The sequence below is a fragment of the Vipera berus genome (assembly GCF_964194415.1).
Source record: "Vipera berus genome assembly, chromosome: Z".
NCBI classification, from domain to species: domain Eukaryota; kingdom Metazoa; phylum Chordata; class Lepidosauria; order Squamata; family Viperidae; genus Vipera; species Vipera berus.
The window spans coordinates 6,621,479-6,693,567 of NC_138205.1; the positions used below are offsets into that span (position 1 = coordinate 6,621,479).

The following is a 72,089-nucleotide window of genomic DNA, read 5'->3' on the forward strand; positions in this document are numbered from 1 at the left end:
AGTATAGGGTCTCCTGCTTGAGCAGGGGTTGGACTAGAAGACCTCCAAGGTCCCTTCTAGCTCTATTCTGAATTGGATGCAGACGTAGCCATAATGGATGACTTGCAAAGCACAGAATTTGAGTCCCCACATAATACCAAAGTCAGAATATGTGACATCATGTCATGGCCAACACACTGTTAGTGAGCTGAGAAAGTTGAATATATCACTTTGCATTGTCAAAACTGTTCACATCACTGTACATTTTAATTTTTATTTTTTTTTAAAAAAAGCTTTGAATGATTTTAGAATTTACTTTATGGAGAGAATCGCCAGTTGTATTCTCTAGGACTGTTTTCTATGAGTTTTCAAAGGAACAACTGAGGGGATGATCACTCCATTTGAACATCTAGAACATGGGTCTTCAAACTCGGCCCTTTTATGACTCATGGACTTCAACTCCCAAAATTCCTCAGTCAGGCACACTGGCTGAGGAATTCTGGGAGTTGAAGTCCATGAGTCATAAAAGGGCCGAGTTTGAAGACCCTTGATCTAGAAAGTACTAATCTCAAAGCTGTGGGCAATTTGTTGTTTGTTCTGAAATGTTTGTGTGTGTGAGAGAGAGAAACCAGGATAGTCAAGTTAAGCATTTTCCAAATTTTGACAAGCTTGGCCCAAAAGGTCTATCATCTCTGTTGTGTTGAAGGTGAAGCTAGATGCTCAGCAGGAGATATGGAGGGCCTCACCAGGACTTCTCACACCCCTTTCAGACTCCACCACCTGAGCCATCAATTTGATAACTTCAAATGAGAGAAGAAAAAGTTCAAATAAAGGAACCATTAACGGTTGAATATTAGTAGCTTTTCCAGTTCACCAGTAGATAAAATGAAAGGGGATTGGATCTATTCATCTACATGGAGAACTAACAACCTTTGTTTTTAATTAAGTGCCTGGAAGCTGACTCAACTTGGACAGCAGCCATAAAGAATGAGGGATTTTGTCAGGCTTCACCATAGCTTCCTCTCACTGTGCATCTCTAGCACAGTAGTACACAGCCGTGTCCTCTGGTTTCAAGCTGTTCATTTGGAGATAAAGCATGCTGGAGGCATCGTGCCGGGAAATGGTGAAACGGCCTTTAACTGAATTGGCATAGTATTGGGTGTTCCCATCTCCAGGGTTATCTATCAATGCAACCCACTCCAGTCCTTTCCCTGGAGCCTGTCTCACCCAGTTCATCTCATAGCTGCTGAAGGTGAAGCCTGAAGCTTGGCAGGAGAGACGGAGGGACTCTCCAGGTCTTCTCACATCCCCTCCAGATTCCACCAGCTGAACCTCCATTTGGACATCTGGAAACAAAATGTTGATATGTACACTTTAATGTTAGTCTGCTGCAGTCCCTTAACCCCAAGCTTATTAGAGTCTTCTAGCTTTCATTTCTGTATGGAAGAATGATTACCTTTGAAGACTGTGAAAATGGAAATAAGTTGGAGAAAAAATATCATTTTTCTGTGTGGAGAAGTTCAAGGCACACTGACTTTTGCTCACCAGCCAAGGGTTGAGGTTCATGGGACATGATGTCATATAAAGAGGAAGGTTAGGCCTGTATTTACATAAACTTCAGGATAAAAGAGAACCACATTTGACTGATAATACCACCAAGAGTTTTTGAAATACCTGAAAGGCTGTATTAAGGTTAAGTTCACAAGATTAAAAATCCCTAATAATTAATTAAAATAAACACACATACATGTACCTAACATGTTATAGTTGTCTTTTTATAAGAGATAGTTTAAAAAAACAAAACAAAACACAGAACTAATTGGATGAAGGTGTAGCCATAATGGATGACTTGTAAAATACAGAAATTTGTTAAATTATACTGTATATGGTTATATTTTTTTACAGTGATTTGAACATTTTTGACAATTCAAAGTGATATATTCATCGTTCTTAATCATTAAGAGTGTGTTGGCCAATGACATGATCTCACAGATTCTGACTTTTGTCAATCAGGGACCAAATGATTAATTGCCACTTAATCAAGTGCCAAAGATCTTTTAAAAATATCTTTGAATGAGTTTAGAATTTGTTTTACAGAGACAACTGTCCAACTTTTCAAAGACTAGTTTGTCCCACTTCTGCCTACAGTTCCATGGCCTTTTCAAAGGAATTTTCCATTTAATGTCCTTTGGACACATCTGTCTGTAGAAAAATCTTTTGTTTATTGCTGCAACCTAATATAGCTTTTTACTCATTTTAATCCTTATAAATGATAATATATTTCATAGACTATCATAAATACATGCATATTTCTGTATAAATTTCCTTTACTAACTTTTGCTGAAGCATTAAAACACTAGCAATTTAGAAGAAGAACTGCTTCTATAGGAAATGACATTCCCCATGGTCAATGTAGAATCATTCAAGTCAGCAAAATATATCTCAGAATCAGTGTGATAACATTGTGGGCAACCACACTCTTAATGAGCTGAGAAAATAAATATATAGGATGCTGTGTGAAAGTTGAGGATATACTAATCAAATGGTTACATTATCCTAGGGAAACTGAACCTGGAAAGAAATAGCAGATCTTCAGGAGTTGTGGGAGATGTCTCTTATTGTTTATCCTAAATCGGGAGAAACGTTGTCTATGTGGTCACTAACGGGTAATACCAAACTAGGTGGCACTTAATCATTTGGCCAATTCAAGATTGTATGTTTCTTAATTTTGGTCTTCCAATTCAACATCATTTTAATGAATTATCTTGGAGAACTGCTCAGGGGAAGAGAAGATTCTTTCTTGGTTTCAGAATAACAGAACATTAGAGTTGGAAGGGACCTTGGAGATCTTCTAGCCCACCTCCTGCTCAAGCAGGAAAACCAATACCATTTCAGACAAATGGTTGTCCAATCTCTTCTTAAAAACCTGCACCTATAACTTCTGGAGGCACTGATTAATTGTTCTCATTGTCAGAAAATTTCTCCTTAGTTCTAGGTTGCTTCTCTCCTTGATTAGTTTCCACCTATTGCTTCTTGCCCTGCCTTCAGGGGCTTTGGAGAATAGGTTGATCCCCTCTTCTTTGTGGCAGCTCCTCAGATATTGGAACACTGCTATCATGTCTCCCATATCCTATCCTTCCGGTGGCTCAGTGGGTTAGGACGCTGAGCTAGTCGATCAGAAGGTCGGCAGTTTGGCGGGTCGAATCCTGAGTGCCGCGTAACAGAGGGAGCGCCTGTTACTCATCCCAGCTTCTGCTAACCTAGCAGTTCAAAAGCACGTAAAAATGCAAGTAGAAAAATAGGGACCACTCCGGTGGGAAGGTAACAGCGTTCCGTGTGCCTTTGGTGTCTAGTCATGCCGGCCACATGACCACAGAGACGTCCTTGGACAAGCGCTGGCTCTTTGGCTTTGAAATGGAGATGAGCACCGGCCCCTAGAGTCGGAAACGACTAGCACGCATGTGCGGGGGAACCTTTACCTTTACCTTTTTATCCTTCTTTTCATTGCACTAGCCACAACCCATTTCATATGTTTTAGCCTCCAGTTCCTTAAGAAGCACTTTTAGACGCATTCCCTCTCACTGTGCCTCTTGCACAGTAATAGACAGCTGTGTCTTCAGGCTTCAGGCTGTTCATTTGCAGATGCAGCTGCTCTTTGGCATTGTCCTTGGATATGGTGAAGCGACCCTTGACTTCATCAGAATAGTGAAAAGATGTAGAATCATAGCGTATATGTGCCACCCATACTGGCCCTTTCCCATGAACCTGTCTCAGCCAATGCATGCTGTAATCACTGAAGGTGAACCCAGAGGCTTGGCAGATAAGATGAAGGGACTCCCCAGGTCTTCTCACATCCCCACCAGACTCAATCAAGTGAACTTCAGATTGGGCACCTGGAAAGGAAAATACTTCAGTGAGCCCTGTTGAGTATTACTAGAAAAAATAAGAATGTTGAAAAGAATGCTATAGTTGATATATTACCTGTAAGAACACTGACTAAAATCAAGGATGTTGGCCAAAATAACATTTTTGCTGTCCAAAAAGATAAGATGGAAAAGCGTGGGAGGCATCCACCAGTTTACGTTGATGGGTTCTGCCTGAGAAAAGTTACGTGGCTCATTTAAAGAGGAGACTGCCCACAGATTTACATATCCCTCCAGATAAAGGAGCTATATGTTTAATAATCTGGGGGGGTCATCAGATTCTCATTTTTTTATCCCATTTATATCCCACCCTTCTCCGAAGACTCAGGGCGGCTTACAATCAAAGAAGCACAAATCAATGTGCTTAGCAATAGCCTTCATTCTATGTACTGTATATGCCTGCTTATTAGGGCTTTGCCTAATTACAAAGTCAGCTTATTGCCCCCAACAATCTGGGTCCTCATTTTACCTACCTCGGAAGGATGGAAGGCTGAGTCAACCTTGAGCCTGGTGGGACGCGAACCTGCACTAATTGCAGGCAGCTGGTGTTACTTAAGGAGGCGTTAGCCCACTGCTCCACCTAGGCTCTTAAATCTCATAACATCATGCAATGAATTAGCCAACTTGTAGGTCATTTACTACAAAACATCCCCAATAGATGATATCCCAGGTCTTCTCTGCACAATTCCAAACAAGTGATTCTTCTAGTCAGATACAGACAGGGCTTTCCTGTCCTTCTCTCTTTCCAGGTTTATTCTACACAGTGAGGGTTTCATGGGTATTTCATTTTTTTTTTTTTGCTATACATGCTGAAGTTTGATATTAAAGAGGTTTTGAGAAACATTGGGGAATTAAATTCCCAAAGGACCTCTATGTTTTTCCTTCAACAATCTCTTTTAGTTCTCCAGTAAGCAGCTGGAGAAGCAGTCAAGTTCACAGCTGAAACCACGATTTTATTTCAGTCATTGTCAAAAATATTACGTGTTTTCTGCCTCCTTCTGGGTTGGATATGTCTCTGGAGGTGGCAATGCACCCCTTCATGGATTCTGCATAATTTGTTTATGGGAATCATACAATTCATTCTCTTCCATTCCCTGGAGGTTGTCACACCCAACTCACAACTCTTTATAGTGAGCTCTATGAACTCTTACTGATTCCTTGTAACTGTAAATGCAGAGGTCACTCTGTTATGCGGCACTCGGGATTCAACCCACTAAACTGCCGACCTTCTGATCGACAAGCTCAGCATCCTAACCCACTGAGCCACCACATCCTTAAGTATGTAGGGTTATGGATCTATACATATGTGCATATAGTATGGTTAGGTTTGTGTCATGTACAGTATGTGTTCTGCCTTGACAGCGGGAAACTAAATTTCATTTTTACTGTTGTGCTCACACTAACAAAATGACAATAAAGGTTATCTTATCATATCGTATCTTATCTTAGTAAGGACACTGCTATAAAGTAGATTGATCACCTACTCTTATTCAACTTTCTGTCACTGAATCCAGTTGGAGATCTGCTCTGAGGGATGTGAAAGTTCCTGTCTGGTTTCAGATTCTCACACAGTAATAGACTGCCTTGTCTTCAGCTTTAAGGCTATTCATTTGCAGATACAGCTGGCTTTTGGCATTGTCCCTGGAGATGGTGAAGCGGCCCTTCACTTTGTCTATGTAGTGAACACTGCTTGAAGCGGAGTTTATGTATGCCACCCATTCCAGTCCTTTTCCAGGAGCCTGTCTCACCCAGTGCATGCTGTAGCCACCAAAGTTGTAGCCAGAGGCTTGGCAGGAGATACGAAGGGACTGCCCAGGTCTTCTCACGTCCCCTCCAGACTCCACCAACTGAACCTCAGATTGGACATCTGAAATGAAAGTTTTTTCACTGAACTTTGCAGTGTACAATAATTAAAATGGGGGGGGGGAACTGAATAGAGAGGATAGAATTACCTCTGAGGATTGCTAGTAAGGACACCAAGTTTAGCCACAGGATCATTTTTGCTTCCTCTAATGAATGGAGGGGAGCAGATGGTAGAAGATTTGGGAAAGTGCACAGATTTGCCTTGGTGGGTGTAACCTGAAAAAAGAGAGACATGCAGCTCCTTTAAAGGGGAAATTGTGCCCTGATTTACATATTGCTTGGGATAAAAGAGCACCTCAGTGCATTCAATTAGAAATCTTTTTTGGACAGACCTTATAGGTGTAGTTTTCAAATAATGTTCTAGTTCTAGGAAAAGTGATGCCACGTATGATTTCTTCTGGTTTTTCTGTGAATAATAGGAGAAAGGGCAGATTTATGTTAGAGTAAGTAAAAGGAAGACTTGACCCATTCCACCATGTCTCAAAAATGAGTTAATGTAGAATTTAATCTCATAACTACATTGGCATTCCAAGATTTCTTTCCTTCCTTCCTTCCTTCCTTCCTTCCTTCCTTCCTTCCTTCCTTCCTTCCTTCCTTCCTTCCTTCCTTCCTTTGTTTCATTAAATAGTGACTAATTTGTAGTGAACAATTTGTAACCCACAGTTGTAAGATCCACCTAACTCAAAAAGAAAAAAAAATATCAAATGTTATGTCCCAAATGTTCTTCTCTTTGTTGAATGAGAAGTTTCCAAATAACCTTTTTGAAATTCTCCAATAAATCCAATTTGTTATACATCTAAGCAATCTATTTGTTGAAATTTCAGACCACAGCTTCACAATATTTTTACATAACCATGATTTGCTTTATTTATTAAGTTAGTTTTTTTTTTCTTTTAATTCAAATAATTAGATTTCAAAGAAAGAGAAAAACCATGACTTGCAATCCATGATAGATGCAAAGATGCTGAATGTAGCTCCTTGCCAAGCTGGGGAGTATCTCTTTTAATTAAAGGCTGCTGGCTACACCCTGATTTAAGGGGCATCCCTGATCCAAATTTCTTCATTGGAAACAACCATTTGATTTCCAATTCTGGCCTGTCATTACTATGAATCTTGTCTGTAGAATTTTGAGATTGAATTTGAAACTCTCTCTCTCTCTCTCTCTCTCTGTCTCTCTCTCTCTCTCTGTGTGTGTGTGTGTGTGTGTGTGTGTATGTGTGTGTGTGTGTGTGTGTGTGTGTGAGAGAGAGAGAGAGAGAGAGAGAGAGAGAGAGAGAGAGAGAGAGAGAGAGAGAGAGAGAGAGAGAGAGAGAGAATAATAAAGATAATAAAGGCCCAGTCTAGCACAATACCAACAAAGAAGAAAAATAACAGCTTTCAAAGGAAACCAGCATGGCTGCATAAAGAACTCTCTGACAAACTGAAAGATAAAAGGGACAAGTATAGGAAGTGGAAAGAGGGGCACATAACTAAGGCAGAATATTAGCCCGTGCCTGCAAAGATGAAGTGAGGGAAGCTAAGGCTCAAAATGAACTAAGGCTTGTGACCAAAGTCAAAAATAACAAAAAAAAGCTTCTTTCAACATATAAGAAACAAGAAAAAGGTTAAGGAAATGATTGGTCCATTAGTGGGGGAAAGTGGCAAGAAGGTGACAAGCAACAGGGAGAAAGCAGAACTATTTAACTCGTTTTTTGCATCTGTCTTTACACAAAGGGAAAAAAACAGTCCAACCTACCAAAACCAGTGCCATAAAAAACAGAATAGAAACGCAAGTTAAGATAGGCAAGAAAATGGTAAGTGAGCACCTGTCCAGCCTAGATGAGTTCAAATCACCAGGACCAGATGGATTACACCCCAAGGTTCTCAAGGAACTGGCAGACGTGATCTCAGAACCCCTGAACTATATTTTTCAAAGATCCTGGAGCACTGGGGAACTACCAGAGGACTGGAAGAGAGCTGATGTAGTTCCCATCTTCAAAAAAGGGAAAAAAAACAGATCCAGGAAACTACAGACCTATCAGCCTGACCTCAATACCTGGGAAGATTCTGGAAAAGATAATCAAACAACAAATCAGTGAACACCTTGATGTGAACAAAGTTATCACTAAAAGCCAACATGGGTTTGTCAAAAACAGATTGTGCCAGACAAACCTTATTGCATTCTTTGACCAAGTGACAAAACTAGTGGACCAGAGGAATGCTGTAAATTTAATTTACTTGGATTTCAGTAAGGCATTTGATAAAGTAGATCACAACCTGCTACTTGATAAGATAGAAAAATGTGGGTTAGATAGCATCACCACCAGATGGATTCATAGCTGGCTGACAGGCCGTACTCAGCGTGTGGTCCTCAATGGAACTGCATCTACATGGAAGAAAGTGTGTAGTGGGGTGCCCCAGGGCTCTGTTCTGGGCCCAGTGCTCTTCAACATCTTCATCAACGATTTGGATGAGGGGATAGATGGGGAACTCATCAAATTTGCAGATGACACCAAGCTGGCAGGAATAGCCAATACGCCAGAAGATAGGCTTAAGATACAGGAGGATCTGGACAGACTCGAACACTGGGCACTATCTAACAAAATGAAATTCAATTGTGAAAAAAGTAAGGTTCTGCATTTAGGCAGGAAAAATCAAATGCACAGGTATAGTATAGGTGGTACCTTGCTTGATAGTAGTAACTGTGAGAGGGATCTCAGAATCCTAGTGGACAATCACTTAAATATGAGCCAGCAGTGTGCTGCAGCTGCCAAAAAAGCCAACACGGTGTTAGGCTGCATTAACAGAGGAATAGAATCAAGATCACGTGAAGTACTAATACCACTTTACAATGCCTTGGTAAGGCCACACGTGGAATACTGCATCCAGTTTTGGTCACCACGATGTAAAAAAGATGTCGAGACTCTAGAAAGATTACAGAGAAGAGCAACAAAGATGATTGGGGGACTGGAGGCTAAAACATATAGGGAACGGTTTCTGGAATTGGGTATGTGTAGTTTAATGAAGAGAAGGGTGAGGGGTGACATGATAGCAGTGTTCCAATATCTCAGGGGCCGCCACAAAGAAGAGGGAGCCAAGCTATTCTCCAAAGCACCTGAAAGCAGGACAAGAAGAAATGGATGGAAACTAGTCAAGGAGAGAAGCAACCTAGAACTAAGGAGAAACTTCCTGACAGTTAGAACAACTAACTAGTGGAACAACCTGCCTCCAGAAGTGGTGAATGCTCCAACACTGGAAGTTTTAAAGAAGAGACTGGACAGCCATTTTTCTGAAATGGTATAGGGTTTTCTGCCTTAGCAGGGGGTTGGACTAGATGACCTCCAAGGTCCCTTCCAACTTCTTCTTCTTCTTCTTCTTCTTCTTCTTCTTCTTCTTCTTCTTCTTCTTCTTCTTCTTCTTCTTCTTCTTCTTCTTCTTCTTCTTCTTCTTCTTCTTCTTCTTCTTCTTCTTCTTCTTCTTCTTATTATTATTATTATTATTATTATTATTATTATTATTATTATTATTATTATTATTACTGTTACTATTATTACTATTATTACTATTATTATAAACTGACAGAGATATTGAATATTGTATGTTTAGATATTCTAGCATCATGAAGAGACTAGGTGAAAATCTATGCTCAATTGGGATTACTGTGGTGTCCCCATCTTTAAGGCTTTTCACTTACAGAAGTTGGTATCATTTCTACAGATGCTGAAATGTCCTTCCATTTTATCCAAGGTTCATAGTCTAGATTGCCTGAATTCATGTATATTAGTTCTGCACAAAGAGCTAACTTCCTTTCCTTTTGATTCAGAGCATGGAAACAGATTCAACTTGGACCGCAGCCATGAAAAATGAGGGATTTTGTCAGGCTTCACCGTAGCTTCCTCTCACTGTGATTGTCTAGCACAGTAGTACACAGCCGTGTCCTCTGGTTTCAAGCTGTTCATTTGGAGATAAAGCATGCTGGAGGCATCGTGCCGGGAAATGGTGAAACGGCCTCTCACAGAATTGGCATAGTATTGGGTGTTCCCATCTCCAGGGTTATCTATCCATGCAACCCACTCCAGTCCTTTCCCTGGAGCCTGTCTCACCCAGTTCATCTCATAGCTGCTGAAGGTGAAGCCTGAAGCTTGGCAGGAGAGACGGAGGGACTCTCCAGGTCTTCTCACTCCCCCTCCAGATTCCACCAGCTGGACCTCCGTTTGAACATCTGGAAAAGAAATATTGATATGTACATTTTTAACTATCCAGCATGCTGCAGTCCATGAACCTCAACCATATTGCACCCTCTTAGATTCCATCTCTGTGTGGAAGAACCGTTACCTTTGATGATTGCTAAAATGGAGACTAGCTGGAGCAAAAATATCATTTTTCTTTCTCAGTGGAGAAGTTCCAGGCAGACTAGCTTTTGCTGTTCAGGTTGAGGAGGGTGGGAGATGATGTCATATAAAGAGGAAGGTTAGGCCTGTATTTACATACACTTCAGGATAAAAAGGAACCAGCATTGTCTTTTAATATCTCCAAGAGTTTTTGAAAAACCCGAAAGGGTGTATAAAGATATTGTTCACCATACTATATGAATTAGCTTAATTTTAGGACAGATTTCCTCCCCTTTTTAAAGACCAGTTTGTCCCATTTCTGTATATGTTTTAATGGACTTTTGAAAGGATTTTTCCATTGAATGTAATTTAAGGTCCATTGCTATAGCAGAACACTCTTTTTATTCATATTATTAATCCTCATATATTAGAATGTATTTCAAATACAATCATTAATACTTGTCTTTTTGTATCAATTTCCTTTATTGACTTTTATTGAAGCATTATAAAAATGCTTCAATAAAACAAAACAGGCATTGTTAAGAGTACCTGTCTTTACTGCTTATGTTATGCCCGATGATCAGTATGGAATCATTAACCATATAAAAACTGATTAAGAAATTTAACAACTTCTAAAAGTGGAGTAAGGTAAGAATGCAATAAAATATTGAATAAAAAATGATAATGTGAAATACCACCTCCACATCTTATTTATTTCTATAGGTTTTTTCTGATGTTTCAAACTGAATTGAGAAATCAATGCAAAAAACTATTACATTGAAAATAGTTTTTCTCTTCCAACTTAAGGCTCAAATTACCAAGGGACATTAAAAGGGGGGGATGAGGGGAAAATTGTTTAAAGAAACGAGATGCAAAATTTGGATGCAAAATATTAATCAGTCTCAAAAAGCACCTGAAGGCAGAACAAGAAGCAATGAGTGGAAACCAATCAAGGGGAGAACAACCTGGAACCAAGGAGGAATTTCCTGACAGTTAGAACAATTAACCAGTGGAACAACCTGCCTCCAGATGTTGTGGGTGCTCCGACACAGGAAGTTTTTATGAACCATTTGTCTGAAATGTTATAGGGTTTATTCCCTGAACAGGGGGTTAGATGAGAAGACCTACAAATTCCCTTCTAACTCTGTTATTCTCTTAACAGAAATACCAATGTATACCACACATTTTGAAGGCCCAAGATCAAACTGATTGATTGATTGATTGATTGATTGATTGATTGATAAAATGTATTGACTGGATGATTTTCTCTTCCTATGATGCCTTAGAAGGTATAATCTTTCAGACAGACAATTGGTTACATGGATATATTACCGATCCATCATTCTTTTGTTCATCTCAGTATCTTAGAAGACACAAGTCAAAAATCATGTTTTATCAAGTGGAGTCCTGGCAAAATGACTGCATCCTATTCAGTTTGGACTACATTTAAGAAAGGAAGATTATAGGGAACTGTTCTTTGGTTTGAAGTTTTCAAGAAAAACTGTGGAGAATAATATTCAGTAGGATTTTACAGAGTAGGTTGCCCTCTTGTGATATAAAGATGAAGTACAGATAACAGGTTTAATTTCCTGTTCTAAACGGAATAGTGATTGAATTCCAGGAGATCTACAGAGGTCTCTTAAGAAAAGTGACAGTACAGCTAAAGCTGATTTTGAACTCGCCCACAGGAAATCACATTGATTAATAACTCTAGTACATTTTTTTAGGGGAAGGAAAAGGAGGAAAATGTTATATCTCCTAAATTTCATAAAAGTATGGAGTGCATGGCTCGGAAATAATAATAATAAACCTTGATTGTCAAAGTACAACATGTGTACATTGAGATTAGCTGAGCCTCCCCCTGTGCTCCCTCCCCCCAACACACAGTGACAACAAACCCTCCATCCCACCACACTATGTTAACCAACTACACCACACACCGGCCTCCCAAGTCAATTCTGCATAAGTTCACAGAGATTATATCCCATTTAAAAGCCTAACAGCCCACAGATAAAAGCTATTTTTCAGCCTGTTGGTACGGCTGGCTATACTCCTATATCTCCTACCGGATTGTAGGAGAGTAAAGAGATACCATCCAGGGTGTGAGTCCTCCCTGAGAATCTTCCTCACTCTTCCAAGGCAACGAGCCTGGCGATGTCATCCAGTGGTGTCAGGGGACAGCCCACCATGTCTTGTGCTGTGCTCACTACCCTCTGTAAGAATGTTTTGAATCATTCAAACAAACTTCCATCAGTTCAAGGAGTGTGGAATCCACCTTGACACATGTTCCTCCACAACCTTTCAAATCCTGCAATGAAAGGTATGTGGAAGAGTTCATTGCGCCTCCCAGAAGTTATATAAATGTAACTAACATATAACGTGTAAATAACAAGAAAAAAACCTCAAGGAAACAGTCAGTCCACTAAAGAGAGAAGATGACAAGGACATAACAGGCCGTAGAGAAAAAGTGGAATAGTTGCTGAAGGCAAATCCAGAGGCTTGACAGGAGAGACTGAGGGACTCTCCAGATCTTCTCACATCCCCTCCAGACTCCACCAACTGGACCTCATATTGGATACTTAAAATAAAAGAGGTTTTGTTTTTTTTTACTGATGAATGGAGGGGGACTGATAGTAGAGAATTTGGGAAACCATGCATTTCCTTTAAAGGGGAAATCGTGTCTGGATTTGCATATTGCTTGGGATAAAAGAGGCCCTCAGTGCATTCACATAGAGGTTTTTTGGAGAGACCTACTATACGTGTCTTTCAAATAATGCTCAATTCCTAAGAAAAGTGATGCCCGATATACTTTGCCCCCAGTGGCTTAGTGGGTTAGGATGCTGAGCTTGTCGATCAGAAGGTCGGCAGTTTGGCGGGTCGAATCCCGAGTGCCACGTAGCAGAGTGAACGCCTGTTACTCGTCCCAGCTTCTGCCAACCTAGCAGTTCGAAAGCACGTAAAAATGCAAGTAGAAAAATAGGGACCACTACGGTGGGAAGGTAACAGCGTTCTGTGCGCCTTTGGCGTCCAGTCATGCCGGCCACATGACCACGGAGACGTCCTCGGACAAGCGCTGGCTCTTCGGCTTTGAAACGGAGATGAGCACCGGCCCCTAGAGTCGGAAACGACTAGCACGCATGTGCGGGGGAACCTTTACTAAACAGTGAGGAGTTCTTCATGTGTTTTAGCAAACTGAAAGTTGGTCAGAACTAATCAGTTTGACTCACCTACTTTAATATTAGAGCTTTTCCAGATCACCAGTAGAGAAAATGAAAGGGGTTCTTCTCTTCTTTCCTGCTGGGAGATATAACTTCCCCTGTTTAATTGCGGCCACGAAAGCTGACTCAGCTTGCACAGCAGCCACGACCAATAAGGGATTTTGACAGGCTTCACTGTAGCTTCCTCTCACTGTGATTCTCTAGCACAGTAGTACACAGCCGTGTCCTCTGGTTTCAAGCTGTTCATTTGGAGATAAAGCATGCTGGAGGCATCTCGCCGGGAAATGGTGAAACGGCCTTTCACAGAATTGGCATAAGAGTGGCTGCTCCTATCTCCGTTATTGTCTATCCATGCAACCCACTCGAGTCCTTTCCCTGGAGCCTGTCTAACCCAGTCCATCTCATAGCTGCTGAAGGTGAAGCCTGAAGCTTGGCAGGAAAGTCGGAGGGACTCTCCAGGTCTTCTCACACCCCCTCCAGATTCCACCAGCTGGACCTCCATTTGAACATCTGGAAAAGAAATATTGATATGTACATTTTTAACTATCCATCATGTTGCAGTCCTTGAACCTCAACCATATTGCAGCCTCTTAGATTCCATCTCTGTGTGGAAGAACTGTTACCTTTGATGATTGCTAAAATGGAGACTAGTTGAAGCAAAAATATCATTTTTCTTTCTCAGTGGAGAAGTTCCAGGCAGACTAGCTTTTTCTCTTCAGGTTGAGAAGGGTGGGAGATGATGTCATATAAAGAGGAAGGTTAGGCCTGTATTTACATACACTTCAGGATAAAAAGGAACCAGCGTTGTCTTTTAATATCTCCAAGAGTTTTTGAGAAACCTGAAAGGATGTATAAAGATATTGTTCACCATACTATATGATTAGCTTAATTTTATGATACATTCCCCCCTTTTTTAAAGACCAGTTTGTCCCATTTTTGTATATGTTTTAATGGAGTGTATATGTTTTGTATATGTTTTAAAGGAGTGTTGAAACCACCTTGACACATGTTCCTCCACAACCTTTCAAATCCTGCAATGAAAGGTATGTAGAAGAGTTCATTGCGCCTCCCAGAAGTTATATAAATATAACTAACATATAACGTGTAAATAACAAGAAAAAAAGTCAAGGAAACAGTCAGTCCACTAAAGAGAGAAGATTTTATTTATTTATTTATTTATTTATTTATTTATTTATTTATTTATTTATTTATTTATTTATTTTAATTCCATTTATATCCCGCCCTTCTCCAAAGACTCAGGGCGGCTTACAAGCTTAGCAGTAGCCTTCATTCTATGTATATGCCTGCTTATTAGGGCTTTCACACACACACACCCAAGCGGCATTATTACAAAGTCAGCTTAATTGCCCCCAACAATCTGGGTCCTCATTTTACCTACCTCGGAAGGATGGAAGGCTGAGTCAACCTTGAGCCTGGTGGGATGCGAACCTGCACTAATTTATTTATTTATTTGGATTTATATACCGCCCCTCTCCGAAAGGACCCGGGGCGGTGTACAGGGCAATTAAAACACTATAAACAACACATAATGTATAACAATTAAAATGAGATTAAATCAAATAACCCTAAACAATAAACACATCCTAAAATTTAAAGTTTTTAAAATTTTAAATCTAAAATCCCAATCCGTCGGTCCAGGCCGGCAAGTTCAAATAGCCAAGTCTTCAGGTCGCGGCGAAACGAGCGAAGGTCGGGAGCCATCTGAAGCTCAACCGGAAGCTGATTCCAGAGGGCAGGCGTGCCCACAGAGAATGCTCTCCCCCTGGGGGCCGCCAGTTGACATTCCCTGACCGACGGCACCCTGAGGAGGCCCTCTCTGTGGGAGCGCACAGGGTGATGGGAAGTTAACGCTGGCAAAAGGTGCTCCCGTAAATAACCCGGACCCATGCCATTCATTCTCAGATCTTCTCACATCCCCTCCAGACTCCACCAACTGAACTGTTCAACCCAGGCAACAACAGGCACAGGGAGCTCACAATGAGCTGGGTACAAAATCGGGAACTGGGGGTGGTACACTGGGTGAGGACAGAGCAGAGGCACCCACTGACTCATCGGTTCAGGACAGGGGCGAGCCTCTGAGAAGATCTGCTAGGAATCACAGGCCACCGGCTTACCTCAAAGACTATGTGCAACCATAAGAACCAACATATTGTCTGGAAAAATGTATTATAGTTGTATTATATTGTTGTATTGTTCATTCTTAAGAGGGAAGGGTTACTGTGTATTGGAGTGTGTATTGTATTAAGCAATAGCTTAACAGATGACAGCTAGTAGGAGCTGTACATAACTGCCACAAGGCGTGGCTCAGCTTTCGGCGGGAAAGCCTGGTTAAATTGATTGGCTGTCAGCTCAGCAGCCAGAGCATACAAAGGGCACAGGCAGCCCATTCTGTTGCTGGTTCTTCTCTACAAATAAAGAGCTGAATTCACTGCCTGGCGTCGTCTTGTTGGTGTTAACCCACTACACTTCACCTACTTCAATGTAAGAGCTTTTCCAGATCACCAGTAGAGAAAATGAAAGGGGTTCTGCTCTTCTTTCCTGATGGGAGATATAACTTCCCCTGTTTAATTGAGGCCACAAAAGCTGACTCAGCTTGCACTGCAGCCACGACCAATATGGGATTTTGACAGGCTTCACCGTAGCTTCCTCTCAATGTGGCTCTCCAGCACAATAATACACAGCCGTGTCCTCTGGTTTCAAGCTGTTCATTTGGAGATAAAGCATGCTGGAGGCATCTCGCCGGGAAATGGTGAAACGGCCTTTCACAGAATTGGCATAAGAGTGGCTGCTCCCATCTCCGTTATTGTCTATCCATGCAACCCACTCCAGTCCTTTCCCTGGAGCCTGTCTCACCCAGTCCATCTCATAGCTGCTGAAGGTGAAGCCTGAAGCTTGGCAGGAGAGTCGGAGGGACTCTCCAGGTCTTCTCACACCCCCTCCAGATTCCACCAGCTGGACCTCCATTTGAACATCTGGAAAAGAAATATTGATATGTACATTTTTAACTATCCAGCATGCTGCAGTCCTTGAACCTCAACCATATTGCAGCCTCTTAGATTCCATCTCTGTATGCAAGAACCGTTACCTTTGATGATTGCTAAAATGGAGACTAGTTGAAGCAAAAATATCATTTTTCTTTCTCAGTGGAGAAGTTCCAGGCAGACTAGCTTTTTCTCTTCAGGTTGAGGAGGGTGGGAGATGATGTCATATAAAGAGGGAAGGTTAGGCCTGTATTTACATACACCTCAGGATAAAAAGGAACCAGATTTGGCTGATAATAGCACCAAGAGTTTTTGAAAAACCTGAAAGGGTTTTATAAAGGTTATGTTCATCCTATACTGTACATCAATTTAATTTTATGACAGGTACCCTCCCCCTCATTTCCTTTTTAAAGAGCGTTTTCCGTAAATGGTTCAGAGGAGTTCTGAAAGGAATTTTCCATTTAATGTAATTTAAGGTTTATTGCTGCAGGGAAACACTTTTTACTCAAAGTAATCAGACAATCATAACAGAACTGGAAGGGACATTTGGTGATTCCCCCTGCTCAGGCAGATGATCCTACACCAGGGGTCAGCAACCTGAAACAGTGAAAGAGCCACTTGGAACTGGTTCCCTCAAAAAAGGAAAAACTGGGAGCCGCAAAAAAATGTGTGCGCATGCGCGTACATGCGCAGAACAGGGTTTGAAGAGTGGAGCCAAGGCGAGATATGCACCTACCCTGCATATTTGAATTGATTGGTTGAACTTTTTTAGTCCCACTTTTTTGGGGGGGGGACTACACATAGCAGAGGACTGGGAGCCGCAGACCTGTGTCCTACACCATTTCACATAGGTGACTGTCCAGTCTTTTCTTAAAAACCTCCAGTGAGCAAGATCTACAACTTCTGAAGGCAAACTGTTTTTAATCTTCAGATATTACAATGCATTTCACACACTATCATGAATGCATGTTTTTATATATATATTAATCATGACTTATATTGATGCATTATAAGAGTTGGGCATTGATAAGGAGCCCCTGGTATTACAGGTTATGTTATGCCCCGTGATCAGCATGGCATAATATAAAAAAATGGTAAAGAGAGGAATTCAACAATTTCCATAAATGGAATAAGCTAAAAAATACTACAAATATTATTTTTTTTTAAAAAAAAATAACACTGTAAAATACCGTCTTCATTTCCCATTTATATCTATAGGTTTGTTCGGATGTTTCAGACTGAATAGGAAATTAACGCAAATAACTGTATAAGTTTGAAAATTGTTTTCTGTTCCAGATTTAAAGACATTTAAAAGGGGGAGGAGGGGAAAGTCCTCTAAACAAATGAGGGATATCTACTGGGGATGCAAAATATTAATCAATCTCAATAAAAGAGATCGAAGGTAGAACAAGAAGCTACAGATAGAAACTAATCAAAGAAAGGACCAACCTAGAACTAAGGAGGAATTTCCTGACAGTTAGAACAATTAATCTAACTTTGTTATTCTGCTATTCCTATTAAGCCTTACAAACATTTAGAGCAGGGGTGTCAAACTCAATTTCATTGAGGGCCGCATCAGCATTGCAGTTGCCCTCAGGGGGCCAGGTGGGTATGGCCAGGGTGGGCGTGGCCTACTGGGTGGGCATGGCTAGAGTGTGTATGGCCTACTGGGTGGGCGTGGCCAGCTCTACATCGTTCGCATCAAGGGTGCCTATGGGGGCCTGGGCAGGAGTGGGACAGATCTGGGGGTCTCTGGCAGAAGGAGGGTCTCTGGGCCAGGGCCAAGGCAGTGGGGGCCGTTCCCTCACTTTTTCCAGGATAGCTTTGCAGGTCGCATGAAACCACTTCGTGGGCCAGATCCAGCCCCTGGGCCTTGTGTTTAACATGTCTGATTTAGAGAGACAATTGTGACAGAGCTTGGTTACTACTGATCCCCCAATCTTTCATTCATCTCAATATTTTGGAAGAGACAAGTGAAAAATCAGTTTGTGCTGAATTGATGTCCTGGTAGAATGAAAAACAGGAATAAGGACCCAAAACCAATTCCGTTTGAACTACTTTTAAAGAAGGAGAGTTAGAGGGAAGACTTCTTTGGTTTTCACAGGGAACAGTGCAATTTTTCAAGCAAAACCCTTGGAGAATAACACGCAGTAGGATTTTACAGAGAAGGTTGCCCTCTACTGCTAAACAGATGGAGTAGAGATAGCAAGTTTAACATCTGCTTCTCTTCTAAAAAGGGAAATTAGCCTGGGGAGAGTGATTGATCTCCGGGAGAAAAGTGACTGTAGAGCCAAAGCTGATTTCAAAATTGTTCACGGGAAATTATTTGGATTAGTAATGCTCGCATAATTTTCAGGCAGTGGAGAAGGAGGGAAATGTTATCATGACTCCTAAATTTAACAGAATTATGGAGGGTGTGTCTTGGAAATAATGTTTTGAATCATTCAAACAACTCTCCAACAGTTCAAGGAGTGTAGAAGTCACCTTGACACATGCTCCTCCACAATCTGTTTTAAATCCTGCAGTGAAAGGTATGTAGAAGAGCGTTCAGGGCAGACTCTACAAAAAGATTTATTTTAGTTCAGAAAAAAAATGGTTTGTGCCAAACTCCTGTTAAGTACATCTCTGCCGTTATTTTGATTTTGTTTTCATATGGTCTCTTCTGTTTCTGCTTTGGTTGGACAGCTGTGGAGCCCTGGAGCAAGGACTTATTTAAAGAGGATGTTGCCATACAATTTACATATCTCTCAAAATAAAAGGCCTTCTCGCTCCTTTCTTCTTCTCAGTTCCTTGGATGTCTATTCAAGTCATAGTTTGGTGATGGTTAGCAAGTGGCTAGAGTATCAAACAGACAGGGACGTGAATGATTATGCAGAATGAAAGGGAGATTTGTTCAACTTAGTAAAACAAGGCAAAGAAAAACTCCCCTCCCCAAATAAAAACTGGAGCTGGAAGGGACCTTGGAGGTCATCTAGTCCAACCCCCTGTTCAAGCAAGAGACTCAATACCATTTCAGATAGGAAACTGTCCATCTTTGGTTTCCGGGTTGTGGAAAAATTGGCCAATAGCAATCAATGGTCTCGCTTTATGACTGTTGTGTTCACTGCAATAATGGTAGTAAATTTGGGTCCGATCATGCGATGGCCCGCTTTATGACTTACCAGGTTCAATTACAGTCATAACTAAACAACCATGTGCATATATCATATGGTGCTGGCTTTAATACTATGGTGGCGTAAAGTGAAAGAAGCAACATGGAATAAACAAACAAACAAACAAACAAACAAACACACCTTTGGGACAACAATGACCTGGCTGACTGAGAATCTCCATAGACAAGGATTTCATTAGGATTTTGATAGCAAGCCATTGTTTGTTCTCTATATCAGTTACTTGATTTCTTCAAACTTTTTTTATTATATTGTAACAGAAGCAACTAAGGAACTACATCAAGGCAAGAAGACAGTCCAAAATAATACACTTTAGAGGGCTTGTGGGAGAGGAGAGGAAGTTTGCAATATCCAATGGCCCAATCCTACTGAGTGGGGAGAACTTCAGGATTCAGGGCATTGAATATATATTGATATAGAAAGAATGAAAAGGGAGCAACATGTCTTAGTAACACTGAGTGAAAAATTGGCCAATAGCAATCAATGGTCTCGCTTTATGACTGTTGTGTTCACTGCAATAATGATAGTGAATTTGGGTCCGATCATGCAATGGCCCGCTTTATGACTTACCAGGTTCAATTACAGTCATAACTAAACAACCATGTACATATATCATATGGTGCTGGCTTTAATACTATGACGGCGTAAAGTGAAAGAAGCAACATGGAATATTCTACTGTAGATTGATCACCTACTCCTCAGTTCAAAGACACTTATTCAACTTTCTGTGACTGAATCCAGTTGGAGATCTGCTCTGAGGGACAGAAGGTTTTTGTCTGGCTTCAGATTCACTTCCTCTCACTGTGTCTCTCGTGCAGTAATAAACAGCCGTGTCTTCAGCTTTGAGGCTGTTCATTTGCAGATACAGCTGGCTTTTGGCATTGTCCCTGGAGATGGTGAAGCGTCCCTTCACCTTATCTGAGTAGTATATACTGCCAGAATTGTAGCTTATGTATGATACCCATTCCAGGCCTTTCCCAGGAGCCTGTCTCACCCAGTTCATGCTGTAGCCACCAAAGTTGTAGCCAGAACCTTGGCAGGAGAGACGCAGGGACCCTCCAGGACTTCTCACATCCCCTCCAGATTCCACCAACTGAACCTCAGATTGGACACCTAAAATGAAAGTTTTTTCAGTGAACTTCACAGTGTACAATAATTAAAATGGGGAAAAAAATCTGAATAGAGAGGATAGAATTACCTCTGAGGATTGCTAGTAAGGACACCAAGTTTAGCCACAGGATCATTTTTGCTTCCTCTAATGAATGGAGGGGAGCAGATGGTAGAAGATTTGGGAAAGTGCAGAAATTTGTCTTGGTGGGTGTAACCTGAAAAAAAGAAGACATGCAGCTCCTTTAAAGGGGAAATTGTGCCCTGATTTACATATTGCTTGGGATAAAAGAGCACCTCAGTGCATTCAATTAGAAATCTTTTTTGGACAGACCTTATAGGTGTAGTTTTCAAATAATGTTCTAGTCCTAGGAAAAGTGATGCCACGTATGATTTCTTCTGGATTTATTCTTTATATCTTTTATATCTATACCTTTTCATTCCACACTAGTCAGTTAGAACTGAAGATACTTCTTAGATGAGAAGTAAAAAAAATAATCAAAGAAAACATCAAGAAAGTCCAGTTGCTTTTTTGGGGAAAACAAACAAACAAACACACCTTTGGGACAACAATGACCTGGATGACTGAGAATCTCCATAGACAAGGATTTCATTAGGATTAGATAGCAAGCCATTGTTTGTTCTCTTATATCAGTTACTTGATTTCTTCAAACTTTATTCGCCTCTTTCTAATAAACAGTCATTCTCTACTTTGACATCGTAGATTTTTTTGCAACCAATTTGAGGTTGTGGGCAAGCCCTTATGATAGACAACGTTTCATTATTAGTAGAGAGAAAAATGGGAAGGGTTGCTTCTGAGTAAATATTTGCTTACTTCGCAGTGTGGACATTGTGGGGCTGATTTCCCTAAGTCAAAAACTATACCTGCACAGAATGAGACCACTGGATTAGTTTTTTTTATTTATTTTAATTTCCTTGTTAAGCAAGTTAGTTGAAGGATTCAAGTCTTACTCACCCCCACACCCCAAAAAGGTTACCTGGGAGGAAGTCAGGTCAAGACATTCATTTTTTTAATATTATATTGTAACAGAAGCAACTAAGGAACTACATCAAGGCAAGAAGACAGTCCAAAATATTACACTTCAGAGGGCTTGTGGGAGAGGAGAGGAGGTTTGCAATATCCAATGGCCCAATCCTACTGAGTGGGGAGAACTTCAGGATTCAGGGCATTGAATATACATTGATATAGAAAGAATGAAAAGGGAACAACATGCCTAAAAAAAATAAATGAAGGAGAGTTAATAACACTGAGAATCAAAGGACTCTGAACTACAAAGATATCCAGGAAGATCTGTAGGACATCAATCCGTATTTCTACCTGTAAATAATTTGATTTTATTTTTTTTATTTTTATTTTTAAAAAGTGTTGAAAGAAAAATCATCAGGTCCAGTTCCAAGCTGGGAGTAGGCTAAGACACTGGAAATAAAAATGGAGGCTGTTTGGAAAGAAGATTCTTGTTTATTTTGTTGCCAGAATCTTCAGTGACACAGCATGTTTTGGGATGGCTGACAAAACGGAGCTGGGAGTGGGTGGGTTTTTACACCTTCTTGTGCTTTGTATTTGAGGTTGTTCCCGTTCCTGTGCAATGTACTTTGACCTGAGCTTGAGTGTGCCCTTTCGGTATTCTAATGGTGGTGGGTTCATCCTATTATGTCCTAAAGGTCATGTTCCTGTCCTTGGAGTTGGGTGGGGAATGTCTTTGTTTTTCTAATCCCATCAGCTCAAACCTTCTCTGGGGCTGTGGCTGAAGGCATTTTGCTTATAAAAAGGTGGCCCATTAGCAAATGTACATTTCTGAGAAGCTGGCCTGCTCAGTTTTTACTTGGAGGAAAGAGAGGCTGGTTCCTGCCTTTTAAGATTTTCTCCAATTGACTTCCGGTGGCGACGCGGCGCCGAAGACAGCCATCTCCAGGCTGTCCGCTCCGCAGCTGTGTTTATCCATCGTAAACAGCGCCGATCAGCTGTTTAGATGGATTTGAAGCCCCCTCCTCAGGAGAAGAGGAGGGGGTGAGGCCCCAGGTAGGGGTTGAGCTCTCCGGGGCCGCCTGAGCTGAGAGTTTGGGCGGCTGAAGGATTGAGCCCCCCCGAAGCCTGGGTTGCTCCGAGCTGCGCAGCGTCTCTGCTCCGTGATTTTTGGAGCAGAGCCAGGCGTTAGCAACCACCCCTGCCAGGAGGAAATACCCTGGAGTATCAAGATGCAGGCAGAGCGGTACAGGAGGTCATGGTGATGTGGACTTTTATTTTTACTCTCTAGCTCAATGGATTTTATAGCCTTAAAGTGAAAGTGCGCAACAAGTGAAAGTGGGGAAAGATGGCGGCCAAAACTTCTAAAGCTCTTCGGAGTGCGGGGTCTTCCCCGGTGCAGCAGACCTCGTTGCAAGCTTTGCTTCCTCCTGCATCTCCTCCGGCATTGACGCTTAAGGATTTACAAGATGCTCTTGAAAAGCATTCACAATTAATGTCTGATATGATGGATGAAAAGTTGAAAAAGCTGGAGGAGAAATTGGAGAAGAAGATGGAAGAGAAGTTTAGAGCAATGAGGGTAGACATGTTGTCTATAATTGAAAGTGTAGCTGAATGTGTGCAAAAGCTGGAGAAAAAAGTGGAGGATCTTAGTCAAAAGAACTCTATATTAGAAGTAAAGGTATTAGAGAATGAAAATATAAGGGACAAAATGGACGGAGAATTGAGCCTTGTTCAGTACCATCAGATGCAGTATGCTATTAGAATTAGGGGCTTAAAAGAGAATCCTAAAGAAGATTTAAAGCAGCTGATCTCTGAGGCTTTGGAAGTGGTATTGGGCCAGCCAGCATCTGAAATTGAGGGAAGTATGGATAAAATTTTTCGTGTAAATTCATGGATTGCAAGACAGAGGAAGTTACCCAGAGATGTGGTGGTCTATTTTACAAAGAGAGTAATTAGAGATTAAGTCATTCAAGCTGCTTATGATACTAAGTTGGTAGTTGCTGAGCAAGAAGTCCTGGTTTTAAAAGAGATTCCTCCAAAGATTTTAAGGAGAAGGAAAGATTTCTTTTTTATTTGAACTCAAGGATGATCTGGAATTAGGAATAAGGATTGGGACTAAGAAATTTTATTTAGCATTTGAGTAAAGCTCCTTTTCTGTTTTCTTCTTTTTTTTATCTGTAATATTAATATTGTTTGTAATCATTTTACATGAGCTAGAGGGTGATAGATTTAATAGTTTATTGTAGATAGCATATGGATGCTTATGTTTGTTTTTCGCTTTTATACCCTGTATTTAGCTCTGGGAAGTCGGGGGGGGGGAGGGGGGAATGGGGGAGAGGGATAGGGAGGGTTAGATAGGGGTGGGGGAGGGGGGGACTGATAAAGTTAAAATGTACTGTAAAACTTTTTAAATAAAAAAAAGATTTTCTCCAATTATTCCTCTGGGAAAATATAATATTCTGTCTCTTTTTAATATCCCTCCAAATATTTCCTCCTCTCTTTCTCTCTCTCTCTCTCTCTCTCTCTCTCTTTCTCTCACTCTCTCTCTCTGTGCTGACTTCCTACAAAAACAATCCAGTTTATTCCACAGTCTGGAGATTTCCTGTTTTGTTTTGTGTTTTTTTCCCTTATCAAAGTGCTAACAAGGTTCCACATTGCTTATTTAAAGATTGGATGTGCGGTTCTGCAACCTGTCATGGAGATTTATCTTCTGCTTCTCGGTTCAAATACACAAATTCAATTTTCTGAATTAATTTGGAGAGCTGCTTAGAGGAAGAGAAGGTTTTTCCCTGGTGTATGATTCACTTCCTCTCACTGTGTCTCCTGTACAGTAATAGACAGCCGTGTCCTCCAGTTCCAGATTGTTCATCTGCAGATACAGCTGGCTTTTGGCATCGTCCCTGGAGATGGTGAAGCGTCCCTTGACTTTATCTGGGTAGTGAGTGGAAGGAGATGAGCCTGTTCTTATGGTTGCCACCCATTCGAGTCCTTTCTCTGGAGCCTGTCTCACCCAGCTCATCCAGTAGTCGCTGAAAGTGAATCCAGAGGCTTGGCAGGAGAGACGGAGGGACCCTCCAGGTCTTCTCACATCCCCTCCAGACTCCACCAACTGGACTTGAGACTGGACTCCTAAAAAGAAAAGTGTTGCAATGAAATCTTCTATTTACAAAAAACAGAATATGGAAGGAAATTCTTTAAAGAGGGAAAAAGTACCTTGAAGGAGTACTAGGCAGGGAACGAAATTCAGCCACAGGATCATTTTTTTCCCCTCCCTGTAATGAATGAAGGGAATTGATAGGAAAGGATTCAGGAAAGTGCACAAACTTTGTGTTGCTGGGTGTAGCCTGAAAAGGGAAAGCTAGTGGCTCCTTTAAAGGGGAAATTGTCCCTTGATTTACATAAAGCTTCAGATAAAAGAGGCCCTCAGTGCATTAATCTCACAGTTTTCCTTGTAGGCTCCTTACATGGGTGACTTTCACATAACATTCCACTCTTAATAAAAGTGATGGGAAGCTCTTTCTTTCTTTTCTTTTCTTTTCTTTTCTTTTCTTTTCTTTTCTTTTCTTTTCTTTTCTTTTCTTTTCTTTTCTTTTCTTTTCTTTTCTTTTTAACTGTAAGTTCAAATGGCAGTTTTGTATTAGCATAATTACAGCAAAGGTTTTCAGAATTCCACCCCTTCTCAAAAGTGATTCTAAGTAACAGGAGATGAACATAGAATTATAATTTTGAAAGAGCTACATTGTAGCTTTCTTTGAAGACGTTTCATTTCTCTTTGAAGAGTTAAGAAATTTGCTACTTACTTCCTTCTTTCTTTTCTTCCTTTCTTTCCTTCCTTCCTTTTTCCCTCCCCCTTCCTTCCTTCCTTCCTTCCTTCCTTCCTTCCTTTCTTCTAAATACTGATTAAGCCTTGAGGAACAATTTGCAATTCACAGTTGTGTGCTCCATCCTATTCACAAAGAAAAAGTCAAATAACGTTATATCCCAAAATGTTCTCTTCGTTGAATGAGAAAGTTCAAAACATCCCTTTTTATTCTCCAAAATATTCAATTTCTTATATATTTAAAAAATATATTTCTTGAACTTCCAAACATGGCTTCACAGTGAAGATTATAGTCATTTTAAGATCCATTCAGGGAACTTTTAAGCAAGTAAAGAAAGCTATAGTCAACCTTGGAAAGGAGACCATAATGTCAAGCCCCTCAGGGCTTGCCAGTAACAGGAGGGCGTAGGAGGGGACAAGACCATAGGATGGAGGCCTCAGGAGACAGTGGATGGGACCAGCAATGATAGCCCTCTCCCAACCCCATACTTGTCTGCTGGAAGGGGGACGCTGTGGAGCACGGCTATGAGGCCATTACGCTGAACAGCTGAGCGGTGCGGAGGAGCAACGGCGAGCTGAACGCTGAAAGTCTGCCTTGTTTCCTTGCCTTTCTGCCCAACCGGTGCAGATGCGGGATGCTGGCTAGGTGGGGGTGGGGGTGGGGCCAGCCGGAAGACACATATTTAGAGCACTGGGAGGCAATTGCTCCCAGCACTGACTTTGTTTGGTGTTTGTTGGAATCCCACATACCAGAACATTCTGGAAATAAACCAGCCACCTGTGAGCTCAATGGCTTGTGTCTTGTTGGAGACAGGGGTGTGGCAAGGACCTCTGACAGAAAATGGGTGAGGGAATCATCCTTGGAGACAGTGAACCGTCCATTCAGTTTATTTGAGCGGAATGTGGAAGAAGGTGAGTCATTCCTTATGCCGGCCAGCCATTCCAGGCCATTCCCTGGAGCCTGTCTCATCCAGTCCACCCTGTAGCGACTGAAGGGGAATCCAGAGGCTTGGCAGGAGAGATGGAGGGACCCTCCAGGTCTTTTCACGTGCCCTCCAGACTCCACCAACCGGTCCTCAGAGTGAACTCCCAATATAAAAGTGTTTCTTCTGTACACACAGAGAGGGAGACACACACACACAGAAAGAGACATAATATGGAAGGATTTTTTTTTGAGAGAAAAGAATTACCTTGGAGGAATACTAGTAAGGGCAGCAAATTCAGCCATGAGATCATTTTTCCTATTGTAATTAACGGAGGGAATGGATAGAAAGGATTCAGGAAAAGTGCACAAACGTTGTGTTGGTGGGTGTAGCCTGAAAAGGGAAGCTCCTTTAAAGGGGAAATTGGGCCCTGATTTACATATTGCTCCAGATAAAAGAGCCCCTCAGTGCATTCACTTTGAGATAATTTTTTGGAAAAAACTTACACGTGTGACTTTCAAATTGTGTTTCAGTCCTAAGAAAAGTGATGCTGGACATGCTTGGTTTTTGTTTTCTTCTAACTATATTACAGTTAAGAGATTTCCCTCCCTCCTTCCTTCCTTCCTTCCTTCCTTCCTTCCTTCCTTCCTTCCTTCCACCCTCCCTCCCTCCCTCTTTCCCTCCCTCCAGGAACATTAAATATTGATTAAGGCTTGAGGAGCAATGTGTAATCCACAGCTGTAAAGTCCACCCAACTCACAAAGATAAAATCAAATAATGTTATGTTCCACAGTGTTCTCTTCATTGAATGAGAAAGATCCCTTTTTATTCTCCGAGAAATTCAATTTCTGATATATTTAATAAATAATATGGCTTCACTGGGAAGATTATAGTCATTTTAAGATGAATTTTTAAGGAAGTAAACAAAGATATAGTCAACCTTCCGAATGAGGTGTGCAGATCATATGTCTGCACCATAGGTTTATTTCCCTGCCTACGTCTCTGCAAGTGTGACAATACTGCCCCCTGGTGTTAGTGATGAGGATAAGAGGAAGCCAAAGACATTCTGAAGTTTCAGAAGATTTAGTGAGTTTAGTGAGTAGGCCTCAACTGAAAGTTTGTTTTGCCATAGAAAAATAGGTTTTGAAGGGTTACTGTATTATAGATTGTATTTTATGGGTTTGTAGGTTGCTTATTTTTCCTTGTAAATCTCATAACATGGTGCAATGAATTAAACTGACTTCTTGGTCATTTACTACAAAATATCCCCGATGGTTGGTCTCCCAGATCTTCAGTGCAAAATCCCAACCAAGAGGTTGTTCTAACCAGATTGAAACTGTTCTTCTTCCCTCTTCTTATCTCATTTCCTTAGTTTTACTTGATGTGGTGAGGGTTTCACGGGTATTTCATTTATCAAAATCTGTTCTATACTGTTATTGCACTCATTTTATAGGACAATCATTCTTATTATCTCTTGCTGAACTCTGATAATTCATTTCCATTGGATGATTGTGGATTGCATTAGACCATCCAAAAGGAGATTTTTTTTTCCCCCAAAAGACAACTGGACACTCTTGGTGTTTTCTTTGAAAACATTTCACTTCTCAACCAAGAAGCTTCTTCAGTTCTTTATTTTTTCAATCTTTATTTCCTTTCACCTGGGGAATAACTAGATAAAGATATTCATTTCTTTGATATGAAGTTGTAGTAGGAGCTACCAAGCAGCTGGACCAAGGTGAGAAGATGGTCTAAATATTGAGTCTCAGAGGGCTAGAATAGAATAAAATAGAATAGAATAGAATAGAATAGAATAGAATAGAATAGAATAGAATAGAATAGAATAGAATAGAATAGAATAGAATAGAATAGAATAGAATAGAATAGAATAGAATAGAATAGAATAGAATAGAATGGAATGGAATGGAATGGAATGGAATGGAATGGAATGGAATGGAATGGAATAGAATAGAATAGAATAGAATAGAATAGAATAGAATAGAATAGAATAGAATAGAATAGAATAGAATAGAATAGAATAGAATAGAATAGAATAGAACAGTAAAATATGGAATAGGCTAGACTAGACAAGACTAGACTAGAATAGTATAGAATATTGGATAGAATAGAGTAGAGTAGAGTAGAGTAGAGTAGAGTAGAGTAAAGTAGAGTAGAGTAGAATAGAATAGAATAGAATAGAATAGAATAGAATAGAATAGAATAGAATAGAATAGAATAGAATAGAATAGAATAGAATAGAATAGAATAATGAAATAAGGAATAGAATAGAATAAAATAATGAAATAAGGAATAGAATAGAATAGAATAGAATAGAATAGAATAGAATAGAATAGAATAGAATAGAATAGAATAGAATAGAATAGAATAGAATAGAATAGAATAGAATAGAATAGAATAGAAAAGTAAAATATGGAATAGGCTAGGCTAGGCTAGACTAGACTAGACGACTAGACTAGACTAGACTAGACTAGACTAGACTAGACTAGACTAGACTAGACTAGACTAGACTAGACTAGAATAGAATAGAATAGAATAGAATAGAATAGAATAGAATAGAATAGAATAGAATAGAATATTGGATAGAATAGAATAGAATAGAATAGAATAGAATAGAATAGAATAGAATAGAATAGAATAGAATAGAATAGAATAGAATAGAATAGAATAGAATAGAATAGAATAGAATAGAATAGAATAGAATAGAATAGAAGAATAGAATAGAATAGAATAGAATAATGAAATAAGGAATAGAATAGAATAGAATAGAATTGAATAGAATACTGTAGAATAGAATAGAACAGAACAGAACAGAACAGAACAGAACAGAACAGAACAGAATAGAATAGAATAGAATAGAATAGAATAGAATAGAATAGAATAGAATAGAATAGAATAGAATAATGAAATAAGGAATAGAATAGAATAATGAAATAAGGAATAGAATAGAATAGAATAGAATAGAATAGAATAGAATAGAATAGAATAGAATAGAATAGAATAGAATAGAATAGAATAAAGCTGGAAGGTACCTTGGAGGTCTTCTAGTCCAGCCCCCTACTCAAGCAGGAGAACCTATTTCATCTCAGAGAGCTGAATGTCCAGTCTCCTCTTAAAAATCTCCAGTGAAGGAGTGCCCACGATCTCTGGGGTAAGCTGTTCCACTGGTTGATTGTCCTGTCAGGAAGTTTCTCCTTAATTCCAGGTTGCTTCTCTCTTTGATCGGTTTCCAACCATTGTTTCTCGTCCTTCGCTCGGGTGCTTTGGTGAACATCCTGGCCCCCTCTGCCCTGTGGCAGTCCCTCAGATACTGGAACACTGCTATCATGTCTCCCCTATTTCTTTCTCTTTTTTTTTCCTTTAGAGTAGCCAAACCCAAGTTTTGCAGCCTTTCTTCATATGTTTTAATCTCCAGGCCCCTGATCATCTTAGTTGCTCTTCTCTGAATCTATCCAAACCCTCAACATCTTTTTTGTGATATGGTGACCAAAATTGGCTGCAGTATTCCAGGTGTGGTCTTACTAGGGCTTAATAAAGCGGTAATAGTACTTTGCATGATCTTGATTCTATGCCTCTGTTTATACAACCCATTCTTGACAGAAAAGATTCAGGGCCAAGGATTCCTGTGGTTCAATCCTTCTGAAAAGAGAGAATTTCAGGATTAAGGGCATTGAATATATATTCATTTAGAAATAATTTAAATGGAGCAACATGTCTAAAAATAATTAAACCAAGGAGGTAATACTGAGAATCAAAGGACTTAGAACTGGAAACATATCCAGGAAAATATGTAGGACATCAATACATATTTCAACCCGTATTTAAATTAAACTTTTTAAAAAACTACCCAGTTTATTCCACAGCCTGGAGTTTTCCTGTTTTTTCCCCCCCAATCCAAGGGCTAACAAGGTTCCACACTGCTTCTTCAAAGATCAGATTTGAGGTTCCACAACCTGTCACGTAGACTTATATTCTGCTTCTCAGTTCAAATATATGAATTCAGCTTTCTGAATCAATTCAGAGAGCTGCTGAGAGGGGGGGGGGGGAAGAAAGGTTTTTGCTTGGCATCTGATTCACTTCCTCTCACTGTGTCTCCTGTACAGTAATAGACAGCCGTGTCCTCCAGTTCCAGATTGTTCATCTGCAGATACAGCTGGCTTTTGGCATCGTCCCTGGAGATGGTGAAGCGTCCCTTGACTTTATCTGGGTAGTGAGTGGAAGGAGATGAGCCTGTTCTTATCGTTGCCACCCATTCGAGTCCTTTCCCTGGAGCCTGTCTCACCCAGTACATCCAATAGCTGCTGAAGGTGAATCCAGAGGCTTGGCAGGAGAGACGGAGGGACCCTCCAGGTCTTCTCACGTCCCCTCCAGACTCCACCAACTGGACTTGAGACTGGACTCCTAAAAAGAAAAGTGTTGCAATGAAATCTTCTATTTACAAAAAACAGAATATGGAAGGAAATTCTTTAAAGAGGGAAAAAGTACCTTGAAGGAGTACTAGGCAGGGAACGAAATTCAGCCACAGGATCATTTCCCCCCCCCTCCCTGTAATGAATGAAGGGAATTGAGAGGAAAGGATTCAGGAAAGTGCACAAACTTTGTGTTGCTGGGTGTAGCCTGAAAAGGGAAAGCTAGTGGCTCCTTTAAAGGGGAAATTGTCCCTTGATTTACATAAAGCTTCAGATAAAAGAGGCCCTCAGTGCATTAATCTCACAGTTTTCCTTGTACTTTCCTTACATGGGTGACTTTCCCATAATAGTCCAGTCTCAATAAAAAGGAAGGCAGTCTCATATTCTTTCTTTCTTTCTTTCTTTCTTTCTTTCTTTCTTTCTTTCTTTCTTTCTTTCTTTCTTTCTTTCTTTCTTTCTTTCTTTCCTCCCTCCCTCCCTCCCTCCCTCCCTCCCTCTTTCTTTCTTTCTTTCTTTCTTTCTTTCTTTCTTTCTTTCTTTCTTTCCTTCCTTCCTTCCTTCCTCCCTCCCTCCCTCCCTCCTTCCTTCCCTCCCTCTTTCTTTCTTTCTTTCTTTCTTTCTTTCTTTCTTTCTTTCTTTCTTTCTTTCTTTCTTTCTTTCTTTCTTTCTTTCTTTCTTTCTTTCTTCCTTCCTTCCTTCCTCCCTCCCTCCCTCCCTCTTTCTTTCTTTCTTTCTTTCTTTCTTTCTTTCTTTCTTTCTTTCTTTCTCCCTTCCTTCCTTCCTTCCTTCCTTCCTCCCTCCCTCCCTCCCTCCCTCCCTCTTTCTTTCTTTCTTTCTTTCTTTCTTTCTTTCTTTCTTTCTTTCTTTCTTTCTTTCTTTCTCTCTCTCTCTCTCTCTCTCTCTCTCTCTCTCTCTCTCTCTCTCTCTCTCTCTTTCTTTCTTACTGTAATTTCATTGCAGAAATGGCAGGTTTTTGTTGTTGTTAGTTGCAAAGTCGTGTCCGACCCATCGTGACCCCATGGACAACATTCCTCCAGGCCTTCCTGTCCTCTACCATCTTCTGGAGTCCATTTAGCCTCACGCCTACTGCTATATTAGAGTAATTAAAACATTTGCAAAAATTCACCGCTTCTCAAAGGTGATTCAAAAGGTCAGGCAAGGAACATGCAATTATAACTTTTGAAAGAGCTACAGTATGCTTGAGAAAGAACATGAAGGGAAGAGCACATCTATGTTCAGTAAAAGCTTTCCACGTTTTCTCTCCTTACCATGCCCTTTTCAAAGAAAAAAAAAAACATCCCTAAAATTAAAATAATAATGTGGGGGAGGGAGGGAGGATGGGAGGGAGGGAGGAGAGAGATAGGGAGAAAGGGAAGAAGGAAGGACCAGAGAGAAGGGAGGAAGGGAGGAAGGAAGGAAGGAAGGAAGGAAGGAAGGAAGGAAGGAAGGAAGGAAGGAAGGAAGGAAGGAAGGAAGGAAGGACGATTTTAAAAATACAGAAAAAAGACTGAAAAGAAGCAGAAAAAGGAAGCTTTTTATTTCTTCTGCAGCAAATAGAAGTACATTTGGAATATTAACTCTTACTTTATGATTACAAGAAGCTCATGTTTTTCTACTATCCATTTTTTTCATCAAAACCACAAATCATGGTTGTGTGCTTTTCTGTTTCTTGAAAAAAAAACCCAACCCTATAAAGCATTAGTTTAGTTTCTCTTCAGGTTCCATCATCATTGTTGTCCATCCCTCCATTATGGTTAGTGATGAGTGTTTATACAGTATATATATATATATGTATATGTATATGTATATGTATATGTATATGTATATGTATATGTATGTATATATGTATATGTGTGTGTGTGTGTGTGTGAATTATCACATATAAAAAGAAGACTTTATGACTTTTTTCTATTTGCCTTTTCCCTCAAAATCTTCTAGATTAATGTCTATATCATTATCCATAGGTTTTTTAAGCTCCTTTGCATGCCCACCAAAGTTGATAAAATGTCCCTCTACGTTGTTTTCATTTCATCAAAGATTTGAATCAACTGGACGTTTTTTTTTTCTGGTGACAAAAACCAATAAACATTTTCTGCTTCACAGGGAGGATTATAACCTCCTGGGATGTGGAATTTCCTTGAGAGATTTTTTGGGGAACAATTACAGAAATAACAGGCAAGGATAACACCTTCAAAATGTATCTACGTATCTATTTAGAACTGACTTATTCCCTGCCCAAACCGAGATGAGTGCACAGGCCATGGAATTTGGTGTGACAACATTGTCCCCTAGTATCAAAGATGAGAAGATGACATATCTTCCTAATTCTCTAAACAAATTATTTAGTGTCACTGCGTTTTTAGGTTTTGTCAGTAAGCTCGACGCAGTCTGTTTCTTTGCAAGTTGAATTGCTATCTTATTATTGTAACCATGGTGAGTGTCACATGTTCAGCCATGTATTTTGTTTGGTTTTATATTTATTACTGTGTGCGCATGTCCAAAGCAAAAGTTACTTTCTTTTTTCTTTCCTTTGTGCTCTCTGGTGAGATAGACATGCAGGCACGAGTCTTTCTGTGGTTTTTTACAAGTTTCTTTGTAATTAAAAGGTTAATAGTAGAATATATGCTTCGGGTTTTCTTTCTTTCACCTGCTGTTTACCATGGGGTTTGTTTACTCTCCTGACATTTAGGTCCAAATGTTTCTTCAATAAGTGAATGAATGTTCATTTTGGATATTTATAATCCTGAAGTTTCATTTCCAGACTTCTGCCATGATACTAAATGAGAATATTCCATTCCAGTCTATCAAGATTCTCAGTCATCCAGGTCATGGTTGTCCAAAATGGTTTTTTTTTCATTTGGCAACTGGACTTTCTTTTTTTTTTTTTCACTTTGGAGACGTTTCACATCTCATCCAAGAAGTTTCATCCGTTGCCTGATGAAAAAGCACCTTTGGGATTTCATTCCAATTTTTTTTTTCCCTCTGAAGTCAGATCACCTTGCGAACAGGAAAGGTACCACTGGAATTTTTGAAGCTGTTTTCTTATATTTTAAATTTCTTCTTCCTGGAAAACTTTTTAGCTGCATAACCGGAATAAAGGCATTGTAAAATTCTCAATCTATGGTGATGATTCCTCATTGGCGAATCCAGAATCTCAGGCTGAATTGAGTTGCAGAGATGCCCTGAAAGAAGGAAGGGTTTTTTTTTTTGTTAAGCTTCAAATTCACTTCTTCTCACTGTGTCACTTATGCAATAATAGACTGCCGTGTCCTCTGGTTTGAGGCTGTTCATTTGCAAATACAGCTGTCTTTTGGCATGGAGATGGTGAAGCGCCCTTTGACTTTGCCTGAGTACTTAATGCCAGATGAACCTGGATTTATCTCTACAACCCATTCCAGTCCTTTCTCTGGAGCTTGTCTCACCCAGTTCATCCAGGAGGAGCTGAAGGTCAATCCAGAGTCTTGGCAGGAGAGAAGCAGGGACCCTCCAGGTCTTCTCACATCCCCTCCAGACTCCACCAATTGGACATCAGATTTGACACCTAAAAATAAAGATTTTTTTCCAAAAACATCTCCTGTAAATAAGAGCAGCAAATGGAAGAAGATCCTATATCAGGGGTAGGCAACCTCGGCTCTTTCATGACTCATGGACTTCAACTCCCAGAATTCCTCAGTCAGCATAGCTGACTCAGGAATTCTGGGAGTTGAAGTCCATGAGTCATAAAAGAGCTGAGGTTGCCTACCCCTGTCCTATATAGAGTGAAACTTTACCCATGAGGAATGCTTGTAAAGATAACAAGTTCAGCCATAAGATCATTTTCGATCCTTTTAACAAATGGAGGGAAATTAATAGAAAAGGATTTGGAGAAAATGCACAAACTTTGTACTGAGGTGTGTCGCTGGAAAGGGGAAACCAACTGTTGCCTTTAAAGGGGAAATTGTGCCTTGATTTACATATCAGCTGAAACAAAAGACTTCCTCACTGCAGTGACTTCTGTTGTCCACACTCTCCGCACAGTTGATTTTTCAAGTCCAAAGGAAAAAAATGAAGGCAGCTTTTGTAAAGGAATAATTAAAACAAAGACTTGCAAAAGTTCACCACTTCTCAACAGTGATTCAAGGGAACAAAGGATGGACAAGCAAAAAGAACATTTGAAAGAGACATGTTAAAAAACAACATGAAAACAGCAGCATGTTTGAATTCAGGAAAGATTTCATACATTTTTTCCCTTTTGAAGAATTTTTTTAAAAAATGAATGCCGAGTAAGGTCATTTTTTCTTTTGGAGGCTCTTTTGCTATTTTGTGTGGGGTTTTTATTAGTTGTTAGCTATCCAGAGTTGATTTGCCATAAAAAATTGAAATTATAAGCATGGGAAGAAAATTAGTAATAACAATTAAAATTGAATTTGAAATAAAAAAAGGAATAATAGTGATAACAGTTGGTAGAAAAATGTTACCAAAACTGTATGTTGAAAAAATAATAACAATAAACTGCTTTGTGGAAAGGAAGGAAGGAAGGAAGGAAGGAAGGAAGGAAGGAAGGAAGGAAGGAAGGAAGGAAGGAAGGAAGGAAGGAGAGTTAGGGATGGAGGGAAGCTAAAAATGTAGAAAACAGGCAGAAAAGAAACAGAAAGAGAAATGGCAACAGGATGTATTGTTTCTAGGATCCAATATGGGTCATTCACCCAGACCAGAGGTTTAGTCTTCCAAGCTTTCAGACTGGAGCCCATCCTCAGGAAACTTTTCTCTAGTAGAGTGTGTGTTTTGTGCTATTCTGGGTGGGGTATTTATATGGTGCCTGTTTGTGCTATTTAGTTGTTGATTGGAGTGTTGATGGCTGGATATTAACTTGTTGGCTGCTGTTTCCTTGTGTCTGTGAAACTGCCCCCCCCCCTTGTTAGTCAACAGGATTGCTGATTTACCACCAGCCTTTCAAATACTTAGGCAGCGAAGGCTTGACAGCACAAAGAATCAACAGCCAACAACTTAATAGCCTGCCATCAATGCCCCAATCAGCAACTATATAGCTCATGCAACAGGGACCATATGAATACCACACACAGGGAGTAACGTAAAGCACACACTCTGGGGGCAACAATTTTCTGATGATAGGGTCCACCATGAGTCCAAAAGCTCAGAAGATTAAACTTCTGATCCCAGTGAGTGACCAAGAATGGATCCTGCAATATTAATCTGGGACCTTCATTCAGGAGGGTGTTGTGGGACAATATTGCCCCCTAGTGTCAAAAGTGAGGAGAGGACACATCTTCCTAAATCTCCAAAGAAATCATTTTGGTCCAGATGTTCCTCAATATTTGTATGGTCAGTTGGATATTTAGAAGGATTACCCTAAAGTTTCATTTCCAGAGTTCTGCCATGACATTAAAACATAAAGACGTTCCGATCTATTAGAAGTCTTCTAGGAGAGGACAATTTGCCTTGGTGCTACCCAGTTGTGGAGAGAGAGCTTGTGGTATCAGAGGATTGAAGGCAGATTAATGTAGAAAGAATGTAGAAAGAAGCAACCTAGGAGAAATTCCTGACAGTTAGAACAATTAACCAGTGGAACAACCTGCCTCCAGAAGCTGTGAATGCTCCAACACTGGAAGTTTTTAAGAAGAGACTGGACAGCCATTTGTCCAAAATGGTATAGGGTTTCCTGCCTGAGCAGGGGGTTGGGCTAGATGACCTCCAAGATCCCTTTCAACATTATTATTGTTGTTGTTGTTGTTATTGTTGTTGTTGTTATATACTACAGGTGAAAATGTAAATGATTAACTGTATGTTTTTCCCTTTCATACAAAATATTTATGAAGGCTTGTCTAATCAAAGACATCAGTTTAAATTCTCTGCAGTTTCCATCATCTTTACCATTAATCCCTCCTTTGTGGGAAGTGTCCAGTGTTTCCATTTTTAAGCATGTAATAGTCTCCCTGTAGCTTTCGTGTGTAAAAGGAGAGCTTCATGACTTTTTTCTAGTTGCTTATCTAATAGTCCCAAAAGAAAAGTCTCTGCCTTCAACTACAGCTTAATTCTCAAACTTTTCTGGGTTAGTGCACATACCTACAGTATATCCTTTTATTTTTATTTTTAGGTTTGTTTGTTTTTGCATGCCCACCAAACCTGATAGAAATTTTCCTCGATGTTGTTTACATTTCCATCAAAGATTTGAACTATCTAGACTGTTGTTGTTATTGCTGTTGGCTTTTTCGTGTGACAAAAACCAACGATGCATATCATTTTATAAAAGTTCTCTCCTTCACAGTGGAGATTGTTGCCTCCTAAGATGTGGAATTTTCTTGAGAGATTTTCAGGGAAAAGTTGTAGGAAGAACAACCAATGATTGCTCCTCCAAAATGAGGCATTATCTATATAATTTATTTATTCCTTGCCCAAATCCCAGCCATGGAATTTGTCATGACAACTGTAGTGTATGCCCTTAAAGCATACACGAAATGTCAGCACAGCAGGGGGCTGGACAGCTCCAGGCTATAAGCACTTTTGGCGGGAAAGCCTGAATAGAGCAAGTCGTTGACAGCCCCAGGGCATGGTCAGCTCTGGCGGGAAGCCAGGGTTTAAATCCATTGGCCACCTGCACTGGCGGGAAGCCCAGGTTTGAATCTATTGGTCGCGATTCACCTGGGCAGGTATAAAGAGACACCAGGTAACCCCTTCGCCCCAGCTTCATTCCTGATCCAATAAAGAAGTACTACCCAGCTCAAGTGTCCATCTCTCTGTGCGACCACGCGACATTGCAACAACATTGCCCCCCCCCACACACACACACTGTCAAATGTTAGGAGAGGGCACATCTTCCTAATTCTCCAAAGAAATTCTTTTGCTCCACATGTTTCCTCAACTTGTGAATGGCAGTTTGGATATTTAGATGGATTATCTTGAAGTTTCAATTCCAGACTTCTGCCATGATACTAAAGTAGAATACTCCATTCCAGGATCTCCCTGTGGAGTGAGAATTACAAATATAGCACTTTGTACTCACCAGAAAAATTCAGTTTCTTCTATATTTAGCAGAGGACATCTGTTGTCAACTCAGGCATGGCTTCATGCTGTGGGTTGAAGCCTCTTGAGATGTTTAGTTTTCTTTCAGTGTATTCTAAAAACCAAACAACAACAACAACAAAAACTAGTCATTCCATTTAAAGTGTTTCTCGGTGTCAGATTTCATTATCTTGGATGAGGGATTCCTATTTATATTCCCAAATGCAATAAAATCATGGAATAATGTTTCAAGAAGGACCACCAAGGTTATGTAGACCAAACCATCCCTAAACAGCCAGATCTCCTCTGTTCACCTTTAACTTGACAGATTTTGGGAAGATTTCTCCCTTTATCCTTGGTTGATAATGAGATGGAGTGGCATACAAATTAAAAATAAAATAAAATAATAAATAAAATCAGCTTTGGAGAACTGCTCATAGGACAAGAAGGTTTTTGACAGGCTTCAGATTCATTTCCTCTCGCTGTGTCTCGTGCACAGTAATAGACAGCTGAATCCTCTGGTTTAAGGTTGTTCATTTGCAGATACACCCGAGTGTGGGAATCATCCCTGGACATGGTGAACCGTCCCTTGACTTTATCTCGGTAGTAAGCGGTAGGAGGTGAGCCTGTAGTTATGCGGCCCACCCATTCCAGGTCTTTCCCTGGATACTGTCTCAACCAGTTCATCCAGAAGACATTGAAGTTGAAACCAGAAGTTTGGCATAAGAGAGTGAGGGACTGTCCAGGTCTTCTAACATCTCCTCCGGATTCCACCACCTGGACATCAGTTTGGACGGCTAAAATGAAAGGAGTTTCAGTGAACTCTCCTATGGACAAGAATTAAAATGGAATAAGCTGAATAGGGAAGAAAAAAAATACTACCTCTGAGGACAGTGAGTAAGAACAACAGGTTTTTCCACAGGGTCATTTTTGCTTCCTCTAATGAATGGAGGGGAATTGCTAGAAAAGGGTTTATTATTATTATTATTATTTAGCCATACTCTAAATAAATAGATAGACAAGAATTAAGGGAAGGGTTTAGATTTTGTGTAGCCTGAAAAGGGAAATCTGGTGGCTCCTTTAAAGGGCAAATTGTACCCTGATTTACATATTGCTTGGGTTAAAACAGACCCATTCACTTTTTGAAGATGTCTTTCCACAGACTTTAAATGCATGATTTTCAAATGATGTTCCAATCATAAAAAAAAAATAAAAGAAAAAGAAAAACTGATGCCAGTTTTCATGCTTTGTTTTCATTTTCATATGAGTAGATAGGTTTTATAAAACCCAGCTGAAGGCCTAGGACTGGGGTGACGGCACGTGTGCCCACAGAGAGGGCTCTGTGTGCCACCTGTGGCATGCGTGCCATAGGTTCACCACCATGGACCCAGAGGCAAACAAAGTCATTACTAAAAGCCAACATGGGTTTGTCAAAAACAGATCATGCCAGAGAAATCTTATTGTATTCTTTGACCAAGTGACAAAATTAGTGACCAGAGGAATATAATTTATTTGGACTTCAAGTAAGGCATTTGATAAAGTAGATCACAACCTACTACTTGATAAGATAGAAAAATGTGGGTTAGACAGCATCACCACCAGATGGATTCATAGCTGGCTGACCGGCCGTACTCAGCGTGTGGTCCTCTATGCAACTGCATCTACATAGAGGGAAGTGTGTAGGGGGGTGCCCCAGGGCTCTGTTCTGGGCCCAGTGCTCTTCAACATCTTCATCAATGATTTGGACAAGGGGATAGATGAGGAACTCATCAAATCTGCAGATGACACCAAGCTGACAGGAATAGCCAACACTCCAGAAGACAGGCTTAAGATACAGGAGGATCTGGACAGACTTGAACATTGGGCGTTATCTAACAAATGTGATTCCTCACCAGCCCGTTTTTCTGGCACCTGGGTCTGAGGACTTAGAGGAGTAGGAGGGGCCTGGAGTGACATCATAGTCAGAGGAAGGCTCTGAGGAGCTCCAAGACTTACAGTCTGATGAGGAGCCTGGCCCCCTCTACTCATGCTCAGGGGGAGAGACAGCTGAGCTGGGAATCTGATGGGGATAGTGATAACTCGCAAGTGGGTGATATCCAGGATGCTCGTTAATGCCAGCAAGAAAATAGAGCAAGACAGAGGAATGCAATGGGGCATCTCCAAAGGCAAAGGAGCAGGCATTAGGAAAACCATGCCTTGGCTGCATTATAAAAGGGAAGGTGTGGGAGGTGCTGGTTGCTGAAGGCAACTATTTCGGTAAAGAATTGAGTTGCTGTGAACTGTGTTTGTTTTCCTCAGAACTGTGAGTAATAAAAGGCATTTGGCTTTTTCCTGTGGTTTCTGCCTTGATTGGAAGAGGGGTTTCTCCTTGTGAACTTAACAAGGACTCAGATAGGCTGGGACAGAACAACAAAATAAAATTCAATGGTGAAAAAAGTAAGGTTCTACATTTTGGGCAAGAAAAACCAAAGGCACAGGTATAGTATAGATGGTCCCTTTCTCAATAGTAGTGTTATGTATCCAGGCGCAGGCATCTGCATAGCAACAGCCACAAGGTGGCGTGGCCTGGACGGTTTTGGCAGGAAACCTAGTTTCGGCGGGAAACCTAGGCCCAACCCCATTGGCTGGCTGCCTGCCTGGCTAGGTATATAAGGATGCCAGGCAGCCCTTGTTCTCCAGTACGCACCCCCCCCAAAATAAAGAGCTGAACACGTACTCCGGCTGGCGTCTCTTCCTTGTGTCAGACCCACTACATGATAACTAGTAACTGTGAGAGGGATCTTGGAGCCCTAGTGGTCAATCACTTAAATATGAGCCAGCAGTGTGCTGCAGCTGCCAAAAAAGCCAACACAGTGCTAGGCTGCATTAACAGACGGATAGCATCAAGATCACATGAAGTATTAATACCACTTTACAAGGCCTTGGTACGGCCACACTTGGAATACTGCATCCAGTTTTGGTCACCACAATGTAAAAAAAAAAGATGTTGAGACTCTAGAAAGAGTACAGAGAAGAGCAACAAAGATGATTAGGGGACTGGAGGCTAAAACATATAGGGAACGGTTGCTGGAATTGGGTATGTCTAGTTTAATGAAAAGAAGGACTAGGGGTGACATGATAATAGTGTTCCAATATCTCAGGGGCTGCCACAAAGAAGAAGGAGTCAAAGCACCTGAAGGCAGGACAAGAACTAGTGGATCAAAACAAAGCATGGAGAGAAGCATCTTAGAACTAAGGATAAATTTCTTGACAGTGAGAACATTTAATCAATGGAACAACTTGCCTCGAGAGGTTGTGGATGTTCCAAAACTGGAGGTTTTTAAGAAGTGATTAGACAACCCTTTGTATGAAATGGAATAGGGTCTCCTGCTTGAGCAGGGGAGATTGTACTAGAAGACCTCCAAGTTCCCTTCCAACTCTGTTATCCTCATCCCCCTCGCCCCCTCCTCCTCATTTTTAAATGAGACCGGACAACCATTTGTCAAGAATGGTATAAGTTCTCCTGCTTGAGCAGGGGGGTGGACTAGAAGACCTCCCATGTCCTTTTGAACACTTCCAAAATATGAAAACATACAATTATACATATTTCATTCCTTAAAGTATCTCTTCCAGATGTGTAGACAGTTGCATTTTATGACAACATTTCCCTCAGAACCAAAACTTAGGAGAGGACACATCTACCTCATTATCCAAGGAGATTCAGAACAGATTTTTCCCCAATGTGTGTTTGGACTTTGAATATTTAGGACTATACTAAAATTGCATTTCCATCCTTCCACCATGACACTAAAAGGCTAGGTTCCATTCCAGTGAAGCCAAATCACCTTGGTTATTGGAAACGCGTACTTGGAATTTTTTATTTTCTTACAGCACACTTTTTGAAACCCAGAATAAAGCATCCTGAAGTTCTCATTAGAAATCAATCAATCTTCATTGACTAATCCAGGTTCTGGGACTCAATCGGGTTGAAGAACTGCTCTGAAGAAAGGAAGGCACTTGTCTGGCTTCAGATTCACTTCCTCTCACTTTGTCTGCTGTGTCTTCAGCTTTGAGGCTGTTCATCTGCAGATACAGCTGGCTTTTGGCATTGTCCCTGGATTTGGTGAAGTGTCCCTTCACTAAGTCTATGTAATAAGTACCTGAATCAGGGTTTATGTATGCCACCCATTCCAGTCCTTTCCCTGGAGCCTGTCTCACCCAGTTCATATAGTAGATGCTGAAGGGGAATCCTGAGGCTTGGCAGGAGAGACGGTGGGACCCTCCGGTCTTCTCACATCCCCTCCAGACTCCACCAACTGGACTTGAGACTGGACTCCTAAAAAGATTTTTTTTTTTAATGAGATCTCCTGCATACAAAAGCCGAACATGGAAATGAATTTTACATAAAGGAAATAATTACCTTTTAGGACTACTACCAAGAACATAAGGTTTAACCACATTTTTGCTCGCTCTAATGAATGTAGGGAATTGACAGGAGAGGATTCAGGAAATATTACAAGGTTTATGATTCTGGGTGTTGTCTGAAATGGGAACCCATGGGGATCCTTTAAAGGGGAAATTGTGCCAAAATTTACATATCTGTTAACATAAAAGAGCCCCTCAGGGCATTGATGTAAACATCATTCCCATGTGCATTTTGTAATTAACATTCCAGTCCTAAGAAAAGTGTTGGGACCCTTTTTTTGTGTGTGTGTCTGTTAATAGGAAAAAGGGCCAGTTTGCTGCACATTAGCTAACAGAAAAGACTGAAAAAATTCAGGCCTTCTCAAAATGATTCTGTTATGTTACGTTACGTTACATTACGTTATGTTACGTTACGTTACGTTACGTTACGTTACGTTACGTTACGTTACGTTATGTTATGTTATGTTATGCTATGCTATGTTATGTTATGTGGTAAAACGTCAACAACTCCCTGACAGTTTAAAGCCAGGAAAAAAGGCGGCAGGAGTCAATTGGACAGTGCACATGCGGCAGCTTGTTAACAGCTCCAAGCTGTCAAAGCTGCCGGCCGCTGATTGGACGGAGTTTCCGCGGCGGGAGAACACGCTGTTGGGATTGGGCAAGGGTTTGCCAGCCCCTGTATAAAAGGGCAACCATTAACACGCTGAGCAGCCCGGGTTCTCCACTTAATAATAAATCATCCTCTGTTACATGCCTGCTGTCTCTTCGTGGTCATTGAGCCTGCGCTATACAGATGAAACTAATTTACTAATTTACTGCTAAAAAGGCTAGCACATCAGACTTAGAATCTTTACTACAAGATAGTCTCCTTAACCTTAGCCTTTGTTTGTTTTATGGAAAATAAATGGCAGCTAAACTTCAAGGAACATTTTGCCATTAGAATAGTTGGGCCGCTGAACTCAGAAAATCAAACTTAAGTCATATTGTGACCGAATACACCCTCTTATTTGAAACAGAATGATAAATGATTCTCTGTGTATTATCAAAAATATTTTGTTTCCTCTAAGTTATCTGTCATAAAGCCAGATAGGGTTTTCCAATAAGGATTTTGGTGCCTTGAGAAACTGAATTATTTTGAGATCCATTAAGAGAAACTTTAAAACCTTGTGGGTTGGTGTATGTTATTTGTCTCCATAATGTTCTAACTGTTTAAATGTTCAGTGAGCATGATAATATAATCCCTTCATTTTGTTTTCATTTTCAGCAAAGGTTTGAAATGTCTAGACCAGGGGTACACAACCTTGGCTCTATTATGACTCGCGGACTTCAACTCCCAGAATTCCTGAGCCAGCATAGCTGGCTCAGGAATTCTGGGAGTTGAAGTCCGTGAGTCATAAAAGAGCCAAGGTTGCCGACCCCTGGTCTAGACAGTTTCTCTGGTGACAAAACCAACAATAAATTATTTGATGAAAACTCTCAGCTTCCCAGTGCACACTGTATCATCCTGAGATATGAATTTTCTTGAGATATTTTCAGATAATTATTACAGAAATAAAATAAAAAACATATCTGGCCTCCAGAATATCTAATTACAGTTCTTTTACTCCCTACCTCACCCCTGCACACAAAATGGGATTTCATGTAGCAAAATTGCCCCCCCCCCCAGTGTCAAAAATGAGGAGGGGAAACATGTTCTCAATTCTCCAAGGATTTTGTTTTAGTGGAGGAGTTTCCTCAATATGTGAATGACAGTTTGGATATTTGGAAGGTTCACCCTGAAGATTCATTTCCAGACTTCTGCTGTGATATTAAAGGACAATAGATCACCTTGTAAACAGGGAAGATGAAAGAGGAATTTTTAAGCCATTTTCATCTCCCTATATTTTCTTACAGCAAACACTCTGATATCCAGAATAAAACATCTTGAAGTTCTCTCTACACAGAGATCAATCCTCATTGACTAATTCAGTCAAGTTGAAGAGCTACTCTGAAGAAAGGAAGGTTCTTGTCTGGCTTCAGATTCACTTCCTCTCACTGTGTCTCTTGCACAGTAATAGACAGCCGTGTCTTCAGCTTTGAGGCTGCTCATTTGCAGATACAGCTGGCTTTTGGCATTGTCCCTGGAGATGGTGAAGCGTCCCTTCACTTTGTCTAAGTAGTAGATTTCTTGAGAATCATAGCGTATTGTTGCCACCCATTCCAGTCCATTCCCAGGAGCCTGCCTCACCCAATGCATCCAAAAGCTGCTGAAGGTGAATCCAGAGGCTTGGCAGGAGAGGCGGAGGGACCCTCCAGGTCTTCGCACATCCCCTCCAGACTCCACCAACTGGACCTGAGACTGAACTCCTAAAAGAAAGTTGTTATTTTTTTATGAGAACTCCTGCATAGAGCAACAGAACATGGAAATAAACTCTATGTAGGGGAAAACAATTACCTTTGAGGATTACTAGTAAGGACATAATGTTTAGCCACATTTTTGCTCGCTCTAACCAGTGGAAGGATTCGGGAAATAGCACAAGGTTTATGTTGGTGGGAGTTGTCTGAAAAGGGAAACGATGGGGCTCCTTTAAAGGGGAAATTGTGTCTTGATTTACATATCTGTTAGGATAAAAGAGCCACTCAATGCATTGACTAATATATGTCAGTGAACATAACTTGCATGTGCATTTTGCAGTTAACATTCCAATCCTAAGAAAAGGGTTGGGACCCATTTTTCCCCCCTTGAGTTAATAGGAGAAAAAGCCAATTTGTTGTACATTAACTAAAAGAAACAACTGAAAATATTCAGCCCTTCTCAAAATGATTCAAGGTAATATAGAATAAACTTACTTACATATGACAGATCATATAAAAAGGAGAGAACACCAGAGTTAGAATGTTTGCTTACATAATTGGTTCCTTAACTTTTGTTTATTTTATGGAACATCCCAAATACAATCCCTCTATTCAAACAGAATGACAAATAATTACTGATAAACAATAAATAAATGATAAATAAATAATCATATGAAGTGTTAATAACACTTTACAATCCCTTCGTAAGGCCACACTTGGAATATTATATCCAGTTTTGGTCACTACGATGTAAAAAAGATGTTGAGACTCTAGAAAGAGTGTGAAGAAAAGCAACAAAGATGATTAGGGGACTGGAGGCTAAAACATATAAGGAATGTAATAATAATAATAATAATAATAATAATAATAATAATAATAATAATAATAATAATAATAATAATAATAATAATAATAAGAAGAAGAAGAAGAAGAAGAAGAAGAAGAAGAAGAAGAAGAAGAAGAAGAAGAAGAAGAAGAAGAAGAAGAAGAAGAAGAAGAAGAAGAAGAAGAAGTTGGAAGGGACCTTGGAGGTCATCTAGTCCAACCCCCTGCTAAGGCAGGAAACCCTATACCATTTCAGACAAATGGCTGTCCAGTCTCTTCTTAAAAACTTCCAGTGTTGGAGCATTCACCACTTCTGGAGGCAGGCTGTTCCACTGGTTAGTTGTTCTCATTGGCAGGAAGTTTCTCCTTAGTTCTAGGTTGCTTCTCTCCTTGAATAGTTTTCATCCATTGCTTCTTGTCCTGCTTTCAGGTGCTTTGGAGAATAGCATGGCTCCCTCTTCTTTGTGGAAGCCCCTGAGATATTGGAACACTGCTATCATGTCACCCCTCACCCTTCTTTTCATTAAACTACACATACACAATTCCAGCAACCGTTCCCTATATGTTTTAGCCTCCAGTCCCCCAATCATCTTTGTTGCTCTTCTCTGTACTCTTTGTAGAGTCTCGACATCTTTTTTACATCATGGTGATCAAAACTGGATGCAGTATTCCAAGTCTGGCCTTAACAAGGCATTGTAAAGTGGTATTAATACTTCACGTGATCTGTGTAGCACTGTGTTGGCTTTTTTGGCAGCTGCAGCACACTGCTGGCTCATATTTAAGTGATTGTCCACTAGGACTCTGAGATCTCTCTCACAGTTACTACTATCAAGCAAGGTACCACCTATACTATACCTGTGCATTGGATTTTTCCTGCCTAAATGTAGAACCTTACTTTTTTCACCATTGAATTTCATTTTGTTAGATAGTGCCCTGTGTTCAAGTCTGTCCAGATCCTCCTGTATCTTAAGCCTATCTTCTGGAGTATTGGCTATTCCTGCCAGCTTGGTGTCATCTGCAAATTTGATGAGTTCCCCATCTATCCCCTCATCCAAACCTTTGATGAAGATGTTGAAGAGCACTGGGCCCAGAACAGAGCCCTGGGGCACCCCACTACACACTTCCTTCCATGTAGATGCAGTTCCATTGAGGACCACACGCTGAGTACGGCCTGTCAGCCAGCTACGAATCCATCTGGTGGTGATGCTATCTAACCCACATTTTTCTATCTTATCAAGTAGTAGGTTGTGATCTACTTTATCAAATGCCTTACTGAAGTCCAAGTAAATTATATCTACAGCATTCCTCTGGTCCACTAGTTTTGTCACTTGGTCAAAGAATGCAATAAGGTTTGTCTGGCATGATCTGTTTTTGACAAACCCATGTTGGCTTTTACTGATAACTTTGTTTGCATCAAGGTGTTTGCTGATTTGTTGTTTGATTATCTTTTCCAGAATATTCCCGGGTATTGAGGTCAGGCTGATAGGTCTGTAGTTTCCTGGATCTATTTTTCCCCCTTTTTTGAATATGGGAACTACATCAGCTCCCTTCCAGTCCTCTGGTAGTTCCCCAGTGCTCCAGGATCTTTGAAAAATATAGTTCAGGGGTTCTGAGATTACGTCTGCCAGTTCCTTGAGAACCTTGGGGTGTAATCCATCTGGTCCTGGTGATTTGAACTCGTCTAGGCTGGACAGGTGCTCACTTACCATTTTCTTGCCTATCTTAACTTGTGTTTCTATTCTGTTTTTTATGGCACTGGTTTTGGTAGTAGGTTGATCTGTTTTTTCCCTTTGTGTAAAGACAGATGCAAAAAACGAGTTAAATAGTTCTGCTTTCTCCCTGTTGCTTGTCACCTTCTTGCCACTTTCCCTCACTAATGGACCAATCATTTCCTTAACTTTTTTCTTGTTTCTTATATGTTGAAAGAAGCTTTTTTGTTATTTTTGACTTTGCTCGCAAGCCTTAGTTCATTTTGAGCCTTAGCTTCCCTCACTTCATCTTTGCAGGCACGGGCTAATATTCTGCCTTAGTTATGTGCCCCTCTTTCCACTTCTTATACTTGTCCTTTTTATCTTTCAGTTTATCAGAGAGTTCTTTATGCAGCCATGCTGCTTTCTTTTGAGAGCTGCTATTTTTCTTTGCTGGTATTGTGCTAGAATTGGTTGCAAGAATTGGGTATGCATTGTTGTTGTTGTTAGCTGCGAAGTCGTGTCCGACCCATCGCGACCCTATGGACAACATTCCTCCAGGCCTTCCTGTCTTCTACCATCTTCTGGAGTCCATTTAAGCTCACGCCTACTGCTTCAGTGACTCCATCCAGCCACCTCATTCTCTGTCGTCCCCTTCTTCTATTGCCCTCGATCTTTCCCAGCATTAGGCTCTTCTCCAGTGAGTCCTTCCTTCTCATTAGGTGGCCAAAGTATTTGAGTTTTAGCTTCAGGATCTGGCCTTCTAAAGAGCAGTCAGGATTGATCTCCTCTAGGACTGACCGGTTTGATCGCCTTGCAGTCCAAGGGACTCGCAGGAGTCTTCTCCAGCACCATAGTTCAAAGGCCTCAATTCTTTGGCGCTCAGCCTTTCTTATGGTCCAACTTTCACTGCCATACATTGCAACTGGGAAGACCATAGCCTTGACTATACGCACTTTTGTTGACAGGGTGATGTCTCTGCTTTTTAGTGTGCTGTCTAGATTTGCCATGGCTTTCCTCCCCAGGAGCAAGCGTCTTTTAATTTCTTGGCTACAGTCCCCATCTGCATACCTTAATGTAAAGAAGGACTAGGGGGTGACATGACAGTAGTATTCCAATATCTCAGGGGTTGCCAGAAAGAAGAGGAAATCAAGCTATTCTCCAAAGCACCTGAAGACAGGACAAGAAGCAATGGATGGAAACTAACAAAAGAGAGAAACATTCTAGAACTAAGGAGAATTTTCCTGACAGTGAGAACAATTAAGAAGCTGTAGCTGTGAATGTTCCAGCACTGGAAGTTTTTAAGATTTCTGTTAAATTTAAAGATGGAGGAAGAACATGTAAAAGAAACAATGATAATATAGGCAAAGAATTTTGGATATAATAAAGAATTAGAAGAGTGGCAAAAAATATGGGAAAGAAATATTAAATTAACTAAAGTAGTGCAATATAAAGAAAACTTATACAAAATGTTTTACAGATGGCATATGACCCAACTTTATCCCTAACTGTATTTTATATATATATATATCACACACACACACACACACACACACACACACACACACACATATATATATATGTGTGTGTGTGTCTGTGTGTGTGTGTGTGTGTGTGTGTGTGTGTGTGTCATATGTTAACTCTTAGATTACCTTGCTAGGCCCCAAACATGGGGCAAATCTTTATTTCCTGTTTTCAGCCTTATCTCAAAGGCCATCAAACAGGCTGTAGTCACACCGGACAGTTCATATATTTGTGTAAATTACTAACAAAGAATTTAGGGAGGCTGATATGCATTTCGGACTCATTAGTCCTCATCAGTCAGTCATACCCTTCTGAGAATTGAACCTGGGCTGCTTGCACGTTAGGCAGTGTTTTTACTTCTTGAGCCACAGGTTCTCTCTCGCTTTGTTAGCCTTTTTGCAAGGGGAGAAATATGTGTCATATGTTAACTCTTAGATTACCTTGCTAGGCCCCAAACATGGGGCAAATCTTTATTTCCTGTTTTCAGCCTTATCTCAAAGGCCACATACATACATACATACATACATACATACATACATACATATGTCAAATGTTAACTAATTAGATTACCTTGCTAGGCCCCAAACATGGGGCAAATCTTTATTTCCTGTTTTCAGCCTATCTTGAAGGCCATCGAACAGGCAGTAGTCACACGGGACAGCTCATATATTTGTGTAAATTACTAACAAAGAATTAAGGGAGACTGAAATGCATTTCTAACTTATTAGTTTTCATCAGTCAGCCATACCCTTCTGAGATACGAACTTGGGCTGATTGCACATTAGGCAGTTGTTTTTACTTCTTGAGCCACAGGATCTCTCTCGCTTTGTTAGCTTCTGCAAGGGGAGATATGTGTCAAATGTTAACTATTTAGAGGTAAAAACAACTACCTAATGTGCAATCAACCCAGGTTCGAATCTCAGAAGGGTATGGCTGACTGATGAAAACTAATAAGTTAGAAATGCATTTCAGTCTCCCTTAATTCTTTGTTAGTAATTTACATATATATATATATATATATATATATATATATATATATATATATATATATATATATATATATATATATATATATATATATATATATATATATATATATATATATATATATATATATATATATATATATATATATATATATATATATATATATATATATATTATACTGTGTATATATACTGTATCAAAAAAATAAAGGGAACACTTAAACAACACAATGTACTGTATTTAATAGTAGGATGTCTTATTTTCTGTTCCCTTTATTTTTTTTGAGCAATATATATAAATATATATATTATATATATGCTGGTGATGACGTATAAAATCCTAAATGGCTTGGGTCCAGGATATTTGAGGGAACACCTGCTGCCGGCATCAAGTTCCCTTCGTCCTGTGCGCTCCCACATGGAGGGCCTTCTCAGGGTACCGCTGGTAAAAGACTGCCGGTGGATAACACCCAGGGGGAGGGCCTTCTCAGTGGGTGTGCCTGCACTTTGGAACCAGCTGCCCATGGAGCTTAGGACTGCCCCTGACCTTCGGTCATTCCGCCGGGACTTGAAGACCTGGCTCTTTGAGCTTTCTGGCCCAGGCTGAGAGTTTTAATTGGGGTTTTATATTTTTCAGGGGTCAAATTTAATTATTTTTCAAACTTTTGTATTGTATTGACGTTATTAAATACCTGTAAACCGCCCTGAGTCCTACAGGAAAAGGGCGGTATATAAATTCAATAAACTTAAATATATATATATATATATATATATATATATATATATATATATATATATATATATATATATATATATATATGGATCCTTGGTTTTTCGGGTTTTTCCCCGCGTAGAACTAAAGATGTAGGCGCAACGTTTCGACGGAATCCCATCCGTCATCATCAGGCTTTAGCTTCCTTCTTCTGGGAGAAGCATGTGGCTGTTTGTTCCTCTTTTTTAAACTGCCAGAGGGGGTGTGTTCTGTGGAGGTGTGCTCTGATTGGGTAGGGGACCAAGTATGTTCTGATTGGGTGGGAGTGTGTTTTGAATGGTGGGTGTGTTCTGATTGGGTGGGGGGGTGTTCTGAGTAGATGGGCTGGTCTCAGCTGCCAGCTCCAGACCTGAGCTGGTGAGTTGTGCTGCTTTTGTTCGGCTTCGTGTTTGTGGTGGTGCCATGTTTTTATAGTGGGTGTCAGTTTGCTTATTGTGTGGTTTGGAGGGGTTTAAAGTGGCTGATGTTGCAGCTGTAGTTAGGTTTCTGTTTTGTGGTTGTGTGTCTTTATCGTTGTGGGTTCGGATTTGCTTTTTGAATGGTTGTGTGGTGGTGATGTCATGTGATGTTATCATGAGTTTGGGTCTGGTATCATTCTTGGTGGTTGGGACTTGTCTGTCAATCAAGGCAGGTTTCCAAATGGCTGGTAGACGAGAGGTATCATCTCGTTTATTCATGCTGTGGGGGCGTTTTTCTATCTCAATGGCTTCTCTGATTATTCTGTTGTTAAAATGTTCAATTTTGGCGATAGTTTTTGTTTTTTTAAAATCAATTTCATGTCCCGTGGCTTCAAAGTGTTGGACCAGGGATGAAGTTTGTTCTCCCTTTCTGAGTGAGTTTTTGTGCTCTTCAATGCGTGCACTTATTCTTCTGTTGGTCTGTCCGATGTATGTGGTGGGGCAGGTGGTGCATGGGATTTCGTATACTCCTTGGTTTTCTAACCCAATTATGTCCTTGGGGTTTCTTAGGATGGTGGATATTTTTCTGTCTGTGTAGAATGCTGTTTTGATGTTGTGTTTTTGGAGGACCTTGCTGATTCTGTCTGTGGTCCCTTTTAAGTATGGGAGGAGGGCTTTGCCATTTTCTTGTTCTCTGTCTTGGGTTTTTGTGGGTGTCTCTCTTCGGATTAAGTTGGTAATCGTGTTTCTTTGGAATCCATTGGTTGTTAGTACATTAGTGAGAGTGTGTAGTTCGGTTTTTAGGTGTTGTTCGTCAGCTAGGTGTTTTGTTCTGGAGATGAGTGTCTTGGCTACGGAGTTGATCTGTGCTGGGTGGTGGTGTGAGAGTGCGTTCAGATAGCGGTTTGTGTGTGTTTTTTTATGGTAGATAGTGTGTCCTAGGGAGCCGTTGCATTTCTTGTAGACTAAGACATCAAGGAAGGGAAGTTGATTGTTAGCTTCTGTTTCCATGGTGAATTGTATTTTGGGGTGTAGGCTATTGAGGTGTATGAGGAAGTCATCCAGTTTTTCTTTGCCGTGTGGCCAGATTACGAAGGTGTCATCTATGTATCTGAGCCAGAGTTTGGGTTTGTGGTTGGATTTTTCTAGAGCGAGGGTTTCAAAGTGTTCCATGTAGAGGTTTGCGATGACAGGTGAGAGGGGTGATCCCATGGGTGCTCCTTCCATTTGTTTGTATCTTTGTCCATTGTAGATGAAGTATGTGTTAGATAGGCAGTGGTTGGTCAGATCTAGGATGTGTTTTGGGGGGTTGTATTTATTTAGGATAGCTGTCAAGGCTTTGATTGGCACTTGGGTGAAGAGGGATACAACATCGAAGCTCACAAGTAGGTCACAGGGCTGTAACCTCAGAAAACATATATATATATATATATATATATATATATATATATATATATATATATATATATATATATATATATATATATTACATATATGAATTCTGGGAGTTGAAGTCCACATGTCATAAAACGGCCACGTTTGAAGACCCCTGCATCTCACGGTGATTAATTTTCATTGGCTAATCAAGGATATGGGACTGGATTTGTATTTATGAGGTTTTCCGTGTTGTGCAGTTTAGGTGAGGATGATAACAAAATCCTTTCATTTTGTTTTCATTTTAAGGAAGTATATGAAATATCTCGACACCTTGTCTGTGACAAATACCAATGGTAATATATTTTATGAAAATTCTCAGCTTCCCGGTGAGACATAAACCTTTCTGAGATATAAATAAAGGTATAAATAAAACTACATGGTTCATTCTATTGCCAAGAAATTTCCTTCTTTCCCCCAAGACATGCTAATCAGGTTCTCTTCAGATTCAATCGAGATCAAATTATGGTTTCCGCTTGCTATGATGTAAATTTATGGGCTGTTTCTCGGTTGGAGTGCACAAATCCAAACTTCTCTCTCTGAATCAATTTGGAGGACTGCTCAGAGGGAGAGAAAGTTATTGGAAGGCTTCAGATTCACTTCCTCTCGCTGTGTCTCTCGCACAGTAATAGATGGCCGTGTCCTCTGGCTTGAGGCTGTTCATTTGCACATAGAACTGGCTTTTGGCATTGTCCCTGGAGATGGTGAAGCGTCCCTTGACAGATTCTGCATAGACTTCCTTACTGGCATCATACCAAATGCCTGCAATCCATTCCAGTCCTTTTCCTGGAGCTTGTCTCACCCAATCCATGCCATAGCTTCCAAAGGTAAAACCGGAGCCTTTGCAGGAAAGAGAGAGAGATTCTCCAGGTCTTCTCACATCCCCTCCAGACTCCACCAACTGGACTTGAGAGTGGACTCCTAAAAAGAAAGGGTTTTTTTGTTTTTAATGAGATATCCTGCATACAGGAGCAGAACATGGAAATAAAATCTATAAGGGGAAAATAATTACCTTGGAGGACTACTAGTAAAGAGATAAGGTTTAGCCACATTTTTGCTCACTCTAATGAGTGGAGGGAATTGACAAGAGAGGATTCAGGAAACTATACAAGTTATATGTTGGTGGGTGTTATCTGAAGAGGGAACCGATGGGGCTCCTTTAAAGGGGAAATTGTCCCTTGATTTACATATCTGTTGGGATAAAAGAGGCACTCAGTGCATATACTAATATATTTCAGTGAGCAAAACTTGCATGTGCATTTTCCAGTTAACATTCCAATCCTAAGAAAAGGGTTGGGATCCATTTCCCCCCTCCTATAAGTTAATAGGAGAAAGGACCAATTTGTTCTACATTAACTTAATGAATTACCTGAAAATATTCAGCCCTTTTCAAAATGATTCAAGGCAATATAGAATAAACTAACTTATGTATTACAGATCATATAAAAAGGAGAGAACATCAGAGTTAGAATGTTTGCTTACATAATTGGTTCCTTAACTTTTGTTTATTTTATGGAACATCCCAAATACAATCCCTCTATTCAAACAGAATGACAATGAGTTAGCATATTTGCTTCAGAACTGCTTCCTTAACTTTTGTGTATTTTATGAAACATCCCAAATACATTAAAGGGCAGTTAAGCTTCAACCAACACTTTGAATTGTAGACTAGTTGTGTCCACTCAACTAAGAAACGTAAGTCACAGTGTGGCCAAATACAGTCTCTCTATTCAAACAGAATGATAAATAATTACTGATAAATGATAAATAAATGATAAATAAATAATCACGTGAAGTGTTAATATCACTTTACAATGCCTTGGTAAGGCCACACTTGGCATACTGCATCCAGTTTTTGTCACCACGATGTAAAAAAAGATGTTGAGACTCTAGAAAGAATGAAAAGAAGAGCAACAAAGTTGATCAGATGGTACAGGGTTTCCTGCCTGAGCAGGGGATTGAACTAGATGACCTCCAAGGTGCCTTCCAACATTATTACTGTTATTATTATTATTATTATTATTATTATTATTATTATTATTATTATTATTATTATTATTTGTAGTAGTATTAGTATCATCATCATCATCATCATCATCGTCGTCGTCTGGACTACTGCAATGCTCTTTACATGGGGCTTCCCTTGAAGACCACTCGGAGGCTCCAACTGGTACAGAATGCGGCCGCGAGAGTTGTCTTGGGAGTTTCCCGGTACTCCCATGTTACACCTTTGCTCCGCAAGCTGCATTGGTTACCAGTTGTCTTCCAGGTGAGGTTCAAGGTCTTGGTGATGGTCTTTAAGTCCTTACATGGCATGGGTCCAGAATACCTCGGGGACCACCTGCTGCCAGCGTCGATTTCCCTCCGCCCTGTGCGTTCCCACAGAGAGGGCCTCCTCAGGGTGCCTCCGGTCAGAGAATGCCAGCTGGTGGCCCCCAGGGGGAGGGCCTTCTCTGTGGGCGCCCCGGCTTTATGGAACCAACTGCCGGTTGAGCTCTGGACGGCACCGGATCTTCGCTCCTTCCGGTGCGGGCTAAAGACCCATTTATTTCAACAAGCTGGCCTGGCCTGATGGGGAGGGTTTTAATGGGTTTTATATTGTGATTGTTTTAATTGGGCAATTATTTAATCCTTTTTTAACTTTTGTATTTCTATTTATATGCCCTGTTCACCGCCCTGAGTCCTCCGGGAGAAGGGCAGTATATAAATTTAATAAATAAATAAATAAATAAATAAATAAATAAATAAATAAATAAATAAATAAATAAATAAATAAATAAATAAATAAAATCGTCATCATCATCATCTCAGGAAGTTAAGTTCTTTTGAGTTCCATTGAGGAAAACTTTGAAATCTTCTCATTTGGTGGGTATATTAATATATATAATATTTTAACTGTTTTATATGCTCATTGAATATGATAATATGGACTAAGGGTTTGTGTTTATTTTAATTATTTATTGTTAGGGCTAATTAATTTTAATTCTCTTTTAACTTTTCTATGTTGCATTTTATTGCCCTGTACACCGCCCTGAGTCCTTTGGGAGAAGGGTGGTATAGAAATTTAATAAAATAAATAAATAATATAATATAATATAATATAATCTTTTAATTGTGTTTCCATTTCCAGCAAAGATTTGATAAGTTTCTCTGATAACAACAAAAACAACAACAAAAAAATCCATCTTTTAATAAAATTTCTCAGTTTCATATTGAAGTCTCCTACAATGTAGAATTTTCTTGACTACTTTTCATTCAGTTATTACAGAAATAAAATAAATGAGGTATCCGGCCTGCAAAATAATTAATAACTTTGGGATTTCATGTAACACCATTGCCCCCTCGTGTCAAAAATGAGGAGGTGACGCATGTTCCTAGTTCTTCAAGGAGATTCTTTTGGTGCAGGTGTTTCCTCAATAGGAGAAATGGCAGTTTGGATGTTGAGAAGTTTAACCCTAAAGCAGGAGTAGGCAACCTTGGCTCTTTTATGACTCATGGACTTCAACTCCCAGAATTCCTGAGCCAGCATGGCTCAGCTTGGAAACCTCTCCCTTTTCCCTCAGCGTGGCTGGCTCAGGAATTATGGGAGTTGAAGTCCACGAGTCATAAAAGAGCCAAGGTTGCCTACCCCTGCCCTAAAGTTGCATTTCCAGGCTTCTGCTATGATACAATACTACATTCCAGGATTTTTTTTCTTTATTCTGAAGATAGATCACTTTGTAAAGAGGGAATATGAAACTGGATTTTTCAAGCCGTTGTCATCATCTTACAGTTTATTCCAGCAAACTAATTAGATGAATAGAAGGCAAGAGTCCTCAGCTTCCCACTAGAAGGTGATCAATCTTCATTGTCTAATCAAGGATCTGGGACTTTATTTGTATTCGTGATGTTTTCCCTAATTTGCATGTTAGGTGAGTGTGATAATAAAATCCCTTCATTCTGTTTTCATTTCAGGGAAATATTTGAAATACCTCGACACCTTTTCTGTGGCAAACACAAAGGGTAAATTATTTTATAAAAATTCTCAGCTTCCTGAGATATGAATAAAGGTATAAATAAAACTACATGGTTCATTCTATTGCCAAGAACTTTCCTTCTTTCCCCCCAGAGAAATGCTAATCAGGTTCTCTTAAGATTAATTCAAGATCAGATTGTGGTTTCCACTGCTATGATGTAAATTTATGGGCTGTTTCTCAGTTGGAGTGCACAAATCCAAACTTCTCTCTCTGAATCAATTTGGAGGACAGCTCAGAGGGCGAGAAAGTTCTTGGAAGGCTTCAGATTCACTTCCTCTCACTGTGTCTCTCGCACAGTAATAGACGGCCGTGTCCTCTGGCTTGAGGCTGTTCATTTGCAGATACACAAGACTTTTGGCATTGTCCCTGGAGATGGTGAAGCGTCCCTTGACAGATTCTGCATAGACTTGCTTACTGGCATCGTACCAAATACCTGCAATCCATTCCAGTCCTTTTCCTGGAGCTTGTCTCACCCAATTCATGCCATAGCTTCCAAAGTTAAAACCGGAGCCTTTGCAGAAAAGAAAGAGTGATTGTCCAGGTCTTTTCACAAAACTTCCAGATTGCTCCAGTTGGACACTGCATTTAATACCTGGGAAACAATAAGTATTGTTACATTCATTCATCTTTACACTGTATGTGTATGCATGTACATTATGTATGTAATTATAGTTACAGTTGTAATTATCGTTGTAGGTGTAGATGTAGGTGTAGCTATATGTAGACAGAGAGAGAGAGAGAGAGAGAAGAAATCATCACCTGGTAGTAGAGATGAACTGAAAATTAACTGCAGTACAAGAATAATATAATTCCTCATTTTGGGGGGAGGCAATATGGTTGTTGCCTGGGAAGTGGTCCAAATGACACAGGGCGTAGCTTTTTCTGGAGATTTTTCAGCAAAGATTTTTAAACAGGAAGCCTTCCCTGAATTTACATAGTGATTATAATAAAGAGGGCAACCCTTCTACATAATATTAGAAGCTCTTTTCTCAGGTGTTGGAAATACAGCTTCATCTAACATTCAAAGCCTTGGTGGAGCAGTGGGCTAATGCCTCCCTAAGTAACACCAGCTGCCTGCCATTAGTGCAGGTTCGAGTCCCACCAGGCTCAAGGTTGACTCAGCCTTCCATCCTTCCGAGGTAGGTAAAATGAGGACCCAGATTGATGGGGGCAATAAGCTGACTTTGTAATAATGCCGCTTGGGGGGGGGCAAAAGCCCTAATAAGCAGGCATATACATAGAATGAAGGCTATTGCTAAGCACATTGAGTTGTGCTTTAGATTGTAAGCCGCCCTGAGTCTTCGGAGAAGGGCGGGATATAAATGGGATTTTTTTAAAAAAGAAAACAAAGAAACACCTGTGGAAGAAACAACTGAGAACATTTTGAAGGTCCAAAATGGTTTTCAGATGAAGGGCTTTTCATCATAGTTCCAGAAAAAAGGTTCTCCATTCCTCCTTGACTCAGCTGAAACAACCCTGTCCCCTGGAAATTAAGTCAGAGCACCTGGACCTGAAGAAGCAGTAAAAGAGTTCAAAAATAAAAGAAGTCCAGATGCCATGACACAACATCCTCACAACATATTTCTACCTTTAAATAAATTGTAACCTTTTTAAAAAGTAAGGTAAAGGTAAAGGTTCCCCCGCACATGCGTGCTAGTCGTTTCCAACTCTAGGGGCTGGTGCTCATCTCCGTTTCTTTTGTTTTTTTTTAAATTGAAAAGTTTTACAATACATTTTTTAAATAAATAAAAAAACTCCCTCCTCCCCCTCCCCTCTCCCCAACCCTCCCTTACCCTCCCCTCCCCCCTCCCCAACTTCCCAGAGCTGAATACAGGGTATAGACTTACAAACATGTGGCCGGCATGACTAGACGCCAAAGGCGCACAGAACGCTGTTACCTTCCCACCGAAGTGGTCCCTATTTTTCTACTTGCATTTTTACGTGCTTTCGAACTGCTAGGTTGGCAGAAGCTGGGACGAGTAACAGGCGCTCACTCTGTTACACGGCACTCGGGATTCTACCCACCAAACTGCCGACCTTCTGATCGACAAGCTCAGCGTCCTAACCCACTGAGCCACTGTGTCCTTTTAAAAAAAGTGTCCAGTTTCAAATACTGACCAGATACGATAACCTTTATTGTCTTTTTTTACTGTGCGCACAACAGCACACATTAAAAATGAAATTGACCACATTTTTTTTTCTCTCTCTACCACAGTGTTAACCAGGTTTGACATTGTTTATTCCAAGACCAGTCCTACATTTCCACTTGCCATCACAGAGATTTATTTGCTGCTCCAATTACACAAATTTAGTTTTCTGTAAGGAACTCAATTTGTACAGCTGCTCTGACGAGAAGGTTCTTGCCTGGCATCAGATTCACTTCCTCTCACTGTGTCTCTAGCACAGTAATAAACTGCCCTGTCCTCCGATTTCAGATTGTTCATTTGCAAATACAGCTGGCTGCGGGAATCATCCCTGGAGATGATGAAGCATCCCTTGACTTTGTCCGAGTAGTATATTGGAGATGAGGATGTACCTATCCTTGCAACCCACTCCAGTCCTTTTCCAGGAGCCTGTCTCACCCACTCCATCTCATAGCTGCTGAAGGTGAATCTGTGACAGCCATTCCAGTCCTTTCCCTGCAGCCTGTCTCACCCAGTGCATGTAAGAGCTGCTGAAGGTGAATCCAGAGGCTTGGCAGGAGAGACGGAGGGACCCTCCAGGTCTTCTCACATCCCCTCCAGACTCCACCAACTGCACCTGAGATCTGACACCTAAAAAGAAAGGTGTATCAATAAACTCTCCTGGATACAGGAATTGAAATGGAAAGAATCTGAATAAATAGACAGGAAACAATTACCTGTGAGGAATGCAAGCAGGGACACTATGTTTAGCCAGAGAATCATATTTGCACCCTGTAATAAATTGAGAGGAGCTGATAGGATAGAATTCAGGAAAATACACAACTTTGTGTTGATGGGTGTAGCCTTAAAAGGAAAACCAACTGGCTCATTTAATGGGGCAACGTTGACTCGATTTACATATTGGTTGAGATAAAAGAGTTCCTCAGTGCATTCACCTTATAGATTCCTTGCACAATTGGCTACAGTGTTGATTTCCACGTATCTTTTCAGTTTTAAGAAAAGTGAAAGCAGCCTTTACATTAGAGTAATTAAAACCATTGCAGAATAAACTAAACTGCAGTACCCTATAAAGTCACCAAGAGTTGCACATGACTAAATGGTTAAAATAACAACAATTAAAAGAAAGACTTGGACAATATCACCACTTCTGAACTTGATTCAAGCTGATGAACCTGCACTAATTTTAAAAGAGATACGTTAGAAATTTTAAAAGAGATACGTTAGAGACAGAACATGAGAAGAACAGCACATCTAAGTTTAGAAAAGATTTTACATTTTTCCTCCTTTAATATGCCCTTTAAAAAAAACCCACTAAAGGATGGAGTATAGACCAAGAGATAACACACAACTTATAAGTTAGATCTGACCAGAGAAATCATGTTGAAAAGGAATGGATTCAGCATGTGGGATGTTCTTTGCTTATTATCTTGAATCTCCAAAGACCTATGCAAGGGTCCTTTTTGTAGATTTCAGTTTGGCATTCAATAACATTATTACAGATATTCTTCTCACTAAACTAAATCAGCTAGCCATGCCTGACTACACCTTTTTGAGTGGTTCATACGCTTTCTATCAGACAGGAACCAGCAAGTCAAACTAGGCAAAATCACATCAGATATTTGTACAATTAGCACACAAACACACACACACACACACACACACACACAGGTTTTGTGTGTTTTTCTCCACTTGTCCTCTCTCTATATACCAATGACTGAATCTCAAATGATCCCTCTGTTAAAGTACTGAAGTTTGCCGATGATACAAAAGTGATTGTTCCCATTCAAGACAACAATGAATTGGCGTACAAACGGGAGGTTGTTCAACCTTGTGGTTTGGCCAGAACAATCTTGAACTTAAAACACTCAAAACTGTAGAAATGACAGTAGACTTTAGGAGAAACCCTACTATTCTACAACCTCTTACAATACTGGACAACACTGTATGAACAGTAAAGACCTTCACATTTCTAGGTTCTATATCATCTCAAGATTTAAAATGGACATGTAACATAAAAATGTCATCAAAGGAGCAGAACAAAGAATGTTCTTCCTGCGCCAACTCAGAAAACTTAGACTGTCCAACGAGCTGCTGATGTAATTCTACAAAGGAATTATTGAGTCTGTCATATGCACCTCTGTAACCGTCTGGTTTGGCACAGCAACCAAACAAGACAGAGAGAGACTTCAACGAATAGTTAGAACTAGAGAAAAAAACCATTGCTACGAGCCTGTCTTCCATTGAGGACCTGGATACTACACAGGCCAGAAAGAGGGCTGTGAAAATATCTACAGACCGCTCACATCCTGGTCACAAACTATTTCAACTTCTTCCCTCTAATGACGCTATAGGGCATTGTACACCAGAACCACTAGACACAAAGACAGGGCTTTTTGCTCCGTACTGTCAAACTGCTTAATAACTAATTCCTACAACACTGTCAAAATCTTAGTAAAGCCATAATACTATGATTTTTAAGAATTTAAATAGCAACCCACTCCAGTATCTTTGCCATGAAAACCCTATGGACAGTACCAAAAGGCAAAACGATATGACGCTGGAAGATGAGCCCCTCAGATCGGAAGGCGTCCAATATGCTACTGGGGAAGAGCAGAGGGCTAGTACTAGTAGCACCAGAAAGAATGAAGCAACTGGGCCAAAGCCGAAAGGACGCTCAGCTGTGGATGTGTCTGGTGGTGAAAGGAAAGTCCGATGCTGTAAAGATTTTTTCTCCATAGGAATCTGGAATGTAAGATCCATGAATAAAGGAAAGCTGGACGTGGTCAAACAAGAGATGACAAGACTGAACATCGACATCTTAGGAATCAGCAAACTAAAATGGACAGGAATGGGTGAATTTAATTCAGATGACCATCAGGTATACTACTGCGGGCAAGAATCCCTCAGAAGAAATGGAGTAGCCTTCATAGTCAATAAAAGAGTAGGAAAATCAATACTGGGATACAATCCTCAAAATGACAGAATGATCTCAGTTCGAATCCAAGGCAAACCATTCAATATCACAGTAGTCAAAGTCTATGCCCCAACCACCGGTGCTGAAGAGGATGAAATTGACCAGTTCTATGAAGCCCTACAGCACCTTATAGAACTAACACCAAAAAATGATGTCCTTATCATACACATTGAAGCAACAACAACAACAACAACAACTATAATAATAGTAATAATAATAATAATATTAATAATATTAATAATAATAATAATAATAATAATAATAATAATAATAATAATAATGGCAAGAATTATAGTAATAGCAATTGTAATAAAAATGTCTATATTTTATAAAAATAAAATAAAATAAAAATGTTCTATATTTTATAAAACACAGCTGCTCAATGTGATATGTCTTAACGCTGAGCATATAAACATATGCATATTTGCTCTGTTCCCTTCCCCACCCCCATCAGGTGCCCAGACATTGGAATTTCATCTAACACCATTGCCCCCCAGTGTCAAAAATGCAGAGGTGAAGCATGTTCCTAGTTCTCCAAGGAGATTATTTTGGTCCAGGTGTTTCCTCAGTAGGAGAAATGGCAGTTTTAATGTTTAGAAGTTTCACCCTGAAGTTTCATTTCCAGACTTCTGCCATGATACTAAAGGACAATACTCCATTCCACATTATTATATTTCCCCCCTGAAGATAGATCACCTTGTAAATAGGGAAGATGAAACTTGAATTTTCAAACAATGTTCATCATCTTAAATTTTCTTCCAGCAAACTATTTAGATGAATAGAAGAAAAAAGTCCTAAGCATCCCACTAGAACAGGGTTTTTTAAACTTGACCCTTTTATGACTTGTGGACTTCAACTCCCAGAATTCCTCAGCCAGCATGCCTGGCTGAAGAATTCTGGGAGTTGAAATCCACAAGTCACAAAAGGGACAAGTTTAAAGACCCCTGCACTAGAAGGTGATCGATCAGTCTTCATTGGCTAATCAAGGATCTGGGACTGGATTTGTATTTATGAGCTTTTCTCTGCTTTCCATTTTAGGTGAGCATGGTAATAAAATCCCTTCATTTTGTTTGTTTGCACTTCCACTTGCCATCATGGAGATTTATTGGCTGCTCCAATTACACAAATTTAGATTTCTGTAAGGAACTCAATTTGTTCAGCTGCTCTGACGAGAAGGTTCTTGCCTGGCATCAGATTCACTTCCTCTCACTGTGTGTCTCGCACAGTAATAAACTGCTGTGTCCTCCGATTTCAGATTGTTCATTTGCAAATACAGCTGGCTGAGGGAATCATCCCTGGAGATGATGAAGCGTCCCTTGACTTTGTCCGAGTAGTTTATTGGAGAGGAGGATGTACGTATCTCTGCCACCCACTCCAGTCCTTTTCCAGGAGACTGTCTCAACCACTCCATCCAATAGGTGCTGAACGTGAATCCCGAGGCTTGGCAGGAGAGACGGAGGGATCCTCCAGGTCTTCTCACATCCCCTCCAGACTCCACCAACTGGACCTGAGATCTGACACCTAAAAAGAAAGGTGTATCAATAAACTCTCCTGGATACAAGAATTGAAATGGAAAGAATCTGGAAAATTAGACAGGAAACAATTACCTGTGAGCAATGCTAGTAGGGACACCATGTTTAGCCAGAGAATCATATTTGCACCCTGTAATGAATTGAGAGGAGCTGATAGGATAAAATTCAGGAAAATACGCAACTTTGTGTTGATGGGTGTAGCCTTAACAGGAAAACCAACTGGCTCCTTTAATGGGGCATTGTTGACTCGATTTACATATTGGTTGAGATAAAAGAGTTGCTCAGTGCATTCACCTTATAGTTTCCTTGCACAATTGGCTACAGTGTTGATTTCCACGTATCTTTTCAGTTTTAAGAAAAGTGAAAGCAGCCTTTACATTAGAGTAATTAAAACCATTGCAGAATAAACTAAACTGCACTAGCCTATAAAGTCACCAAGAGTTGCACATGACTAAATGGTTAAAATAACAACAATTAAAAGAAAGACTTGGACAATATCACCACTTCTGAACTTGATTCAAGCTGATGAACCTGCACTAAGAAATTTTGAAAGAGACACATGGGACACAGAACATGAGAAGAACAGCATATCTAAGTTTAGAAAAGATTTTACATTTTTCCTCCTTTAATATGCCTTTTTTATAAAAAAACAAAACACTAAAGGATGGAGTATAGACCAAGAGATAATGCACAACGTATAAGTTAGATCTGACCAGAGAAAATACAGGAAAAAGGAATGGATTCAGCCTGTGGGATGTTGTTTGCTTATTATCTTGAATCTCCAAAGACCTATGCAAGGGTCCTTTTTGTAGATTTCAGTTCAGCATTCAATAACATTATTACAGATATTCTTCTCACTAAACTAAATCAGCTAGCCATGCCTGATTACAGCTGTTAAGTGGTTCATAAGCTTTCTATCAGACAGGAAGCAGCAAGTGAAGCTAGGCAAAATCACATCAGATATTTGAACAATTAGCACACACACACACACAGGGTTGTCTGTTATCTCCACTTCTCCTCTCTATATACCAATGACTGCATCTCCAAAGATCCCTCTGTTAAATTACTGAAGTTTGCCGATGATACAAAAGTGATTGTCCCTATTCAAGACAATAATGAATTGGCATACAAACAGGATGTTGTTCAACCTTGTGGTTTGGCCGGAACAATCTTGAACTGAAAACGCTCAAAACTGTAGAAATGACAGTAGACTTTAGGAGAAACCCTACTATTCTACAAACTCTTACAATACAAGACAACACTGTATGAACAGCAAAGACCTTCACATTTCTAGGTTCCTTCCTTCCTTCCTTCCTTCCTTCCTTCCTTCCTTCCTTCCTTCCTTCCTTCCTTTCTTTCTTCCTTCCTTCCTTCCTTCCTTCCTTCCTTCCTTCCTTCCTTTTTCTTATGAGAAAGATCAAGTAATCCCTATGTATAGTCCAAAAATTTAATTTCATCTACAATTAAGAAATGCTATCTTTTGTAAATACAGAAATGGGTTCATAATGGAAATTATAGTTCTTCTGGAATCCTTTAAGGGAACTTCTAAACAAGTCAGAAAAGATATAATCAGCTTTGGAAATGAGGTTGTATTTCTGCAAACTGGATTATTTCTTTGCCCACTTCTCCCTGCCCTGCCAACTCAATTGAGTGTGACAATGCTACCCCCTGTGGTAAAAGATGAGAGGGAATCAGGTACTGTAAAAGGACATTATTATATTTCTGGAGGGAAGAGAAGCAGAGAACAAATGAAGGATCCCCAGGAAACAAAGGACATTCTTGTAAAGACAGCAAAGTCCACATTCTGGAGACAGAGAGGACCACTGGTTTAAAGAGGAGTCAAAGAAGCCATCTGCATCAAGGTTGAACAGCCCCCTCTCAAAAGAGGGGGAGGAATATGACACCACCCAACTCCTTTTTACAGGTTCCATTTGAGTAAATGTTTATCTTGCTTTGCAATGGGAACATTCTGGGAATACTTTTATTTGGTTGCATACCCAAAATTGCAGGTCTGTAAGATGAGACAGTCAGATTTTTGTCCCACTTTAATTTCCCTGTCAAGCAAGGTGCTTGGGGATTCCAGTTGTTCTCACCCCCAGATGTTTGTGAGGCATAACCCAAGTCAAGAAACCCTTCAAAATATTCAGTCTCAGGGAGCTTCTAGGAGGGAAGGTTGACATGTCCAATATTGACCTCTCTTGATTCATCCAAGTTGAGGGGATAGAGCTTGGATTAAGGAGACTAAATACATATTAATGTATTAATGTAGAAGAAATCAAAAAGGAGCAACATACAGTATACAATGGAATTAAAATGAGAAGAGTTATCAATACTGGGGGAAAAAATGGACCGAACTACAAAACATAAAAAGGATGAATTGTAAGCAACCTCTTCTCAGAAATTGCCAGAAAGGAGTTGGCACAAAGAAGAGGCAGTCAAGCTCTTTTCCAAAGCACCTGAGGGCAGGAGGAGAAGCAATGGATAGAAACTAATCAAAGAGAGAAGCAACCTAGAACTAAGGAGAAACTAGTTTAAAGTTAGAACAATTAATCAATGGAACAACTTGCCTCCAGAAGTTGTGAATGCTCCAACTCTGGAATTTTTCAAGAAGAGTTGGACAACCATTTGCCAGAAATGGTATAGGGTTTCCTACCTGAGCAGGGGGTTGGACTAGAAGACCTCCAGGTCCCTTCCAACTCCGTTATTCTACTCTAATCTGTAGGATATCAATCCTGTTTCTACCTTTAAATAAATTTAAACTTTTTTTAAAGTACCCGTTTCAAATATTTTGAGTTAAGAAGGAAGTGGGTGGAGGAGCAACGTAGCTAAGCCCCTGCTGATTGGACTGTCATTGCTTTTTAACTTGCAGAGGTGCTGGGAAAAGATACTGTACAATACTGTGAGTTAAGAAGGATATAACTAAATCATATAACTAAAAATTTTAAAAAAGCGGCGGTACATTCAGGGCAAGTGCATCTGAGATTCCTTTCATCTCAGAATGTCTGGCTTAGTTTAGTGCAACGCTTGTTTTGCAGCTTTCTTTCTGAGTACTCTTTTCAAACTAGGAAACTGCCCTATCTGTATACAAATCATTAGTCTACAAGTACAGATTATTTATCAGGGTCTCTAATCTGTGCTCTTCAGGCAGAAATTAGGTGTCCAGTTCAGCCCTTCTACTCTATTGAGCCTCTGCGCTATCAGCCCGCTCTACCACAAAGATCCTGCAGGAGAAGGGCAGTGTGGACAACCGTGGGATCTGGCAGGGTGAGAACTGTGAACCATAAACACAAAGCTTTCGCTGTGTCCCTGCATAACAGATACAGTGTCCTTGCTGGCTCTAATAGGGACATTAAGGAAACAGGTCAATGCGATGATAACTCAAATAAGGGAACTCAGGCACCACACAAGTTATGTAGAAAGTAAACATAGGGTCAGTCATAAAGGACTCAAATGTCTATACACCAATGCACAGAGTATGAACAGTAAGCAGAGTGAACTAGAAATTCAGAAACATGGTGGGGCAAAATCCACAAATGGAACACACAGATAGAGGGATTTAAATTATTTAAAAGAAACAGACCAAACAAAAGAGGAGGTAGAGTTGCTCTATATATAAGAAATAGCTACATCTCTACAGAAATAGAGCACAACAATGATGAAAACAGTAATCTTGAATGAATTTCGGTAAATATAAATAAGGGGGAAAATGAGCTTGGCATAGCTGTAAACTATTAGGCCGCCAAACCAAACAGAGGAAATAGATGAACTTTTTGCTAGTCAGCTAACTAAGGTATGTAGGAAGCACATCACTTTAGTAATGGGGGACTTTAATTAACCTGACATCAACTGGGAGACAAACTCTTCACCAAGTGGAAGATCAAACAGATTCCTGACAAACCTAGCAGACAACGTTGTGTCCCAAAAAGTAGAGAAACCCAAAACAGTGTTGGGCTGTATTAACAGAGGGAGAGAATCAAGATCACGTGAAGTATTAATACCACTTTACAATGCCTTGGATAGGCCACACCTGGAATACTGCATCCAGTTTTGGTCACCACAATGTAAAAAAAGATGTTGAGACTCTAGAAAGAGTACAGAGAAGAGCAACAAAGATGATTGGGGGACTGGAGGCTAAAACATATAAGGAATGGTTGCCGGAATTGGGTATGTGTAGTTTAATGAAGAGAAAGGTGAGGGGTGACATGATAGCAGTGTTCCAATATCTCAGGGGCCGCCACAAAGAAGAGGGAGCCAAGCTATTCTCCAAAGCGCCTGAAAGCAGGACAAGAAGCAATGGATGGAAACTAGTCAACAAGAGAAGCAACCTAGAAATTTTCAAACAGTTAGAACAATTACCAGTGGAACAACCTGCCTCCAGAAGTGGTGAATGCTCCAACACTGGAGGTTTTTAAGAAGAGACTGGCCAGCCATTTGTCTGAAATGGTATAGGGTTTCCTGCCTGAGCAGGGGGTTGGGCTGGATGACCTCCAAGGTTCCTTCCAACTTTTTTATTATTATTATTATTATTATTATTATTATTATTATTATTATTATTATTATTATTATTATTATTATTATTGTTGTTGTTGTTGTTGTTGTTGTTGTTGTTGTTGTTGTTGTTGTTGTTGTTATTCTTGTTCTTGTTCTTGTTCTTGTTGTTACTGAGTGAAGATTGTTTCTTTTCTCCCTACCAAACAGTTAACCAGGTTCCTCACTGCATATCCCAAGATAAGTCCTGCACTTCCACTTGCCATCATGGAGATTTATTGGCTGCTCCAATTACACAAATTTAGCTTTCTGTAAGGAACTCAATTTGTTCAGCTGCTCTGAGGAGAAGGTTCTTGCTTGGCATCAGATTCACTTCCTCTCACTGTGTCTCTCGCACAGTAATAAACTGCTGTGTCCTCTGATTTCAGATTGTTCATTTGCAAATACAGCTGGCTGCGGGAATCATCCCTGGAGATGGTGAAGCGTCCCTTGACTTTGTCTGAGTAGCTTATTGGAGATGAGGATGTACCTATCCTTGCAACCCACTCCAGGCCTTTCCCTGGAGACTGTCTCACCCAGTGCATATAATAGCTGCTGAAGGTGAATCCAGAGGTTTGGCAGGAGAGACGGAGGGACCCTCCAGGTCTTCTCACATCCCCTCCAGACTCCACCAACTGGACCTGAGATCTGACACCTAAAAAGAAAGGTGTATCAATAAACTCTCCTGGATACAAGAATTAAAATGGAAAGAACCTGAATAAATAGACAGGAAACAATTACCTGTGAGCAATGCTAGTAGAGACACAATGGTTAGCCACAGAATCATATTTGCACCCTGTAATGAATTGAGAGGACCTGATAGGATAGAGTTCAGGAAAATGCACTACTTTGTGTTGCTGGGTGTAGCCTTAAAAGGAAAAGCAACTGGCTCCTTTAAAGGGGCAATGGCGACTCGATTTACATAATGGTTGAGATAAAAGAGTTCCTCAGTGCATTCACCTTATACTTTCCTTGCCCAATTCCCTACAGTGTTGATTTTTACATAACTTTTCAGTTTTAAGAAAACTGAAGTTTACATTAAAATAATTAAAATAACTACAAAATAAATTGCACTATCCGATTGAGTCGCCAAGAGTTGCACATGACTAAACGGTTAAAACAACAACAATTAAAACAAAGACTTGGAACACGTCACCACTTCTGGAAAGTGATTCAAGATTACAGATTGTGAACTTGGACTAAGAATTTTTGAAAGAGACACGTTAGAGACAGAACACGAGAAGAACAGCTCATGTAAGTTTAGAAAAGAGTTTACATTTCCCCCTTTAATATGTATTTTTGAAAATAACAAACAAACGAAAGGTGCATAGATCAATACATAAGGCACAACTTTAGATTAGGCTTTAGCCAGAGAAATCTCAGGGAAAAACTGACTGGTTTCAGCCTGTAGGATGTTCTCTGCTTATTAAATTGGGTTTTAATTTGGCAGTTGTACAAATCTTCGTTCTGGTTGCTATTTTGTTATTTTGTGTTTTCATCAGTAGTTAGTTGCTCAGAGTTGATTTGCCAAGATGGGCAGCCATACACATTGAAACAACAACGAGAAGAATGATAATAATGGAAAGAATTATAGTAATAGCCATTGTAATAAAAATGTCGCCAAAAACATTTTCTGCCAATTGAAAAATACTAATAAACAATTTTGTATTCCTAAAAAAAACTATAGGATTTTGTTCTATATTTTTTAAAACACAGCTGCTCAATGTGATATGTCGTAACGCTGAGCATATAAACATATGCATATTTGCTCTGTTCCCTTCCCCACCCCCATCAGGTGCCCAGACATTGGAATTTCTTGTAACACCATTGCCCCCCAGTGTCAAAAATGAGGAGGTGAAGCATGTTCCTAGTTCTCCAAGGAGATTCTTTTGGTGCAGGTGTTTCCCCAGTAGGAGAAATGGCAGTTTTGATGTTTAGAAGTATCACCCTGAAGTTTCATTTCCAGATTTCTGCCATGATAATAAAGGACAATACTCCATTCCACATTGTTATATTTCCCCCCTGAAGATAGATCACCTTGTAAATAGGGAAGATGAAACTTGAATTTTCAACAATGTTCATCATCTTAAATTTACTTCCAGCAAACTATTTAGATGAATAGAAGGAAAGAGTCCTAAGCATCCCACTAGAACAGGGTTTTTTAAACTTGACCCTTTTATGACTTGTGGACTTCAACTCCCAGAATTCCTCAGCCAGCATGCCTGGCTGAAGAATTCTGGGAGTTGAAGTGCACAAGTCATAAAAGGGACAAGTTTAAAAACCCCTGCACTAGAAGGTGATGGATCAGTCTTCATTGGCTAATCAAGGATCTGGGACTGGATTTGTATTTTATGAGCTTTTCTCTGTTTTCCAGTTTAGGTGAGCATGATAATAAAATCCCATCATTTTGTTTGTTTGCACTTCCACTTGCCATCATGGAGATTTATTGGCTGCTCCAATTACACAAATTTAGATTTCTGTAAGGAAGTCAATTTGTTCAGCTTCCCTGACGAGAAGGTTCTTGCCTGGCATCAGATTCACTTCCTCTCACTGTGTGTCTCGCACAGTAATAAACTGCTGTGTCCTCCGATTTCAGATTGTTCATTTGCAAATACAGCTGGCTGCGGGAATCATCCCTGGAGATGATGAAGCGTCCCTTGACTTTGTCCGAGTAGTTTATTGGAGATGAGGATGTACGTATCTCTGCCACCCACTCCAGTCCTTTTCCAGAAGACTGTCTCACCCACTCCATCCAATAGGTGCTGAAGGTGAATCCAGAGGCTTGGCAGGAGAGACGGAGGGACCCTCCAGGTCTTCTCACATCCCCTCCAGACTCCACCAACTGGACCTGAGATCTGACACCTAGAAAGAAAGGTGTATCAATAAACTCTCCTGGATACAAGAATTGAAATGGAAAGAACCTGAAAAATTAGACAGGAAACAATTACCTGTGAGCAATGCTAGTAGGGACACCATGTTTAGCCAGAGAATCATATTTGCACCCTGTAATGAATTGAGAGGAGCTGATAGGATAAAATTCAGGAAAATACGCAACTTTGTGTTGATGGGTGTAGCCTTAAAAGGAAAAGCAACTGGCTCCTTTAAAGGGGCAACGTTGACTCGATTTACATATTGGTTGAGATAAAAGTGTTGCTCAGTGCATTCACCTTATAGTTTCCTTGCACAATTGGCTACAGTGTTGATTTCCACGTATGTTTTCAGTTTTAAGAAAAGTGAAAACAGCCTTTACTTTAGAGTAATTAAAACCATTGCCTAATAAACTAAACTGCACTAGCTTGTAAAGTCACCAAGAGTTGTACATGACTAAATGTTTAAAACAACAATTAAAAGAAGGACTTGGACAATGTCGCCACTTCTGAAAAGTGATTCAAGGTGATGAAGTTGCACTAAGAAACTTTGAAAGAGACACGTTAGAGACAGAACATGAGAAGAACAGCACTTGTAAAAAAGTTAAAGCTTTTTGGATTAAAATTTGGTGGAACATGCAGAAGATATTTAAGAAAAAGTTAAGGTTTTCCCCGCAGTTATTTCTGTTGGGTATTATTACAGATTGTACTGTTATAGAAACTAAATTGATGTTGAATTTAATAACGGCAGCAAGACTTTTGGTATCGTAATATTGGAAGAAGGAGGATCTGCCTACTATAGAAGAGTGGACTCTAAAATTTTCGAACCTAGCAGAAATGGAAAAAAAAATCAGCATATTTGAAAGATCAATCGCAACAAAGATACGTTTCGGAATGGAGAAGATGGATTGATTATATTCAGAATAAATATGGGACTAAAAAGTTTTATATAGCATATGAATGAGTATTAGAATTTGTAAAGTAGCGTGGTCGCACACAGAGACGGACACTGAGCTGGGTAGTAACTTCTTTATTGAGGTCAGGAACGAAGCTGAGGAAAGAGGGTTACCTGGCGTATCTTTATACCTGCCCAGGTGAATACCATCCAATGGATTCAAACCTGGGCTTCCCACCAGTGCAGGTGGCCAATAGATTTAAACCCTGGCTTCCCGCCAGAGCTGACCATGCCCCGGGCTGTCAGGCTTGTTCGAACCAGGCTTTCCCGCCAAAAGCGGTTATAGCCTGGAGCTGTCCAGCCCCCTGCTGTGCTGACATCCTGTGTATGTTTTTGGTCGCATACACTACAGAATTTAATAAGATGTACTATTACTTGGTTATGCTTAATGGGAGTTAAAGTGCGATAGGACTTAAAGTGTATTCATAGATAGTTAGCATATTCTAGCTTGGGTTTTTACATTTTTCCTCCTTTAATATGCCCTTTAAAAAAAACTGCCAAAATGGAGTATAGATCAAGAGATAAGGCACAAATTATAATTTAGATTGAACAGAGAAATCATGGAAAAAGGAATGGATTCAGCCTGTGGGATGTTCTTTGCTTATTATCTTGAATCTCCAAAGACCTACGCAAGGGTCTTTTTTTAGATTTCATTTTGGCATTCAGTATCATCATTCCAGATATTCTTCTCACTAAACTCAATCAGCTAGCCATTCCTGACCACACCTGTTGAGTGGTTCATAAGCTTTCTATCAGACAGGAATCTGCAAGTGAAACAGATTTTTGTACAATTAGCACAACCCCCCCCCCTCGAGGCTACATGCTCTCTCCACTTCTCCTCTCTCTATATACCAATGACTGCATTTCAAAAGATCCCTCTATTCTATTCTATTCTATTCTATTCTATTCTATTCTATTCTATTCTATTCTATTCTATTCTATTCTATTCTATTCTATTCTATTCTATTCTATTCTATTCTATT

The 72,089-nt window shown here is 40.1% G+C and overlaps 2 gene segments (V, D, J or C); both read right to left on the reverse strand.

Annotated features, from left to right (window-relative positions):
* Positions 1 to 13,480: 13,480 nt before the first annotated feature.
* Positions 13,481 to 13,795, reverse strand: LOC308678544 (immunoglobulin heavy variable 3-48-like). The segment is given in 1 exon: positions 13,481 to 13,795.
* A 2,168-nt stretch (positions 13,796 to 15,963) lies between these two features.
* On the reverse strand, positions 15,964 to 16,278 carry LOC308678545 (immunoglobulin heavy variable 3-48-like). The segment is given in 1 exon: positions 15,964 to 16,278.
* Between the last annotated feature and the right edge of the window lie 55,811 nt (positions 16,279 to 72,089).